We start from the raw sequence: 72,089 nt of genomic DNA, 5'->3' as shown, positions 1-72,089 counted from the left end.
TCAGGTTTTAATCTTGCAAAAATCTATTTGAGCACAGTTTGGAGAATGTGTTGAAATGGAGCAGATTTGAAGGACATGGGGAGACAATTACAGAAACATATGTGGAAAATGACCCTATCTTGAACTTGTCTAGAGACACTGGAAATGAAGAGAAGTGGATTGATTTGCAAGTTATTTAGCAGATAGAATCAACTTTTTGAGATTAGAAGCAAAAGGCAAGGGGTAGGGAGGATTAAAAGAAGAACCCAGTGTCTACCTTAGGTAAATAAAATGTCTGGCTAGTGGTAATTCTTCACTGACCTGGGATGCAGGAGGAGGAAGACAAAAATGAGGTGGAGGAAGAGGGAGAAGTTTTGCAGGATTTAATACATTCAGATTTGGCCATGTTGGATTCTGAGACAACCGATGAAGTGAAGGTTCTTCATAGGTGGCTGGGTCTGTGGTCTGGAGCTTAGAAGAGATATCAAAGATGGAAACAGATGTTTGTTAATTGTTGCAGCATAGATATGTTCCTAAAAGTGTGTATTTGTATACACACACACACACACACACACACACACACACACACTCTTGGAAAGACATCTTATTTGCAGAAGCAAACTCAAACAAAAATTCTAATTTGTATTTGTATCTAGCTCAAAAACAATAGTCCCAAAACAAGTCCTCAGTAACTCCTATTAAGACCTTTTGACTTTCACCGCTGTCTAGAAAATCTTGAGTTACCTATTCTCTTATTTTTCAAAGGCTACCCTTTCATGGCATCACCCACACTGTTCCATTCCCTCTGCTCTTACTGCATGCTGTGCTTTGAACTTGTTGCATTTACCCCCAACTTCACGGAAAGCAGCTCTTCCTTTTTGACTGCTTTTTCATGAATATCATGGACGTGTGCCAGGAACAGTTTTGAAGTCTACTCACATAAAGCTAACCTACTGGCAAAGGGGCTCTTTACTACAATAAATGTACAAAAGCAGTAAGCTTTCTATTCTGTTTCTTCATATATAAAGGTATGCTAAAAATGAAACCCCCAAAAACAAATACAACTAGTGCTTTCTTGTGGTTGTTTTGGGGAATGTTTTATGGAGAGGAATAACATAAGGATATTTTCTTTTGAGCCTCAGAAGGAGATTCAAATGGCAAAAGCAGTAATATCATCTTCATGATTCCAAGTATTACAGAGTTGTACTGAACAGAAATCTGTTTCAGGTTCTGGGCCACAGAACACTATTATTTCATGCTTGTGAATAACAAGCATGTCTCTATAGCCATAATCCAAGTTCTAGATCTGGATTTATTATGTAATTATGCAACAATAAACCAAAAATTGAAGTATATAAGTACATATATCTCCATCCATTTTTAATTTGTGGAGAAAACATTCTGGTTTTTTTTTTCCACCCGTTCCCTGCCCCCCACCCCGAAACATTATAAGAAAGGCAAGTGACAGTTGCTGGTATTGAGGACCTGCATCAGCCTCCTGCGTAGCTGGGACTACAGGTGCATGCCACCATGCCTGGCTACTTTTTGTTTTTTTTTAGTAGAGATGGGGGTTTTACCATGTTGGTCAGGCTGGTTTCAAACTCCTGACCCCAGGTGATTTGCCCACAATTATCAAATCTCTGTTTCCACCTTTGATACCTCTTCTAAGCTCCAGACCATGGATCCAGCCACCTATGAAGACCCCAGGCTGGTTTCAAACTCCTGACCCCAGGTGATTTTGGTCTCCCAAAGTGCTGGGATTGCAGGTGTAAGCCACTGTGCTCAGCCTAAATATGGAAATTTATTTGTAACTTTTACCATCCATTGGATCATTTACATCCTCTTTCAAGGGTGTGTCAGGACCTTGTGTGTGTGTGTGTGTGTGTGTGTGTGTGTGTGTGTGTGTGTATTGGATCTTAGATTAAAGAAACTTCAAATGCACCCAGCCACCTACTATTTAGGAATAAATTTTTGTGGCAGTCAGCTTGCCACTTGGGTTGAGGGATTTAAGAGTCTTCACTTGTGATTGTTTTTATCTGTGTCATGTGGGAAGAAGGAGTAACAATGAAGAATGTGGCATATGTCTTAAGCTATTGCCATCTGTCTAACCTATTTTATGTAAATTTTCCTTAATGACATGTTACAGATATGGCCTGCAACACTGGTGTGTTGTTAACATATGGAGATACGTTTTGGCATTACCACAACCTGGTCTTTACACACTTGGAGTCCACTTGTTGTTATAGACCATAACAGCCCAAACATCAAAGATGCTGAAGGACAAGCAGGGATGAAGTTCAAACTCTGGGTACAAAGTTCTAGGTGTATTTATAATTTTTGTCTATTTATGTTGTGGTCTTTCAGTAGCATTTAAGTATATGAGTTTATTTGAGTCAGTGTGTGGAGTTTTACTCATTAATTCATTCTCATTACTATATTCACTTTTGTTAAATACAGTTACTCTTGTGTAAGGTGTTTAGTTACTGTCAGTAAAACACGTGATCCATTGCCCTTCCAAAGAGAAATCTATAATGTCTTTTATTTTCTCTTATACTTAACCAACAAAATTCATTTGTTTTAAACCTTGATAATTTTTGATCTTGAACAATTCATAAACCACTCCAAACAAGTGGTTTGTAAGCAAAATAAGGGATTAACCTTTTCATGAAATAATCCCATTATCAAATAAGAAACTTCAGTTTTGATTTTTAGAAATTTTACCAACTCAAATAGTGTCTCAAAATCTCTCATACTGATGTTTCTTAGTGATAAAAGTTAACTGTTGATATAGACACAATTACCAGGAAATAGACACCCAAATATCTGTCTTTACTGCTTCATACACCTTGCTTCCATTCACTAAATAGTGCTACCAGTCAATTCATTAGGCCAATTTGAGTAAGTATAAAAGAATCACCAAGGAATAAAAATAATCACCAAGAAGGGAGCACTGTATTGGGGCTCTTCATTTCTCCTAAACATTTTGTTGACAGAAAGTAAGCATAGTGCAAGAGAGAATAATTAAATCAGTCCCTGCTTCTTTCTGTATCACATATAGTACTAAATGAAGTTGTGGATGTCACAGGTGTTCCTTTCTTGTGGTTGAGACCACTTGCATACTGAGAATCCTGAAAGGCATAGAACAAGATCCTGGAAATGTCAAGCTCTTCTTGATTTGGGGCACACATTAGATTCTCAGTTTTCTAACACTCATAAAGCAGAAGAAAAGACAAAAATCCCATAATGCACAATGACTTTGACATAAATAAGCCAGTTACTCAAGAACAGCACAGTGTATTAAAAAGGAAAATACAGTTCTTCCTATGGGACAAACAGTATAACTTCACATTAAATGACAGCTTTAGTAGTATCTTAGAGTAAATACAATAAGGACCTATATAAAGCATTTCTTATCAGGTCCTATGATGTGACATCATTCAAAACCAGTTTTGTAAAAGCATTTTGCTGTCTGGGAGGGGGGCGGAAGTTGGGAGGGTTGGTGTCCCTGACACTCAGATTCCTCAAGGATGTTTACTGATTTGTGGGTCTTAAAGTCTCCCACTATTATGTGAGAGTTCAAGTCTCTTTGTAAGTCATTAAGAACTTGTTTATGTATCTGGATGCTCCTGTATTGGGTGCATATATATTTAGGATCGTTAGCTCTTCTTGTTGCATTGATCCTTTTACCATTATGTAATGTCCTTTTTTGTCTCTTTTGATCTTTGTTGGTTTGAAGTCTATTTTATCAGAAATGAGAATTGCAATTCCTGCTCTTTTTTTTTTGCTCTCCATTTGCTTGGTAAATCTTCCTCCATTCCTTTATTTTGAGCCTATGTGTATCCTTGCATATGAGATGCATTTCCTGGATACAGCATACAGATGGGTTTTGGCTTTTTATCCAATTTTCCAGTCTATGTCTTTTGATTGGGGCATTTACATTTACATTTAGGGTTAATATTGTTATGTGTGAATTTGATCCTGCCATTTTGATGCTAGCTGGCTGTTTTGCCCGTTCGTTGATGCAGGTTCTTCATTGTGTCAATGCTCTTTACCATTTGTTATGTTTTTGGAGTAGCTGGTACTGGTTGTTTCTTTCTATGTTTAGTGCCTCTTTTAGGAGCTCTTGTAAAGCAGGCCTGGTGGTGATGAAATCTTTGAGTACTTGCTTGTTCATAAACAATTTTATTTTTCCTTTGCTTATGAAGTTTAGTTTGGCTGGATATGAAATTCTGAGTTGAAGGTTCTTTTCTTTAAGGATGTTGAATATTGGCCCCCACTCTCTTCTGGCTTGTAGGGTTTCTGCTGAGAGATCTGCTGTGAGTCTGATGGGCTTCCCTTTGTGGGTAACCCAACCTTTCTCTCTGGCTGCCCTTAGCATTTATCTTGGAGACTAGAAAATAAATTGCATGGTTCAACACTAGATATCTATGAATGTTTTACTAAAACAGAAAATCATAGTTTAGGTTTTAGATGTCCCTCAAGTTACATATATAATAAATTACGGCAAATCTCTAGCATTAAAAAAACTTCAGACTGTGACCACTTCTTTAAAAATGTGTTATTTTAAAACATCCACAATGATCTCTTGAGGAATATTATAGTTCTGTGGAAAAATAACTCTCAGTTTATGCCCAAGCAGAAATGATACAGCTTTCTTGTAAGACTTCAGCCATAGGAAGACAACCCTGATTATGTAAGTTTGTGGCTTTTCCTTGGCTAGTAACACCAAGGAGGTATACTCAATACATTTGTTAATTAAAGGGTATGATATAAAGCTATTCCAACCTAGTCCTTATCAGAAACTCAGTTAAGAGAAATAAGATTCATCAACCTGAGTGACCAGGGAACAAGGCTGGATGGAGAATGAGTGTGATGAATTGACAGAATCAGGCTTCAGAAGGTGGCTAATAAGAAACTTCATGAAGCTAAAAGAACATGTTCTAAACCAATGCAAATAAACTAAGAATCTTGAAAAAAGATTTGATGAAATACTAATGAGAATAAACAACTTAGAGAGAAATATAAGTGAATTGATGGAGCTGAAAAACACATGAGAACTTCATGAAGCATGCACAAGTTTCAACAACTGAATTGACCAAGCAGAAGAAAGGATATCAGAGGTCGAAGATCAACTCAATGAAATTAAATGAGAAGGCAAGACTAGAGAAAAAAGGGTAACAAGGAATGAACAAAGTCTCCAAGAAATATGGGACTATGTGAAAAGACCTAATTTACGTTTGATAGGTGTATCTGAATGTGACAGAGAGAATGAATCCAAGCTGGAAAATACTCTTCAGGATATTATCCAGGAAAACTTCCCCAACCTAGCAAGGCAGGCCAATATTCAAGTCTAGGAAATACAGAGAACACCACAAAGATACTCCTCAAGAAGAGCAACCCTAAGGCAAATAATCATCAGATTCACCAGGGTTGAAATTAAGGAGAAAATACTAAGGGCAGCCAGAGAGAAATGTGGGGTAGAGAGTAGCAGACACCTCAAGCTTCTGGCTGTTCATCTATTCAAGCCCAGGTACAAAATTTGAATGAAGAAGCTGTTAGAGGACTTCATCCTCAGCTGCTCTGTGGCTGAAACTCTATGAGGGACCCCAAGCTGAACATACATTCTGTAGAAACATGGGTGAAGGAAAAGTAAACTACTAAGTTTTGGAGTAGTTTATGATACAATAGTAAGTAGGTAACTGGAACACGTAGCTTGTAACTAAAAAGAGTCAGCCTATAGTCAGCTTATCAGTCTCATAGCAGGAACATTAAAGAGCATTTTAATATATGATTTTGATGAAGTAGAACATTTCTTGAGAGGGATCAGGAGACCCAGGATTGAGTCCTAGTTCTACAAGTGCAAAATATGTACACTTGGGCAATCAGTTAACCTCTTTCAGTTTTGGTTTCATCATCTGTAAAATGAATGACTGGGACAAAATGATTTCTAAAATATCGTGGAGATCTAAAATACTTGAGTTAATAACTTGGAATCAGTAACAGGTAGTCCCTGGTTGCCTGTACTTTTTAATTCCCTTAGGCTCTTAAGTGCCATCATAACCAAGCAGGGAGAAAATAAGAAAATTATGATCCCCATTGATGGTAACTTGACTGTTTCATATATTCCCTCTGAGAAATTTTTGGCTATGCCAGGAATATAGCAGTCATGTAGTGGGAAGGTTTTGCTGAATCATAATACCTTAGAAGTAGAAAATTAGATTCATGCAGGATGAGCAAGCCTGTGTTTCAAATTTATTTCCAGAAGGAAGCTGTGATTATAGTCTTTGCTATAAAGGAATCAGGTGATGACTTTCTTTCTTTCTTTTCTTTTCTTTCTTTCTTTTTCTTTTTCTTTTTTTTTTCTTCTTCTTCTTTTTTTTTTTTTTTTTTTTTTTGAGAAAGCGTCTCACTCTATCTCCCAGGCTGGAGTGCAGTGGCACAATCTTGGCTCACTGCAACCTTTGCCTCCTGGGTTCAAGCAATTCTCCTGCCTCGGCCTCCAAAGTAGCTGAGACTTCAGGCCCGTGCCACCACGCCTGGCTAATTTTTTATTTTTAGTAGAGATGGGGTTTTCACTATGATGGCCAGGCTGGTCTCAAACTCCTGACCTCAGGTGATCTGCCTGCCTTGGCTTCCCAAAGTTTTGGAGTAGTTTATGATACAATAGTAAATAGGCAACTGGAACACCCAGGTTGTAACTAAATTACAGGCATGAACCACTCACCCGGCCGCTACTTACTTGACTTTCTAAAGGAGAAAACACAAAAACTCATGATTAACTCAAGTTTTAATTTGCTGGAGGGAATTTGAAATCCCCTTTTGCTTTTAATGTTGCACCAAAATCCACCTACATTTCAACCTCTGAGGACTTTGGATTTATTATATGAAAAGATCTTTAGTGAAGACTAACTAAATGTATTATAATCACCTGCATTTTTACCCTGCATGTGGCAGGGTAAAAGTCTAGGACCCGTGTTTTCCCTTCAAATGATTTATAACACCTCCAGGAGAAAACATATGTTTAAAAAATAAAAGTATTAATAATGAAATAAAGTAATAGAAGAGATGTTGATAATATGTTATATAAATAACCACTTTCAGAGTTTTTGGACTGAGAGTTTTGTATATTCTACTAGGGGCCACGTTTAACTCTTTTTGACAGCAGCATATTTGATGGTCATTAGGAAATCTGGGTTTAGAGGCAGGAAACAAGTAAGATTGGGGAAAGGAAAATAATAGGAAGACAATTTGTGAGATGCATTCATAAGAGGGTTTTACCTTCTCAGAAGTGGTGGGAGCATGATCACACACACACACACACACACACACACTCACACACACACAATCTGAGCCTTCTTTCTCCTCCTACTTAAAATGTTTAATTGGTTATAGCTACTTGCAGTGTTCTGTCCCTAGCAATAGGATTTCTTTGGCAAAGATGGAGTAAGGTGGGGGAGGTTTTTCACCTTGACTCAAGTGATTTGAAATGCATTCAGTCTTCATATCATCATAGAACAATAAGCAAGACCATACTAAGGGTTCATATAATGGGGCAGGGTTTTCAGCTTTCTCAGCTTGAATCTAATTTAGAGTGAGCGTTCTTGAACTTGTATGGAGAGAGCTTAAAAAGCAGACCTACAGGAAGCCTCGTTTGCCTCAAGATCAAGGTCCTCAGTGATAACTACATTCGGGTATTCCTGGAATGCCTTTTTGTTTTGGGGTGAGTCACTATTTAAGCAAAATGCATGTGCTGCATACCATACCTGTGTGGTGCTACTGAATAGTATGTGTAGCTTGAGTATTTCATATTTAAGCACTGCCTAATGCGTGTCTGAGCTCCAGCCATACATTCATTTACTTATGCACTTTGCCTAGGCATATTTACTTTTACTCTTTTCCTATACTTTTACCTACAACATTCCAACTTTCCTACCTCATTCATTTCCATTTAATGTCTCCACTGATCTGCTTCAAGAAAGAGGTCAAGTACAATTTCCTTAAGCAAACTGCAATAGCCTTGACGAGGCACTTCATAGCACACTGCAAACCTCTCATGTCCTTTGCGATGCTGTTTTACACTAGTTTCTATACCCCCATTAACTATAAACTCCTTGAGGGCAAGGACCATGTTTTCTTTTTTAATTTGAATTTTAGATTTAGGGGTACATGTGTAGGTTTGTTATATGGGTTTGTTTATATATTTATATAAATTGTGTGACACAGGAGTTTTGTGTACAAGTTATTTTGCCACCCAGGTAATAAGCATAATACCTGATAGGCAGTTATTTTTTATTCCCACCCTCAAGAAGGCCCCAGTGTCTGTCATTCCCTTTTTTGTGTCCATAAGTATTCAATGTTTAGCTCCCACATATATGTGATAACATGTAATATTTGGTTTTCTGTTCCTGTGTTAGTTCACTTAAGATTTGGCCTCCAGCAACACCACACATCTACAACCATCTGATCTTTGACAAACCTGACAAAAACAAGCAATGGGGAAAGGATTCTCTGTTTAATAAATGGTGTTGGGAAAACTGGCTAGCCATGTGCAGAAAGCAGAAACTGGACCCCTTCCTGACACCTTACACTAAAATTAACTCCAGATGGATTAAAGACTTAAACATAAGACCTAACACCATAAAAACCCTAGAAGAAAATCTAGGCAAAACCATTCAGGACATAGGCATAGGCAGGGACTTTATGACCAAAACACCAAAAGCATTGGCAACAAAAGCCAAAATGACAAATGGGACCTAATCAAACTCCACAGCTTCTGCACGGCAAAAGAAACAGTCATTAGAGTGAATTGGCAACCAGCAGAATGGGAAAAAATTTTTGCAGTCTACCCATCTGACAAAGGGCTGATATCCAGGATCTACAAAGAACTAAAACAGATTTACAAGGAAAAAACAAGCCCATTCAAAAGTGGGCAAAGGCTATGAACAGACACTTTTCAAAAGAAGACATACATGAGGCCAACAACCATATGAAAAAATGCTCATCATCACTGGTCATTAGTGAAATGCAAAGCAAAACAACATTGAGATACCATCTCACACCAGTTAGAATGGTGATTATTAAAAAATCTGGAGACAACAGATGCTGGAAAGGATGTGGAGAAATTGGAACACTTTTACACTGTTGGTGGAAGTGTAAATTAGTTCAACCATTGTAGAAGACAGTGTGACGATTTCTCAAGGACCTAGAAACAGAAATTCCATTTGACCTAGAAATCCCTTTACTGGGTATATATCCAAAGATTATAAATTGTTCTACTATAAGGACACATGCACACGAATGTTCACTGCAGCACAGTTTACAATAGCAAAGACCTGGAACCAACCCAAATGCCCATCGATGATAGACTGGACAGGGAAAATGTGGCACATACGCAGCATGGAATATTGTGCAGCCATTAAAAATGATGAGTTCATGTCCTTTGTAGGGACATGGATGAACCTGGAAACCATCATTCTTAGCAAACTGACACAGGAACAGAAAATCAAACACTACATGTTCTCACTCATGGGCGGGTGTTGAACAATGAGAACACATGGACACAGGGAGGGGAGCATCACACACTGGGGTCTATGGGAGGGGGGAAATAGGGGAGGAACAGTGGGAGGTGGGGAGTTGGTGAGAGGTAGCATGGGGAGAAATGCCAGATACAGGTGATGGGGAGGAAGGCAGCAAAACACATTGCCATGTGTGTACCTATGCAGCAATCTTGTGTGTTCTTCACATGTACCCCAAAACCTAAAATGCAATTAAAAATTAAATTAAAAAAGAAAAGATTATGGCCTCCAACTCCATTCATATTGCTGCAAAAGATGATCTTGTTTTTTTTTTTTATGGCTGTGTAGTATTCCACGGTGTATATGTTCCACATTTTCTTTATCCAGTCTACCACTGTTGGTAATTTAGGTTGATTCCATGTCTTTGCTACTGTGCCTAGTGCTGCCATGAACATATGCATGCATGTGTCTTTATGGCAGAAAGATTGATGGTCCTTTGGGTAGATATCCAGTAATGAGATTGCTAGGTCAAATGGTAATTCTGCTTTGAGTTCTTTGAGAAATTGCCCAATTGCTTTTCACAACAGCTGAACTAATTTACATTGCTACCAGCAGCGTGTAAGCATTCTCCTTTCTCCAAAACTTGGCCAGCATGTTATTTTTCGGCTTTTTAGTAACAGCCATTCTGACAGGTGTGAGATGGTATCTCATTGTTGTTTTGATTTTCATTTCTCTAATGATTAGTGATGCTGAGCATTTTTTCATATGCTTGTTGGTCATGTATGTGTCTTCTTTTGAAAAGTGTCTATTCATGTCCTTTGCCCACTTTTAAATCAGATTGTTTTTTCTTGTTGATTTGTTTAAGTTCCTTAAAGAATCTGGATATTAGTCCTTTGAAGGACCATGTTTTCATACCTGTGTTCTCAGTGTCTAATTCAGTTTTTAAAATCAATTCATAAATGAGTGCTAGAACTAGAGAAAAGTGGAAGGTATTTTCAATTGGGTAATGTTTGAGATAATTCAATATGTCTTTGTTTTCCATTGCTGCTGTAACAAATTACCACACATTTAGTGGCTTAAAACAACACAAGATACTACTTTTCAGTTTTGAAGATTATAAATTCTATAATCAAGCGCCAGTAAGGCTGCATTTTAAAAAAAATAGAATCTCAAGAAAAGAATCCATTGACTTGCGTTTTCTAGCTCCTGGAGGCTGCCTGCATTCTTTGGCTTGTAGCCTCTTCTTCCTTCTTCAAAGCTAGCAGTGTAGCCTCTTGAAATCTCTCTGATTCTGACTTTCTTCTTCCATTGATAAGAACTCTTGTGATTATATTGAGGCCACCTAGATAATCCAAGATAAACTTTCCCTCTCAAGATTTTTAATAATATCAGCAAACTCCCTTTTGCTATATAGATAACATATCCACAAGTTGTGAGTATTAGTACCTGGACATCTTTGTGGGGCAATTATTCTGTCTGCAGTATCTATTTAGGATGTCTATTAGCAACTGTGGTTAAATGACTGGTATTCTGGCTAAGATTGGAAGGAGGAGGCTCACAATCTGACAAGATAAAGCTGCATTTTATACATCTACCTTTAAAAGTTTGTCTTCTTGGATTTAACTAGGAAATAAATATAGTGCTTCATAGATAACATTGGAAAATTTCATGACATAATGTTCTCTGCTCTCATATTGAAGAAGTTTTCTTCTAGTAACTAGATATGACTCTCTAGACAAATGATAATAATAACAGTAACAACATCAATATATGTTATCTCCCTCCTTGAAAGTAATAATCATTGCTGCAACAAATAACAACAGTTGCATGTTTATATCAAATGGGAAGATTTCTAAAACCATTAATACCTGGGACTCTTATCAAAGATTCTTACTTAATAGGTCTGGGTGGGTTCCCAATAGTACTATTCGAAAAGCTACCCAGGGGATTTTAATATTCCAGAGGTTTCCTTTGGCTTATACATATCAGAAATGATCCATTATAAGTTATTAATCTAGTAGTTTCTCTGGTGTCAAGCTGGAAAGACTAAGAACTGTGCAAACTGTGCAAGTTCAGCATGATTAAACCATATTAAATTCTTCCCGACAATTTTCTCATGTTTCAAAGAGAAACTGTAGTTAGAAATTTGAGATGATATGCGTTTACCTGTAAGTTAATCTCAATTTACTTTTGATATAGACAGCAGAGAGATATTTCAGGAGAAATGATTTAATGTTTTCAAGGTGTGGTAGAGCTTGAGAGCATATGAAGCAAGAAGAAATTGAGCACTAAGGAATTGATCTTGCTTTTCTCTGAAAGTGGATAAAAAGAAAAAAAAAAGAAAAAAATTAGTTGCTTCATAATAGTTTGATTCAAAAAGCAATGCAATGCAATCCACAAGGACTGGTGGATTTGGGGATGTATGTGAGCAAACCATGATGATAATAAGTAAGGAGAAGGGTTCAAACTTTTCCCAATAGAGGAAATGACAAGTCTTCCCAATGTACCACTGCTTTGGCAATATAGACACGATTATTTGTTCTTTAAAAATATACTGCAAGATGCATTACCTGTCAGAATGGTGGCCACTTTATACTTCTTAAATCACAATAAACAGCAATTGTACTGTCCAGAAAAATAGTATTTCCTAAGCTAGTAGGTTACAAGATACATTTTATCTGCACCTTACTCATCCAAATCACTATAGTCTACATATAATGCCTACAAATTTCATTATGTATCAGAATGACTATTTTATTTTGGTGATGGTGCTCTAAGTATTCACCCCTGGTTGAAGATAACAGAGGAAATTCAAGAAATGTTCTAGCTCTTCATACTGACATATCTGCTGAATGTGACTGCTTTATGAGCTTGGATTTCTTTTTTGTCAAAGTGTTGTCAGTTCAGGTAGTAATTCTTGGCAAAAAACAAAACAAAACAAAACAAACAAACAAACAAAAAAAACGGTGGAGAGCTCCCTAGAAACTCATAGTACTGTGACATTGTCATCTTTTGTAAGTCATAATTTTTGAATACACTTCAACATATTCCCCTGATGTCTTCCTGTAAGTGCCTGCTATACAGCTCATTGCTCCACAACAGAAGAAAAGTCATGGCAGTAATTTGAAGCTTAACAAATATAATGTTCTTGATTCACTAGGAATGGAATGTGTTCTGTGTGCTAGAGGATCCATCTTTTTGAAATTTAGAAATTTCGTTTAAACATTTATTAGGCCCTTGTCTATTTGGATAAATTATTTAGCTTAAGGACTCCACAAAGCATCATGGCCAATAAATTTTGACATTTAACATAAATAGTACTACTGTGTGTTTTCCCATAAACAAATAAACAGATAGCATATGTGCTGTTTTCTCTATTTAGCTCTGCATTGACCTTCAAGAGATTTTTTTCTCTCTTAAGAATCTCATATATTTTAAAAGATGCTCTTTCACTTCCTCTCTATCTAAAAACATTGGTAAGGTATTTTTTCTCCTATTGTTCCCCATACTGACTATAGAAGTGGACCCTAATTATTACCATATATGTAGTTATGTGGAAAATAGAAAGTGTCAGACATTAATGGTCCACCCAACAGATAAGCTCTTCTACATATATTCTCTCTCTGTTTCCAGTTCGCCAACTTCAGCCTATATAAAGTGGAAGAAATATTTTTTCCATTATACAGATTCAATAAGGGAATACAGAGGAAAATGAATTCATCTTGAAGCTGCTTTTGTTCTTATGTTTAATTGTAAGCTGTAGCAAAGTTGACAGCACACATTAAGGGAAAGGGACACCTTCCATTTCTCTAATGCATCACTAATGTTTGCCACTGTGGTCTCAGTGGCTTTATTGGGAAGAAAGGCAAAATGCTCTAATGGTGTCTCCTGGGCTTGAGAGTAAAGCTGGACAAAAAGATAATGCCCCGTGTTCCAAATACAGGATGTGTCTTTTTTAAAAATGCTTTTGAAAGGTATTTGTACTTCTTTATGAACGCATTGTGTTTGTTGTGTGTAGCTTTTCAGTGTACAGGCTTAAAGCTTTTCCACAAATAGCAAGTAAAACTAAAGGTAAGAGACTATCTCTTTCAACAAAGTCAGGTACAACAGGAAAATGGGACTTCCCTAGGTGGAAGGGAAAATAAAATGGCAGGGAGGGGGGTATTTGTGGAGCACTCCACCCCCAACACCATGGTTGGATTTACATGGCCTTCAATCTGCAAGATTGCTTATGGTTTTAAATTTTCTGCCTCAATTTGTTTTCTCAGGGATGCTAGTCACATATTCTGGTGTGGGGAAAATTAATTAATGAATATATTCTTAAACTTGGCTGCATTACTGCTGTGCATACTGAGACAAATCTAACGGTGATCTTAAACATTATCAAGTTCTGATGCTTGTGTGTTTGCAGAGCCATAATATTTTTGAATTGCAACAGGCCTTGGAGACAATCCAGTTATAGTCCACCATTTCCCCCTGAAAAAGAAAAAATATTGAGGCCCTCTAGTGAGAATGTGTTAGTCATGCTTGTAAATTCTGAGTGAAAGCATAAACCAATGTTGCTGGCCTTAAGTGACTCCCAGGGGCAATTTTGGCAGAACTTACCTTCTTTCTAGGCAGAAAATTCACATGTACACTAAAAGGTCCATGTTTTAAAGTGCAATGACTGGAATATGCATTTATTGATTTAATTAATAAAACAAAATGTGATCCTCTGATGGATAGTTTGAAATAGGTACCCTTGCAGGGATTTTCTTGTGAGTTAAGACGTTATACTTCCAAGCACTCTTCTGGAAGAAGTAAAATAGAAAATTGACAGATAATGTGAGGGAGCATTAATCTGGGCCTGCTGCTGTCTGAATTCACGTAGTTTAGGGTGATGCTTCCCTAAAACTGTCTAAAAAGTGGTATTAATTCACAACAGAGTTTTTTTTTTTTTGATCAGTTCAAGGCTAAATGAAAATTTAAATAGAAAAAGTAAAATGATTTCAAAATATTTTAAATGTTTTCAGTTTAAAAGATAGCCCTTTACTCTGAGATGAATTCCTTTCCAATTTTCTGAAAACAAAATGTCTATAGTCTTATGAGATAATTGTGCTACTACATGATAAGGTTTTTTTCTTCCGTCATCTTTACTTGAAAAAAATTGCCAACACCATATTTCACTGGTCCATAAAGTGAAATGTTTGTACTTCTTGACTTCACACCTTGGGTGGCTTTTACCATGTCAAGGATAGGGGTTGTTGGGGATGGGTAGGAGGTCTTGTAGCCTGGCTGCTGGGTTAATAATGAGGCACTTGCATAGATAAAGGTAGTAAACCATTATAAGCTGCCACCCTACCCACAAAACAGTGACCCTTGACTCTCCATAGAACACACAAAGCTCAGACTGTTTTTCTTCTGCCATATGTTCCACCATATCCTTTATCTTCCATACTTTTTGTTCTTTTCTGAGTAATGTAGGTCCCAGAGGCTGACCAATGAATGACTTTAAGCTTGCCTACTTGATCAAGACATCCTATGTCAAATAATAAAAATAACAAAAATAATCGAAATTTTTGTCAGTGGTGGAAGGAAAAATTAAAACTGCATTGGTTTTGCAAGGCAGGTGAGCACTATGAATATCCCAGACTCTACCAGTTTGGGAGTATACGTAAGGTCGCCTTAGCAGCTGAACTTCCAGTCCACTGATTGTGTGGCTTTTATGTGCCTGATGGGAGACATTTGGCATTTTCTCCAAGGTCCTTCTCCCCTGTGCTATCTCTTGCACACTTTAGAGGAGACTACCAGAAGGTACTCACATCAGTCCAAGCTGCAGATTGTGCATTCCCTGGCTCCACATTGCTGACCTCAGCTCCACCACAACCTTCTGTCCTATTACTGCACATTTCCAAATTGTCACTTCCCATTCCCTCTCTAAAACACTCCCACATCCCTTCCTGCAATTCTGGGGTTTTGGACCTTCCTCAGACTGTTGCTCTTCAAAACTGACCTCAGGGTTACTGCCCTTCCATATACTATCCAGGCTTAAGCATGGATACAAATTCTCTCCTGCATTTCCCATGTTACAACTGAAGCTAAACCTCTCATCTCAACCCCATGCCTCCTACATGGAACATCTCTCTATATATATTTACTGGGTTGTTGTCTTGTGGCAGAGGCCTGTACACCTCAATCCTCAGGAACATGTTTAAACACATACACACTTTGAAGTTCAGCCTAAAAACTTGAGATCCTTCTTCATCTTTAAGACTCACGCTCCCCAAATTCCTGATTTGAAATCCTAAGATCTGTATCTATTTAGGATAGCTGAAAATTTAAATGCCCAAGTCTTTCAAGGGAAATGCTACTTTAATATATGTGGGTGTAGCTTTGCCCACCAGCCAAACCAAAGCTGCCACATGAGCATACAATAGTCTCACAGGAGAGCATTCTGGGTTGCTCTGTGAAACCACAAACATGGCATAAAGAACATGGTCTAGTTAGAGCCTGACTTCCTGAGAGTGGCTTAAATTAGATCTTTTAGGTGCTTCCAAAATTTTAAATTTCCAGGAAACTTTTGAGGTTCTAAATTTACCTAGATATCTAGAATGAGTTTGCGATTTGGTGGCAAGGTTATGGAAGAGGAGGTCTGCTGGTTTGGAAATAGATTAAGGGGAAGAAGTGTGTGCCTTACTTCACTCTGATAGTGGGATTTAAGGAGAACAGAAGTGATGGTCACTGTTTGTCCCACAATATATGATGCTCATCAAATATGCCCAAACTAAGCCTATTGGTAAAAGCCCTCAGAAGGGGGATGAGAAGCACTAAAAAAGAAAGGATCATTTCAGAGGAATGAATCTTTTCATGGTAGCAAACGATCAGTGTTTTAAGTTAGGTTTTCTGGGAAATAAGCTCTCAGATGAAGATCTGTATGTAGGATATTCATTGGTGAATGACCTTGTGGTGACAGCATCTGTAATTGGGCGGAAGACTGTGATACAGTTACAATAATTATTAGTCCCTCTCATGGGAGTGCTGGAACCTAGATGACTCTTGAGAGGTGGCCTGAATTAAGGAAGAAGCACAGGCTTTTGTATACCTTCTCAACTAGTCATTACATGGGAACTGCCAGCAAGGAAGCATAACTTGGACAAAATAATTCCCTTTGGCCAAGAATGCCTGATAAGGGATTCAGCTGTCAGCCATCAGCAAACAGTCTCTGCCTCTAAAGAAATAGGTGACTCCGTTGTGACAGGGTATCAGGACGGTCAATTCAGGAGCCATAGCGCTCAGGAAGCCCTTGGGTGTAAACTAAAGGAAACCATAAAATGTGTAAATGCTCTGACTCTGCTGTTAAAAAGAGGTCACAAGAGTATAATTAAATGAAATAGGTTTTTACTGTGCATATATTACTGGAGAATATTTGTATCTTCTTTGATTGCAAATGTTGTCTGTTGGCAACATAATAAAGTTCACCTGAGAGCCTGTGAGGATGAAGTGAGAAAACATATATAAAAATCTTTGTAAATGCCACAAGAAAGAATCATTCTCTTCTTTCTTGAAGAGGATGCACAGAGCACAGGAACCAGGGCCAGGAGGTATTTGAAGAAGCTGGTCTAGAAACAAAGGTGTCAGGGGAAGAAAAAAATTATAGAGATTAGATGAGCTTGAGGAAAGGTAAACTTTTTGTGCTGTTTTGAATGGAAAGCACTGCTCCTCTGTAAGTCCCATTATCACTCTATATAAGAATTTAAAATGATGTTAATGGTGTTAATGGTTTTCTTTCTGGATTTAGATGAGGCTGAAAGGTCATTTTTTTTCCTCCTGCCATTATGATTTGTCTCCCCAGGGCCATGTGAATGGCCCAGCATTCCCTGTACTAAACTAGCCTTTCATCCTCGATCAAAATGCTGTCTACTTAGGCTCTTTCTAATACCCACTTGTTCCACCCCACAGGATACTCTGATTTATGCTTGCAAAAATCATTTTCTTCATATCAAAAAATTTAAGTAGAATAAAGAACAGTTCTAGTCACCTTGCCAACCGATTGATAATTTGATTACCTTCATTCAAGTGACAGACTCCAGCTGCATGTTGCAGTGATAATCTTTGCAAATACTATTTTGAGGCCCAGTTTGACATAGACATTGACAAGCTGGAACTCAAAAGTCCGTATTAAAATTAACGTGCTGTCACATAGGAAATTCAATTTGCTTTTATCTAAGCAAACACAAGGATATCTTCTGAGATTTTATGCTTTTTTAAACATCTGCAGACTAGAAGTTCAATTAGTCTGTTGCACGAAGTTATTCACTCACTTTTTCAAATTATAATTCCTGGGTACTTACATAATTGCTTCTATAAGAAATAAATAAGATTTTAGTGTCCTCAAGGACTCTATAGTGACTACAAGTTCAGGCTTTAGATTTAGATACTCTGAATTTCTAATTCCAACCTTACTACTCAGTACTAGTTGTGAAATTACATGAAACTTGCTTAACTTTTTTTAAATTCCAGTTGCCTCTAGTGGAAACAGAAGTAATATTGCTGATCAACTTATAGAGTTATTGAAAAGACTGAAAAACTATGTATTTGATAGTGCCTGCACATAGTAACCCCTCAATAAGTGGTACCTCTCTCTATATGTGTGTCTGTATGAAAATTTTATACATAATATACACATTGATATGTATGTGTATTATCTATATATACTATTTAATGTGTATGTACATGTGTATACAAACATACATGTATATATGTGTAATGTATACATACGATATGATATATTAAATGATAATACAATAAAATTAAATGGTAAGAATCATTTATAGATTAAAAGTGTGACAGATAATGGGGTGCAAGCATACGAATATTTAGACAAAGCTTCATGGACTATTTGGGGTTCTTACTAAGGTTTGCAGGCTGGTAATCAGGGAAACAAAATGAAGCCACTCTTCAGAGGCAGACGAAGATTTGTAGAATAACCCTGGGAACTGAAGCTGGATGCCTATGCAAAGTAAAATCAATAATTGGCATTATTCTTATTTTAAAAGTTGGCACAACATGATTGCTAACCACCTTTTCAAAACTAAACTTTTCTCGTTACATTAGTTAAGAGTTGCAGGCCAGGCGCGGTGGCTCAAGCCTGTAATCCCAGCACTTTGGGAGGCCGAGGCGGGTGGATCACGAGGTCAAGAGATCGAGACCATCCTGGTCAACATGGTGAAACCCCGTCTCTACCAAAAATACAAAAAATTAGCTGGGCATGGTGGCGCGTGCCTGTAATCCCAGCTACTCAGGAGGCTGAGGCAGGAGAATTGCCTGAACCCAGGAGGCGGAGGTTGTGGTGAGCCGAGATCGTGCCATTGCACTCCAGCCTGGGTAACAAGAGCGAAACTCTGTCTCAAAAAAAAAAAAAAAAAAAAAAAAAAAAAAGAGTTGCAGAAGACAAATTACTTTTATGCCATGGGAATGTTTTTCCACCCTAGACATTGAAGTCCACAGATATTAAAACAAATCCAAAAGCTATGCTTTTAGTTTTTTTTTTTTAAAGAATAAATACCATAATCATCCAAGATTTGTGAAAGTTGGTAATATACAAATGCATCTGTTTTCCATTTGATTGATGACATCAAAGGCCCTTTGGTAGGGTTTTCTGATTTTTGCCCTCAGCTTCTGAAATATTAAAAAGGATTTTGAAATGAGCTTTTATTTTTAAAATGTTTTTGGCCAAAGTGGGAGGGTATGTTAAAAGTATTTCTTCAGAGAAGTATTGGACTCTTGCTTGGATGTGGCTAATTCAAGCTTGTTTCTAGAGAGACATGATATTATTAATCTTGATTTTGACTTTATAATGTGGTAAGATTTTCTAGGATGTTTTCTTAACAGTTACATTTCAGTGGGTTGTGAGGATCCACCTCGTCCATAGTATTTTTAAAAATATTAGGAAATGTATGCTCACTCAACTTTAGGTACTAAGTATCGATTTAAATATTTATCGTCACTTTTAAAGTATATTTTCTTGTATAGGACTATCTACTGATAGGAGTTGGAGGACAGGAACCAAACACAGGGTCATTTTACAGAAATTGATGTCTCAATTAATTGTTCTGTTTCAAGACGAACAACACTTTTCTTCTCATTCACTTTTATTATGGAGTTGGTGACAGCTTCTCATTCATCCACTGATAATTCTGAAATCTGAATCTCCAGATATGACATATTACTTCTATCCTTAGCTGTGTTTCTCACCATCTTCTAGGCTTTTCTATCCATTATTCCAAAATCATGTCAAAGCTAATTTGTCAATGACTGAATCTGTATTTCCATCTTTTCAAAACAACTGTAACAAAAACAAAACAAAGAAGCAATCCTAACTCTCCATTTTGTTCCCTTTGCCAACAGAAATATCTCCGTCAAAGGCTGCACAATTTAAATTCCTCTTTGCTATTTTTCTTTCGTATATACTCCTTTGATGTACCTTTCAGATTGCACCTATCCTTTTAACAGTGTTAAGCCTCCCCTATTTTTAGTCCATTAGATGGTGAGGTGACTCATTTAAAAGCACACTGTTAGCCTGCTTTGCTTAGGCATTATCGGCCCTGTTATGTAATCTATAGGACACATCCCATTTTTCAAGGTCATCTATTCCTTGTTCCCGCCTACTTATCAACTCAACTTACTCCCAGCCCTAAGACAGCATGTTCACACACATGAATGCCCACCTACACAAGTCAAACCATCATGCTCTTTCTCTTGTGCATGCTACACTCAGCTTCCTTTCCCTTCACTGATTTACACCGTTGACAGTATGAAAATATCCTCCTTTGACCTTTTGCTGTATAAACATCATGACTCAGTTCGGGGCCTATTCAGTTTGTCTCCTTTGATGCAGCATCGTCCACGATTCAAATTCATCTTTTTTCTTCCTCTTTGAAAGTGTTTTGCAAGTAGGCAGACTCTCACAAACTATTACTTAGTTGTATTACTTAAACTATTATTATTACTGATGGCTTCATGTGCATGTTTGAATTCTGGAGCCTACTGTCTAACATGGCACTATGCACATAGTAAGTACTTATTTTTTGGAGTATTGATTGATTATGTCTCTCTTTAAGGGTTAAACATCATATTCAGGTTCTTGGTAACCATGATCTTACTCTAAAAATAATGTGTAAAAGAAAGTTTTTTTTTTTTTTAATGACTGTAAAACTAAATCAATCCTTTGAGAAGCAGAAGTGACTTTCAGGTTGGGTCTAAAAATCATCACTCTCTTCAGAAAGTTATACATAAGAAATTCTGAAGCGAATACCTTAAAGACTATATAATAAAAATCTACATTTATGCTTTCATTCTTATCCACATATATCAGTGTCAAAGAGACAAGTCTATAAATAGAAAAGGCCCTGAAGGCAGCAGCTGCAGATGCTGAACAACGAATGAACAATCAAAAACAGCAAGACAGAGACTGTGGGACCATATGCTGATTATTTGAAGAATATTTTTAGTTATAGTAGAGTAATTCATGTCACAAATACTTACTGAACATTTCTATGAAGGGAACTTGCTGTCTAGGAACTATGGGGTACAGAAAATAAAACAAGATACAATAATAGAGTCATATATCTGTAAGTAATAAATATATTAATATACTAACTATTTCTTAGGGAGCCACCATTTGGCATGCACTGTGCTAAGTGCTTCACATAGATTAATATAATCTCATTTAATAGTCATAGCCATCCTAAAAAGTAGATGTTTTTCTCCTGTTTAAGAAACTTAAATTTAATGATCTTACCCAGACCATGTAATAACAGGTGGAAATCTGATTCAAGTCCACTTGTGGCTGACTTCAAACCCCATCACACTCTGCCTTCTGACATAGCTCTGAAGGAGTTACTAAGTCTTTCTAAAAAATAAAGGCTTCTTTGGGAAGGAGGCCCTTGGCATGTGTTTAGAAGGGCCAGTTGTATGTTGGCAGATGGAGGCAGGAAGAGAGGAAGTGCTGAGCAGTTCTAGGCTTGCGCATCAGCTTGGGAGATAAAGCACAAAAGTAGAACTTAATAGAGTATATTGCCGGGTGTGATGGCTCACACCTGTAATCCCAGCACTTTGGGAGGCTGAGGCGGGTGGATCACGAGGTCAAGAGATCGAGACCATCCTGGTCAACATGGAGAAACCCCGTCTCTACTAAAAATACACACACACACACACACACACACACACACACACACACACACACAAATTAGCTGGGTGTGGTGGCACATGCCTGTAATCCCAGCTACTCAGGAGGCTGAGGCAGGAGAATTGCCTGAACCCAGGAGGCGGAGGTTGCAGTGAGCCGAGGTCGCGCCATTGCACTCCAGCCTGGGTAACAAGAGCGAAACTCCGTCTCAAAAAAAAAAAAAAAAAAAAATTAAATAAATAAATAAATAGAGTATATCAGTGTTACAACTGTAGATTGTTCAGTAATGTTGAGGTTCGGGGGTAGATGACAGGAGAAACCAAACTTAGGTTGATAGAAGCCACTCCACAAAACAACACTGGTCAGAGTTTATACTTTATCCTACAGAGAATGGTGACCCACTGAGAGTACTAAGCAGGAAAACATAGTCAGATGGCTGTGTTAGGAAGGCTGTTGCATTTGCAGTATGGAAGATGGATAGGAGGAGACCAATAATAAGGATATGGAAATAATTAGAATGAGAGATGGTGGAATTCTGAACAAAAGTTGTACAAGGGCATATGAAGAGGAGTCAATAGACCTGAGAAATATTTTTGGAGGTTGATTAATAGGGCTTAGTAATCAATATGCTGTGGTGAGAGAAAAGATAGAGATGAAGATGGGGTAAGGTGGTGCCATCCTTGGATCCAGGCAAAAGTGTTCCTTGCCCTAACCTCAAGTTTTACGTAGTCCTGCTCTGGCCCATTTCCACAGGGTGTGAAATCGGCAGAACAAAAGACCCAGCTAAGCTGAGTTCACACTTTCTCTTCCAAAGCATGCTCTGAGTACCTGGGACAGAGAATACCCTGTCCAAACTACTCTTACACTACTGCCAGGGCTAAGTGGGCCTCTTGCCAGACTCTTTCTCATGAGGATAAATCAGACCACTACCTATATATTCTTTGTTCTGAAAGATAGACAAAGGCCAGATATTTGGGAGTAGGTGAGCAGAAACTAAATATGTTAGATAAGGCCCCACAAGTATTAGGGATAAGCCTTCTCTAAGGTTACTTATTTAGGTAATTGGAGTGGGGGGCAGCAAACAAACAACATTGTGAATAGAGGAGAAGAAGCAGGTTCGAGGGAAAAGCAAATAACTTGGCTTGAGATATTTGTGAGATATCTAATGATGCCTTCTAGACAGTTGGAAACAGGATATAAACTTCAGGTGAGAGATGTAAGACATTGATATGGTTTGGCTGTGTCCCTACCTATATCTCACCTTGAATTGTAGGTCCCATAATCCCTAAGTGTTGTGGGAGGTAATTGAATCATGGGGGCGGTTTCTCCCATGCTATTCTCATAATAGTGAGTGAATTCTCATGAGATCTGATGTTTTATAAGCATCTGGCATTTCCCCTGCTGGCATTCTTTCTCTCTTCTGCCACCAGTGAAGAGGTGCCTTCCACCATGAATGTAAGTTTCCTGAGGCCTCCCTAGCCAACCAAAACTATGAGTCAATTAAACCTCTCTCTTTATAAATTACCCAGTCTTAGGTATTTCTTCATAGCAGCATGAGAATAGACTAATACAGACATAGAACAAGAAATCATCAACACACAACAGGAGGTCAAAGGTGTGAATGGAAAACTAAAGTAGATTGCCCACTTTATTTATCAAGGAGAGAAGATGATCAGTTATGAAATAGAATCTTGGAGAGCAGCTATATTTTCTGGGTGATCAAAAGATGAGGAAAATCAGGAAAGTGTAAAGAAACTGGAATAAAGGATCCTGGATAACCCTGCCATAGCATTGCTTACTTCTTAAGAGCATGAAATAGCAAGTTGTGAGCAAGTCCATGAGAAAATTTATATATATTATAACAAAAAAGGAAAAAGTATTCTTCATTTTTTTGAATTCTGAAATATGTAAAGAGAATTTTTACTCATAAATTTATATACATTATAACAAAAAGGAAAAATATTCATTTTTTTGAATTCTGAAATATGTAAAGAGAATTTTTACTCGTAAAATTCATTTTACATGTGTCTGCTAGAAAATAGAGGAAGCTCAAACTATGGTATTCATAAAATGCAAAGAGAAAAAGTTGTAATGATTTAGTTATCCCAAATATAAAAGAAATAAATAGTATTCCTAAAAGAGTGAAAATGACCAAGATTTTGGTGATGGAGAGTGACAGAAAATTAATTTTATTACACCAACTCCTTTATAAAATAAGGCAGGTAGCTGAGAGTCTCTGATTCTGTTTGAACTTTCGAGGTTGAGAAACCAATAGCTAAATGGTGAGAAAACTCATTATGGTAATAGCTGATCATTATTTATTGTTACTTTCAGTAGAAAATAAAGAGACTGTTTGTTCAGAGCAATTAATAACATCACAAACTATTTGAGTGATGGTTTTCTCTGAGTTCTGAATTGCTTTATAAATATAGCCTACTAATTAACTTAGGACTTACTAAGAAGAATGAAATGTCTCCTGAATTTTAGCCAAAATATTCCTTGAAGTCAATCCCAATATAATTCTGTTCTTTTTGAATTATTAGTGCCTAACATAGGGTTGACATATACAAGAGTTGCTCATGAAAAGAAAAAATAAAAATTTCAGATTAAGATGGGATCTAAAAATCCTTATTTGCTTTAGCACCCACCAGGGGAAACTAAATGGTTTTCACAGCTTGAATTAACTTTAGAGAGGCTTCTAGGCACTGACCTCTCTTAAAGCATTTTCTTAAAAAAAAAAAATATATATATATATATATATATATATATATAATTTTTAAAGTGTTTGTCTGCCTCCTTGAGATGTAAATTTAAAAAAAAAAATCCTCTTGCAAGCTTTACAACTCAAGACTGTCTTTCCCAAGGACCTAGGGTTGTTCTAATTGAAATGTAATTTTCAAGAAAGAGAAAGCTCTTTACTTTGTAGAAAGGTAGGAGCCTAACTTCAGTCACCATGTTGTAAGCTGTAAAACTACCCTGTCATGAAGTTAGGCGGAAATTCACTGTTTATTTGGGTAAAGCCAATTACCCAAATACAGATGCCATAGTCTTTCAACCCCAGCCTGCCAAAGCAAAGCAAAACTCTCTGCTCTTTACTGTAGATAAGATGAGTATCCAGATGTGTCTGGACTGCTTCCCCTATGGGTGGCAACAGTATTAGAATAAAATCAATATCTGTTTGCTTAGGTTGATTTTTCTTTAAGAGTGCGTGTGAGATCACTGGCAATCTTAGTGAGAGAGCGCTTTCAGTGGAACAGAAAGGATGCAGATAAATATACTGGATTGAATGTAATTATGAAGTAAGAAACTTAGGAGAGTAAGATAAGCTATCACTACTTCCTCTTTAGCCCTTCTTCTCTTAACCTTTTCTAAAATTTTTAAATCCTAGCACTTTAAAAAATCGTATCTGGATCTATCCAGCTAAGTAAAAAGTTCCTTCATTGTAGAGACTATTTCTTTGGACCTTTGCCCATCTCCAGTTCCCAAAAGAAATCTGTTACCCACATCAAGCTCTTAGCAATGTTTGTGCACTTAATTGCTTGTATAAAAATAATTATAATACAGGATAGAATAGTCATTGTCCTATAAGAGGCAAAAAGGTACTATGAAATCATAAACATTGCAATAAGAAGGATATTACCGAAATTTTAAAGTTTTTATTTTATCTTATTAATCCTCTGTAATACAATATTATTCAAATTTTTACTTGGAAAAAATACAAGGAATCTGAAAGTTAAATGTCCACAGGGTGGGTTTTCAGATGACATTAGTTTTTCAGTTAATGTATTCACCTCAATTATGAAGGTTTATTAATTATTATTGTTGCTGCTAAAGCTAGAATAAGAGAAAAACTAAATTGTTTACACAGAGGAAGAGAAATTAGATGTTTCAAAAAGTTTGTTTTAGAAATAACAGTAACGTCCTTTTAAAATTATTTTTACAACAAAAGTAACATAACATTTGGAAACAAAAGGCGATATTGGTGATACTGCAATCTGCCTTAGATATTTGACACCTCCATGTAATTTTTGTGGAGAGTATATAGGCAACGAATCTGCTGTAAACCTTTCTCGTGTTCACAGCTCTCAGATGGTCATTAAGTTTGGGGGCTCTCAGGTGGTCCTGGTTGACTCAGTTCCTCCCTTTCTGTTAGATTCACATCAAAAATACATCTTGGGCACTGTGTGATGTTCAAGAAGCTTATCCTGGCAGGGCTCCTACAAGATGGACAACAGGAGAAAGCTGGAGGCCCTGGCCAGATGCAGCTAGGGGAAGGATAACTGCCTGAGTGAGAGGGTTTTCATCACAAGATCATTCTCGGAGTTTGGAGGATTCTTCCTCTTTTGCGTACTTCTATTCAGTCTGAGTTAATTGCCAGGTTTTTGTTATTGTTGTTGTTGTTTTCTAAATTCACAAAGAAAGTGTAAACCATCTTGTGAGGGAAGGCTTTGTTTTAAGGTTCATGAAGTTGCATCTGTGCTAAGGTGGCCTTGTCTCTAGAGCAGCCAGGGTTTGTAGGTCTCATTGGCATAGAGACCTGGTAATCTCCTGGCCAGGGATGGAAATCCGCAGGCCAGGCTGCATCATCTTGCTAGGCAACACATAGTGTAGGACGTGTAAGATGTCTGAGTGAGCCTGTGGCTATTCTTAATTTTCTAGCCACTTCTTAGCCACTTGAGCCAATCTTAATCTTAAATAGAAACATAGAGATGCATCTTTTATAGTTATACCACAACATTTAAATATCATCTATTTGTTTCCCTAAAATGTTCGGTGTTTAAAGAATGGTGTTTTGGTTACCCAGAAACAATGTTTTAAATTTAGAACTTTTAATGTTGAGGTACTATTATATTCCTTTTGTTTTAAAGACATTGAATACTCATTCTAAGTATGCTGTTTCACCCTGGCAGCTTCCTTAATGAAGTAAATTTAAAGAAATAGGTCTCATTTAAAAAGTTTAACGTCTTCAATTTGTAAGCAAATTATACATGCTAATTTTTAAAATAAGAAACAGAAAACTCTAAGGAAGCAAGCATAGAAAGGATACCTAATGGGGAGGAGATTGAATAGGTGAAGCACGAGGATATTTTTAGTGTAGTAAAGCCATTCTGCCTGATAATTTAATTCTGATATGGATATCATATATGATACATGACACTGCATTTGTCAAAACCCATTGAGTTTTGTAGCACAAAGAATATGCCTTAATGCATGCAAATAAAAAGTCACATAAGATGCTAAGAAATCACAGGATGGAATGCCAACTGAGACAAATTATCCAACTGCATAACAACTATAGAAAAAATTCACTAAAGAGAATGGGGGCAAAGAGGCTCACCTAAGTAACTTTGTAAATGAGTAGCATCTGAAAGACTAATGCCAAAAAGCAATGTGAATAAGCATTTTACTATAGTTGACAAATTTGTTTCCTTTGGGGGTATCAGTTAACAATTATGAAACCACTGTATATATATATATGAATATTGGAACTGAGCAGTTAGACAAATGGATGTCAAATGATGGAAGCTAAGTTTTTTGCTGCTGGAATGGGAAGTCATAGCAAAAGTAGAAGGCTAGAATGATCTATAGAGTTGGAGACATCACTATGAACTCATGTTTGGCTTAAAATTGATTCAGATGGCTACATACAGAAATAGAGATGAATATATACACAGTTAATATATATACAGTTTCTTGCTCTCTCGGCTGAGAGGAACTAGAAGCACTCACATACCCATAGCAATAAACACATCTTGTATCCAGATATTGATTTCTAATGCAATTCTCTGATAAAAGGGACCAAGACTCCTTGGAGAACTGTATGATTCTAGGACTGGGGCAGGAATTATACAAGATGAGCCTAGAGCACCCTGCAGTGCCAGAATGTAATGGAGCACCCCTCTAAAAAAACACCCTCAAGCCCACAATGATGGGAGTAGGTCAAATGGACTCAGGAATCCACTGAAAGGGCTCCTAAAAACCAAAGCTGGAAGAATTTGAGCAATACAATAAAGTAGTATGCAGTTATAAAATATAAAATAAAGTCAGTCCATATTGTTAGAGATAAATGTGAATAAATGATAATTATGTTGGAGGGAAATGGAGAAATCTTTCATGCCAAAGAATTACAAATGTTGGGTTGGTGGAAAAGGAATTGTGGTTTTTGCTGTTCTTTTAATGACAAAAACTACAATGTTGTTTGCACCAACCTAATAATTTATGTACATATTCTGCTCTCAAGGAAGTGGAGCCTAACTCTTCATTCTTTAGTCTGTTTATGGTGTTTTTCTTTCAGATAGTACAATTTGGAAAGGAGGAAAAAACAGTAACCTTTACATTGAAAAAACTGACAAATGTTATCTCAGTGAAACGGTCAAAATTCATATTAACAGTGATGTCCTGATAAAAGTATGTACTTTTGATATGATGTGATGAGAATGACATTTTATCACTCTGGCCTTCTAAAAACCAATAATCCAAGTTTCATTATTAGGAAAACACCATAGAAATCTTAACTGAAGAACATTCTACAAAATAGGATGTGCAAGCTGTCATAGACAAGAGGAGTCCAAAGAGACATCTGACTGAATGTAATGTAGCATCCTAAATGGAATCTCTGAAAAAATGATATTATATCAATACTAAGAAAATATGAATAGAATATGATTTTAGTTAATAGTAGTGTATTGATATTGACTCATTGTTTATGATGTTATTATAATCACATTATACTAATGCATATTTCCTTGCACTAATGTAAGATGTTCTTAGTGGGGGAATTGGTTGTGAGGTATATTAGATTGCTCTGTAATATCTTCACAATTTCTCTGTGAATGTAAAGCTATTCTAAAATAAAACAGTTATTTAAAATATCCCCAATCTTGCTACTCAGAACATTTTTTCATTAAATATTTGGTGGACATTTTTATGGATAGCTGTCTAAATGTTTAGTTATAAAGCCAAGTGGATGGATAGATATATAGCTATAGAATAAGGATTTTAGGAAATTATTGTACTTAATATACTTTTTTGTGTTTAAACTCTAATATTAATTTTACCTGAATTTAACCAAAAAGAAAAACTGTGAAGCAAAACTTGAAGTAAAAGCTGAATTTCAAATAAACGTATTTTCCCATCAAAAGTGTTCATTCCTAAAAGAATCTTCTAAATTCAGAAAAAAGTGATTTTGAGAAAGAGCCTACATTACTTAACTCTGAGATATAACGTTAGACTGTACATGTTGATTCTTTGCTATGGAAGATAATGAAAGTGAAAGTGGAACCCTTACATTCCCATTTCCCTCTCTCTTCTTGGTCCTTTGATTATAACTTTTATCTTCTCAAGGTTTATAATATATCTATTATCTTTCATAGCTATAGTCCTCAAATTCTGAAAATTTTATTGTATGCTTAAACTGTATCAGTTCTCCTCACCTTGTTCTGCATGTTCTTCATTCTTAAATTCCTTATTTTTTCACTCCATTGGCTAAATTTTATAGTTCAGTAGTCTTTTAAAGGCTCAAGCATGCATAGTTCCTAATTTTGTTATGCTTGAAAAAATTTACTTTTGCTTTTATATATGAATGGCAACTTGGCTGGAAGTAAATTCCTTTGGTGTATTATTTTGCCTTTTAACTCACTAGATTTTGCTCCCTATCTTCTGGCATTATATTTGCTGTAGAGAAGTATGAGGTTAACTTCATTTTTCCCCCTATTGAATGTACTTTGCATTTTCTTCCTGGATGCTTTTTTCCTTATCCTTTAAATTTAAATGTTTAGTTTAAATTTAAGTGTTTGGCTTAATATAGATTCAGATGGCTACATACAGAAATATTTATAGAGATGAGTATGTACATGGTTAGTATATATACGTAGTTTCTTGCTCTCAGCTGAGAGGAACTAGAAGCACTGACTTACCAATAACAATAAACACATCTTGTATCCAGATACTGGTTTCTAACGCAATTCTCCGAAAAAAGGAACCAAGACTCCTTGGAGAACTGTATGATTCTAGGACTGGGGCAGGAATTATACAAGACGAGCCTAGAGCACCCTGCAGTGCCAGAATATAACGGAGCACCCCTCTAAAAAAGGGTATATGCCTTTCCTGGATATAAGCTACAAATTATTTCAGTGTTCTCATTCACATTTTGTTTAATGTACACATACATTCTTCCGTATTATCTTTTTAAAAATCATTATCATGCTGCTGTTTTTTGTCTCTTTTGTTTGTATGTCTCAGAAAGAATCTGACTCTATTTTTGATGTGTGACTGCTGACTACTTTCAAGACCCAATATCCATATTCCCTTTCTTCCTCTACATCTAGGGAAGCTGATAAGAAAGCCTAGTGTTCCTTCCTTTGTCACTGGCAGGAAATTCAAATCTCTGACCATCCTAGCTCATGCAAAGGTACCATCATTCCAGTCACCCTTCCAACTATAATAAAAACCCAAGCTAGGTAGCTTCCCATCCCTGCTGTCTCTCAAGCCATTTTAGGACCTGTTTGAAATTTTGATCTGCTCTCTTGACTAAAGGAAGTCTTATTCAAACCCTCAAGGTGCACATATGGTGTTATCAGTCTTGACACTCAAAACAAATTTTAGATGGAGAGTTCACGTCACCTCAGCAAGAGGGCTGAAAACAGTACAAGTTCTTTGGAAGTATTTTACCATTTCTCTGATTGAGTTTCCACTGACCTAACTTTAAAAAAAAATTCCTGGAGTATGTTAGTGTTTATTGCATTGTCACCTCTTCAGTATATTTTCTGTTGTCAGAGAGGATCATCTTAGAAAGATTGGAACCGTGGGATACACCATGGGCTTTACATGTTCTGTGCAACTGTTTCCAGGAATATTGTGAACTATTAAGATTTGAAGACTGAGTAAGAGTCTTGAAAAAACAGTTTCAAAATAATGTGATAATGAAAGAAGTTTTGCCTCACTTAGTTTTCAAAATCTATAATGGTCAAGAAACACACCTTGGTATTGGATATGCAGTAAAATATTCTACATCTCCTATAAAATATTTGGTTATGGTATCATCTTAAATTATCCCTGAACTTATTTTTCTGATGAACATTCTTTCACAAATATTCTTGTCCCTGTTTTTCTTTATTTTCTTAGTTGGGAAAAATATCTTGTGTTAAAAGACCTTTAAAATGGTTTGTATATCTCATGTTAATCTCTTAGGGTAAGCATTGTCAATAAGTAAATATTGGAATTTAATTGGAGCTTATAAAAGCCAGCAAACTAGGTAAGAACCCTCATGTGGATGCTTTTAATTTTTTTCATCTGAATGGAACATTCAGTGAATTAAGAAGGCTTTCATCTCCAGCAAAGCAATTTTTTGTCCTATGAATTTACTTTTATAGTTTCTAATAGGAGATTCTATTCTATAAAGCTTGTATTATTATTTTAAATTTGTTTTCTTAGCTCTGCCTGCTTAGTTCACATTGAGTTGTCAATAATTTCCATAGCCTACAAATAAATATTTAACTGACTTATCTTTAAATCAACTTCATTACAGTATAATTGACATAATAAAACACATATTTAAAAAGTAAAATTTGATAAGGTTCGACATATAAACATGCTCATGAAACCACCATTACAATCAAGATAATGAAAATATCTGTTATTATCCCCAGTTTTATCCTATTCCTTTTCCATTCCCTGCTTTTACACTTTCCTGTTCCCTGGCCCCTTTCCCAGGCAACCATTATCTTCTGTCTATCATTATACACTAGTTTGCATTTCCCTGAGTTTTATATAAATGTAATAATACAATATGTGCTGGTTTCTGTTTGGCTTCTTTCACTCTGCATAATAATTTTGAGATTCATCCATAATGTAACATGTATCAGTAGTTAATTCCTTCAGAAAAACTTTTTTGTTTTAGAATAATTTCAGATTTATAGTGAAGTTGCAAATATAGTAAATTAGACTCCTGTAATACTTTACTTCCCTGAATGTTAACATTATACATAACTGTGGCACATTAGTCAAAACTTAGAAGTTAAGCTTACAACACTAATGGCTGAATTCTAGACTTTATTTGAAATTCATCATTTTTTTAACTCACTTAGTTTTAATGTGCTGGAATCCAATCTAGGAAACTTTACTGCATGTAGTCTGTATGTTTTGTTAGTTGTTTCTCATCTCTGAAAATTCTCAGTTTTTTTTCTTGATTTTTTTTACCTAATTTACAATTTTGAAGAACATGTGCTTTAAAAATACTTTCTCTTGGTCTGTAGATTCCCTTTTCATTCTCACTGTTATCTCTTCTGTTTTATTCTTATGTCTATTTATGTGCCAATATCATACTGTATTAATTAGCTTTACCATGTTTTAATATCTGGTGAGGCTGGTCATCCCTGACCCTATTATGTAGTTCGAGTTTTCTGGGTACTCTTTACATTTTGATTTTTTTTTTTGTTAACATTAGAATGAACTAATATAGTTTAAAATTCTTACTGATATTTTTAATGGGATTCAATTATACTTTCAATTTACTTTGAGGAAACTGGTATCTTTGTGATCTTGGGTCTTTTTCAATATCATGATTCATTTCTCCTTTGTTCAAGTTCTCTGTTTAAATTCTTGTGTAGCATTTTAAAGTTTTATTCATAGTGATCTTATACTTACTGTTATATTTATTACTAGATTTATCTTTTCTTGGTGTTATTACAATGGCATACTTTTCCAATCTATTTTTAAAATTTTTTGTTTGCACATCTGATGAATATTGATTTCTGTGTGTTAATTTGTAACCTACCCACCCCATTTAACTCTTATCATTTTTAATTGTTTTATTTTATTCTTTTGAGATTTCCAAATATATAATTTTTATTCTTTTCAATTTCTATATATCTTATACTTTATCTTTTCTAATTGTGCTATTCTTTCCATGAAAATATTAAATAAGAGTAGAGACAATGGCTATGGGTTCTTCTTTCTGTTTTTAATAGATATGTTTCAGGTGTTTGATAATTTAGCCTGATAGTAGCTTTGAAGAAGAGGTAGACTTACTTTTACTATAATAAAATATTACTCATTTTAGTACCTGCTGGCAGTTGAAGTGCCTGGTTTTGGGGTGGGAGAGAGAGGGGTAATTTGGATCATTGCACAGCATTTTATCAGAACATACACATGTGAACTCTGTCATTCTATTTGTTTGGTGTATATCTTTTCCTTCGGTTTTCAGCATTTGTAAGTTGTTGTATCTCATCCAAAGTTATTTAGGTCACGAAACCTCCCTTCACCTTTTCTTTGAGCTTTTTATTCAACAGTCTCTCTTCTTCAAGAGACTGGGTTTATATACAAGAGGAATGACATGTGGTCATGGGTTTTGCTTCAGTCTCAGGTTCCCTGCTGCTCTATGCTATCACACTGGAATCTTCAGAGACATTTGCTGCCGCACTTATGGCAGTTCATGACCCTGCATCTTAGCATTCTCTTCATTGGGTAGCTAGGGGCTCTTACTTTGTAAAAATTCATAGTCTTTTTAATTTTAAGTCTAAATTGCATATGTTGATTTCCAGGAAGTTCCTCCTCCAGGTTCAGGCTTCATCTTTTAAGTTAGATAGGCTTATTAGCATGAGGTTTAAGAATGTGACAAATTACATGTTATAGAATGTATTGTATTTTTTCTGCATTTTTTTATTCTTTGATACTTTGTGTTTTCCCCGTGTGTGAAAGAAAGAGAGTTGGATTTGTCTATGTTTATACTCTTTGATTCAGGAATCATCTGGAGTAATTTTGAAATGAGCAAAATGTACATGTGGCCCTCAAAATAGTTACTTTATGCTACCTGCCTCCTTAGTGTAGTAGACAGTAGTCAGTCTCATAATCTGATGAAAGAATATGCTGATACTAATGGCAATGATATTTTGCAAGGACTTTAAAAATGTCTCTTTTGGAAACAAGCTTAGGCTTGGTTTTTGTGCTATATAAAATCTAAGTAATTGCTTAACAGTCACGTTGCCTTTTTCATTTTTGTTACAAAAACAATTCTGCTTAAATGCCCACCTCACATTTCAGCTGTGGCCCAATTCTGAGCTATATCTGAAAATTAAATTAATCAGCAAACACTGAAAATTTAACATTACTAGAGAATTTCAAATAAATGTCCCAAACAGGTTTGTTCTTTGCCTTTCTCTTAGGCAGTTCAAAAGGTACATTGCCTTTTATTTTTTTTCCAAAGGTAGAATTATTTCCCATACAAATTAACATTAAGCATATTTATCCATTCCATTTTTAGTGAAGTATGAAGATTTTATTAATTAGAAACTTGGCACTCATCTTTTTATAATCTTTTAATTTTCTTGATTTTCCAAACTCTGTTTCATTGCACAGCTCTACTGAGGGTAGTTTATAGATGATACAAAGAAAGAGCCCCAGGGGTAAATAAGTTTGAGAATTATGAATAAACATAGTTAAACAACTTTGTTTAATTCAATACTTTTGAGGGTTTTCTATGCAAATGTGCCTTGTGAATATCCAAGATAGAAATATACTACACAGGATTTCCCAAATCTGGTTGGCTAACAAAGTTTCCTTCTTTTTAAAAATCATTTATTGTCTATGTCAAAGTGTATAACACATAGGTAAGAATATTAACATATAATGCAGCAAAAATATATTTTATCTCTCCTCTCTATTTTTTTATTCCAGAATATTAAATTGAGTTCTAGTTAATCAGTGGAGCTCAGTGCAGAGGCAGAGATGCAAAAAGATGCTTAAGTGTACTGAAAATTCACATCAGCCTATTTATTTTTTAAAAAACCATTATAATGCAAACATATTCCTTTCTTTATTCTCCTTACCACCCCTCAATTGCTATTTATTGCTAAAAGAGTAAATTCCATGTCTTCCTCTTATGTTTCTGGACTCTTCTACCACAATATCTCACAAGCCATGAATGCTCCAGCAACACCAGACAGTTCACAGTTCACCTAACAGGACAAATGTGTTATGGTGTTCTGGAATGGCAATATAGAAGCTGCAAAGATGCACTCCCCAGTTGAAATTACTAACAACCATTTAATGGCCTCTGAAAATAGTCATAAAAGCAAACTGCAAACAAATTTTATTCATAATAGTTCAGAAAAAGCATGAGTCTATACATTTAAACCCTAGCTGCTTCCTTATTTCCCCCTTCAAGCTCAGTAAGGCACATACAAGGCAGACTTTGTACAGCCAAGAACAAAGGATTCTCTCATCTAAGCCCTCACTCAAAGGTGTTTCTTTCTCGGAAGAACAGAATGTAAGCATTTCTCATCCTGCCCCTTGGTACTTATTACTGAGGTTGTTTCAGACAAGTATGGTCATGAGGTGAGGGATCCCTTTTTCTGCACAAATACCACACATAGAAAGAAAGCTTGATGTTGGACATAGCACTGCTAATGCTACTGGGTCACCATCACTCTGGCTCATTAAATAGTGCTTCCATACTGAAAAAGGTAAGCTTAGAAGATATCAGACTACTGCCACCCTGCCACCAAATGCTCAGTTCCTAAAGGAGAGATGTCAGAGAAGAAGAAAGGATGGACAAAATATTCTAAGCAAAACCACTGAAAACTCCTGGAATTTATTTTTTTTTAAAAAAACACCAGCCTACACCTCCAGGAAGCTCTACAAACTCCAAGTAGGATTTTTGAAAATCCTAAAAATCTTCAATTCAGAAATAGGCACATCATAGTAAAAATACTAAAAGTCAAAAAATATAAACTCTTGAAAGCAGCAAAACTAAAACAACTCTTCTTATGGGGAATACTGATAAGATAAACAGATGACTTTCCAGGAGAAACAATGAAGGTCTGAAGGCAATATGTAACATATTCAATGGGTATTAAAAAAAACAAACAAACCCAAAACACCAAAATTGTTAACCAAGAATTCTATATCCAAAAAAAAAAAAAAACTATTTTTAACAAAATAAAGACATTCCCAAGCAAGCAAACTGTAGAGAATTTGTTGCTAGCAGACCTCCCTTATAAGAAATACCAAAGGAAGTACTTTAGGCTAAAAGCAAGTAACCCCAGATAATAATTTAACTCAACACATTAAAAAGAGCACTGATAAAGATAATAATATAATTATAAAAAATAGTATGAATGTATGTTTTTCTTCTTTCTTTAATGGTCAATAAAGAAATTGTGTGCATAAATATTATTGGGCTTTTAACACAAAAAATATTATATATATGCTTATGATAGGACAAAGGAGGTGGGTAGGAGAAAAATTATAATCAGTTAAGAAAATGCCTACAGCTAGTAAAGTAATAATTATAACTATATATTGTTGGATTTGTAACATACATTGATATAATAGACATAACAATAATATCACAAAAAGGAGAAAATGAAATAGATCCATATAGAAGAAATATTTCTAAATGTCATTGCAATTAAGGTAGCATAAATTCAAAGTTGATTCTCATAAGTTAAGGTGTATATTGTAAACCCCAGAACAACCACTAAAAATGCAAACAAAAACAAAAACAAAAAACATGTACCCCAAAACCTAAAATGCAATTAAAAAAAAGTATAGTGAAAAATCATTTAAGAAATTTAAATGATACATTAGAAAATATTTACTTAATGCAAAAACAGTGGCAAGGGAAGAAGAGAGACACAAAAAAGACATGAAGGACATGAAAAACAATAACAACTATAAATCCAGCTATATCAATAATAATTTTAAATGTGAATGGATTATATAATCTATCAAAAGGCAGAGTTTGTCGAAGTAGACAAACATGTTACACTTTTATACATTTACGTGTATAAAATTCTGCCCCATATGTCTTTTCCTTTTGGTATACATCCATTACAACATTAAAGCAATAATTTTTTTAAAAAAGTGGGTCTACCCCTAGCATTAGGAGGCCAAGTAAAAAATTAAAATGGAAGCCTCAATGTCCCATTAAAAGAGTTATCAGTGTGCTAGTTTGTAAACCTAGCAAAAAGTAATTGTCAGGTATTTTTATATTTTTGAAAGATAAATAATATCAAATATTTAGAATTCAAAACCAAGTTGAAAAACCATCAAATAAAATATGACTTATCTGTCAACTTTTATGACAATCTGTGTTTGAATTTAAAATTCTTTAATTTTTCAGAGTTTTATTTTAGAATGGCATATAAGGAGATCTGTCTTCTGACCCCTGTTTCCTGGCTCCATGGCCATTTACTCTTTTTACATCCCTGTCTTCATCCCACATCAGAGGTGCCCTTGCATGCATACATGTAAGTGGAGCCCATGAACAAGTCTCAGTTGCTTCTCCCCTGCAAATAGTAACCTCTTGACATTTATTTGGCCGTATAAATTGTGATAAATATCCTCTGGAAGAGGTGATCATGAAAGATAATTACTTATGCTCTGGAAGTGGATGAGAGAATATCTGAACGGAGTATTGCAGGTTTCTGTGTAATTGGAGCTTGGGATTTATGGCTTTCTATGGCCACTGGCTTAGTGCTAAAATCTTCTTAACTCTTAAGAAAGAATGTGGCCACAAGAGGCAAGAGAAGAAACACCTGAAAGCACAGGACCAAGGAAAGGGACACTTCTTATCCTGGTCTAAAGATGCTGATAATACGTTAGTGGAATAAGGCTTGGGTGTCTACAAGTTCCAGTCTTAGTGACATGAGAAGAATATATAGTTGACCCTGGAAGAATGTGAGAGTTGGGGTGCTGACACACTACACAGTCAAAAATCCCCTCAAATTTAGCTATTTATAGCCTACTTAAGACTGAAAACCTTACTGATAACACAGTTAATTAACACATATTTGTATATTATACATATTATTTAATGTATTCTTACAATATGGCAAGGTAAAGAAAAGAAAATGTTATTAAGAAAATCGTCAGGCAAAGGAAACGTATTTACTACTCATTAAGTAAAAGTGAATCATCAAGGTCTTCATCCTCATTATCCTCTTGTTGAGTAGGCTGAGGAGAAGAATAAGAGGAGGGATTGGTCTTACTGTCTCAGGCATGGCAGAAATGAAAGAAGTGGAGGTTGAAGGGGAGACAGAAGAGGCAGGAATTAGGTGTAACTTTATGGAAATACATTGTCATTTCTGTCAAACTTTTTGCTTACTCTTTCTCTAAAATGATTCTATATCGTACCAAGTCTTCAACTTTTTGCATTAGTTTCAGTGCTTGTATCATAGAAGGATCCATGTCATAAAAGAATTTAAAAGCAATCTTTATTAATCAGAACCTTCTGGCAGATTGTCCGACGTCAATTTGTTTTCTGCCATTGCTTCTTTTAAATCTTCTTCATCGTCTTCTGGCACTGATTTGGAAACACTCATCTCCATCAAGTCAGCTTCTATTAATTCCTCTGGTGTGGTGCCTATTAGCTCTTGAATTTCTCTAGGATCCATACCTTGAAAGCCTTCATCCAGCACTTTTTTTTTTTTGCCATATTCACAATTTCTTTCATGTGGCTGTGTTGTAAATCCCATGAAGTCGTGCAGAATGTGTGGACAGATTTCTCCAGCGGAAATGTATTGTTTCAGCCTTGAGAGATTTCACAGCTCTTTCTGTAACACTAATGGCATCTTCGGTGATGTAATCCTTCCAGACGTTAAAAATGTTCTCTCTGTTGGGATTCTCTTCTATGGTACTGACAGTCCTTTCCATAAAATATCATGTGTAATGATCCTTAAACATCTTTATGACCCCCTGAACTAGGGACTGAATGAGAGATGTTGTGTTTAGGGACAGGAAGACCACTTTGATGCCCTCAGTGTTAAACTCATGGGGTTCTTGGTGGCCAGGGATATTGTACAATATCAAAAGAACATTAAAAAGCACTTCCGTACTGGCATGGTACTTTTTAACTTCAGGGATAAGTCATCAGTGGAACCAATCCAAAACAAGGGTTCTCATTGTCCAGATTTCTTAATGTACAACCAAAAGACAGAAAGCTGATGTTTATTTTTTCTCTTCAAGTCTCGGGGGTTAGCAGCTTTGTAGAGTAATCCTGCTCATTAACACAACTGCATTTGCACAAAACAATAGCATTAGCCTATCTCTTCATGTCTTAAATCCTGATGTTCACTTTTCTTCCTTAGTAATAAATATCCTTTGTGGCTTCTTTTGTTCAGAATAAGACACTCTCATCTGCATTAAAAACCTGTTCAGGTATACACATGCCATGGTGGTTTGCTGCATCCATCACCCCATCATCTACATTAGGTATTTCTCCTAATACCTATGTAACAAACTTGCGCGTTCTACATGTGTATCCGAGAAGTTAAAGTATAATTAAAAAAATAGTTTAGGCAGATATATTTTCTTCTTAATGATTTTCTTTCTTTTTTTATTCTTATTGATTCAGGGGATACATGTGCAGGTTATGGCACCAGAGAATTTGTCAGCAACCTCTTGGGCAGCAAAAACTTCTGTTATTGTGACACTTGTTTTAAGCCAAACTTCTTTCTAAAATTATCAAACCACCCTTTGCAAGCATTAAGACCAAATAGCTTTAGGTCTATTTGCCCTTGTTAGCATAGCTGCAGTGATGATTTGATAAATTTTTTTTTTTGCAACAGTTGTTTAACTGTATTCATTTATCTTGAAAGCAAAGCAACTGCAGCTACAAACCTCAATCAACAGTACATATCAAGCAATTCAACTTTTTATTTTAATGTCATGAGTTTTCTCTGTTTCTTGGTAGTACTTTTGGCAACATTAGTGGCACTTTCTGTGGGTCCCATGGTGTTATTTAAGGTTTATGATATTGCACTAAACATGATGAAAAATGCACAAGAACCACAAGAGATCAATTTTTACTACAAGGGACAATTTACTGGAGAGACAAACTGCTCACTAGGAGATGATTAGCATTGCATGGTGTTTTAAGTGGGTACTCATAACACTGGTGCTCAGGGAAATGCCAACAGGAAGTGGCTACCAAATTATTACAGTAGTACAGTATGTACTACAGTTAATTTGATGCCATTATAATTTAATACTGTATCTTTATGCTTGCTTATATTTATCTCAACTGCAAATGGTGCATTATTTGGTCTACAAGTATTTGTGTTTATAGTGTTGATAAATTTTAAGTTTTTTATGACAGATTTTTGTAGATCTTATAGTAGTCAATGATAAATAGTCTCGACATACACTTAAGCATTCAAGACTCACCTAGTTTTTTCTTAAGTTTTATGATATTTCTAGGCTACAAGATTTATCTGCGAGTTTTCTCAGATTGTCTCATATCTCCAAATAATTTTCCAATATATTTACTGAAAAAATTTGTGTATTAGTGGACCCATGTAGTTCAAACTCATGTTGTTTATATTGAGGAAGGAGACCCTTAAACCTCTTCAGCTTCTAAGGCCATTTCCCCTTCAGCCATCTTTATTGCATCTCAAAAGGAGAAGTGAAAAGTCAGCCATAGGAAGGACTAGTTGGTGCCACCAGCCAGGTTAAGGATAAGACCCCTACTGCTAACCACAATCCTATCTATAGATCACGGATATGGTATGGAGGAATCTTTCCAGAAGGTATTGTTTTTACTTAAACATGATCAGACCCCCCTAAGTCACGTATTCCCATACCTACTTCATTGATCAAGACCCTTTCATGTGTAATTTCTAGAATTGTAAGCCTTTAAAAGGGCAAGGATTTTCTTTGTTGGGGAGCTCGGTTGTTAGGCATCTATGCCACTGCAGCTCCTAGCCAAATAAAACTCCTTCCCAGTTCAGTGTTTGAGAGGTTTGTTTGCAACTGCTCCTGCTTCAGTATAATACACCTGATGAAGCAATGTGTAATTCTCATCTTTCAATTTTCTTTGGTGATTTTAGAACATTGAAGAGGGTCCAATTGATAACACACAACACTTATTATCTCTTTCATTGTTCCAACTCTTAGTCAATTCTTTCAAATACCATAACTATGCTCAGAACTTTATCTTGTCACTCTTTACTTTTAACTTTAAAATAAAACTTCACCTTTTAAAAGATCTCACTCTTTCCTTATGCTTCTGCTAGTTTTCCTCTCTCCTTAACGACCTTCTCTCTTTCTTGATTCTCTGTCTACAAAATATTTCAATTACCACAAAAAAAATAAGAGATAGAAAGGAGAGGTGAAAATCTACTTGTTCTAGAAATTTCTTTGGGAAAAAGGGAGAAGAGATAGTAACAAGATTATTAACATTATGGATTTGGGAATTATCTTTGGCCTTTATTTCCTCTTACCTTCCGTATCTAATAAAGTACAGCATCTTGATAATTTGACCTTCTAAATGCTAAAACATATGATAATTTCAGCAATAACTATTATAGTAAAATCATGGTTGACCTTAGCAAGGATAGTTTCAGTGGAGTGGTGTAAGTGGACGACATGGTGAAGAGTGTAAAGCAATGCAGAAAAGGGTGAGGAAGTAGAGAATACTAGATGAATTCAACATTTATGAAACTTTGTTTGAACAATGGAGAAGAATAAATAAAAGTATAAATGAATGAGAGAATATATTGTGTTGCACTCTATTATAGTTATAAAATCTTTTACTTCCAGAAGCAGCAGCTTTAACAGTAACATTAAGCATACCGATTTTTTACTGAGAATGTAGGAGCTTTCCAATGATAAGTCCAAGTTGCAAACTTTCTCTTTAACCCTCCAGTTTAGCACCACTGGAATTATTCAAGAATAGACTAGCAAGGTGATAAAGGGCTTATAAGGAGTTTAAATGATCAGGTGTGTATATTTAGCAATGATAACCTTTATGATCTCTTTCAATTCTGAGATTCTATTATTTTATGGTTTAAGCAGTCATTCAAGCATAGAACCAATTTTGTTCCCTAAATTTATTGCCATGCTAATCACATTATCATGTTGCAAAGTGATAATAGTATTGCGTGATTTACAGACTATTTGGTTTTATTTTACGTGGCTGAGCATATTCTATAAAGTCAGATTTAAGAGTTCTAAATATGGATACCTGAAGCAGAAATTCAGACTATCCAGAAGGATCTAGTAGCTCCTTGTCCTTAAAATGCTTAACAGTAGATAAGACATAAAGCCCTAAAACATTTAAGTCAGTACTTTAAAAACGTTTTTAAAATAGCGTCTTTTTTCCTTGGTGAAGCACTGCGCCATATTCTAGTGGTGCAGAAGTAATTGCAGGTTTGGACTGTACATTTTAAATCATTATATCCAAGCTCAAACACATCTTTATTAATTTAAACAAGAGCCATTACAATCAGGACATTTTTGCCAATGAGAAATAAGTTTGTCTATTCTTGCAGTGTAAAAATTCTTGCTTTGGAATTCAACAAACCCTTGTAAAACATTTTCTGCATCCTACTGGTTGTGGAAGCACTTTCCCCGCAAAAAGTTGCCGAGATGCTTGAAGAAGTGATAGCTGGTTGGTGAAAGGTGAGGTGAATATGGCAGATGAGGCAAAACCTCACAACCCAATTCGTTCAACTTTTGAAGCATTGATCGTGCAAAGTGCGTTGGGTGTTGTCTTGGAGAAGAATTGGCTGGTTTCTGTTGACTAGTGCTGGCTGCAGACATTGGAGTTTTCAGCACATTTCATCAATTTGCTGAACATACTTCTCAGATGTCATGGTTTCACCAGGATTCAGAAAGCTGTAGTGAATCAACTGGCAGCAGGCCACCAAACAGTAATCATTACTTTTTTTTTTTTCTTGGTGAAAGTTTGGCTTTGAGAAGTGTTTTGGAGCTTCTCAGTCCAACCACTGTACTGGTTCATTACTGGCTGTCCTGTAAAAACCTACTTTTCATTACATGTCACAATCCGATTGAGAAATTGTTCATTATTGTTGCACAGAATAAAAGAAGACAACACTTCAAAATGGCAATTTTTTTTTTTTGGTCAGCTCATGCAGCACCCACTTATCAAGCTTTTTCACCTTTCCAATTTGTTTCAAATGCCAAGCAATCATAGCATGGTCCATGTTGAGTTCTTCAGCAACTTCTCATGTAGTTGTAAGAAGATCAGTTTCAGTGATTGCTTTCAATTGATTGTTGTCAACTTCTGATGGCCAGCTACTAAGCTTCTCATCTTCAAGGCTTTTTTCTCCTTGGCAAAACTTCTTGAACCACCACTGCATTGTATGTTTGTTAACAGTTCCTGGGGCAAATGTATTATTGATGTTTTGAGTTGACTCTGTTGCTTTATGACCCATTTTGAACTTAAGTAAGAAAATTACTTGACTTTGCTTTTTGTCTGACATCATTTCCATAGTCTAAAATAAATGTAAAATAAACAGCAAGTAACAAGTCATTAGCAAAAAACGTAAAGTGAGACATGTACATTAAAAGGATATGTAACATAACCACATTTATTTAAGAATGTATTCCAATATCAATCTCCAAATTTCAACAATACAAAAACCACAGTTACTTTTGCACCAGGCGAATACATTTAGCAGAAAAAAGAGAAACTCTTCTTGCTAAGGTAGAAGAAATGGTCTCAGAGCCCTGTCCGCCTCACTTCTTTATTTGAACTTCCCCCAAATCACACACCCATATTGCAGACAGAAAGCAAACATATTCATACACATATATCCCTTAGGGCCCCATAGAACAGCATTTGACAATGATCAATTAACACTAAGTCAACAATGCAAGACAATTAATGATTAACTTTCAAAATTAGTGGTATCATTCAGAGATGGAAGATATTAATATCCACTAGGAACATTTTGTAGTTTGTGTATCATTTATCCATTGTTGTGTGACAAATGCCCCAAAACTTAGAAGCTTAAAAGAACATTTATTATCTTACAGTTACAGTGGGTTAGGAAATTGAGCATAGGTTAATAGGGTTTTCCATTTTAGGGAGTCTTGCAAGTCTCCAAGGTATAGACAAGGGCTGCAGCCATCTCAAGTTCTACTGTACAGTACGTGCTTGTAAGTTCTTTGTTTTTGAAAGGATTCTTTCAATTCTGAGATTGCAGGATCATTCAAGTTCGTTGCAGGGTCTTGGATGAGATACTTCCATTCTTCCCTAACTATTGCTTGTCTCAATCACTCAACACTTGGGCCCCTCCATGAGGCAGCCCAGAGCATGGCAGCTGGCTTCGTCACAGTGAGAGCACAAAGGACTATAGTATGAAAAAGACGGAAATCACCATTTCACGAATGTAAAGAGATCTATACATTTATCATCAATATTATTTAAGCTCTTAAATATGAGAAGTGTTTTGTCAGTTATACTGATTCAAGTGATTTTTGTGTTAAAAAATTTTTTAGACTTTTTTTTGTATTTTTAGACTTTTTTTCTTAGTCTTTTTTCTCTCTCCAGAAACTTAATGATTATTAGTTTAAAAAATATTCTACACATCACATATTGAAGTTCTATGGAATATTGTGTAAATTCAAGTGTGTTTTGGGGAGGAGAAAGAGGAACCTTATGGGTGATGTGATGATGCCATTAGACAAAATGTCTTTATATGTTTAAGAGTATAATCACATTTCCCTCTTTGAAGTGTGTGCATTGCCTCTATTCCTGCCATAATATTGAGTCCCACAACCATACACTGATGAAGAGCCAGAGCCATTGTCAGAGGTACTTACTTGTCACGTTAGAACAAATTATCCTAAAAAGAACAAGACCATAAAGCAGGTTACTGTGAATTGTATGTTGACATGGCATTTAGATAATGTGAAGTTAGCAGCTGTGGGTAATAAGATAACTGATACTAAGTGATCTGCATGAATATCATGCAAACAAGGAACACTTTGAAAAGTGAACTTTCTCCTTCATAACTCTTACTGAATTCCAAACTCGGGATTTCTAAATGCAAGACAATGTAATTCTTTCAGAAGCGTTTCAGTAATCATGTCTCATTTTCTTAAGGAGAAACAGAGAGCATCAAATAGAAAGAAAGCTGTATTTTCCTGAAAGAAAAGAAAGCACTGGATTAATTAAGGGTTTGATGCTTTTTTCCTAATACTTTTCTGGAAACATCTGGAATCACAGAGCTGGAAGCTAGTGTTAGGCCTTAAAATATTTCTGCCTTCTGGAGAAGGAGTCTTTTTAAGAACAGAAAAGTCTGGGGACTGGGGTGAAATCTATTGCACAGGAATCCTCGGCTGCCTCACCTCTCCAAGAGCTCTTTGCATGTTGCTTGGGATCAGCCTATAAATTTTATCAACATTCTCTCTTTCCTACTTTTGTCTGAATCTACATCATATGTTCCCCAATTTGGATTCTTACGATTCCATCATTCACCATACTGGTGCATCCTACTGGCCACTAATGATTCTTCATACAACTGCTGTTTTATATATGAGGCTCAATGCTGCCCCTAGTGGGAGACCTTGCAATTGCCTCCTTCCCACCTCCACCCTATGACCTCCCACTCCACCACCCACATCCTGTTCCTCCTTGGCTCTTGGTCGGCTTTCTGCTGGACTCTCAAGAGACCATTGGAGCTCCTATCAGCACTGCACTGAAAATTGCTCAGCCTTCAAAAATATTGCCCTGCCAGTTTGCTCTTCCAAGGACTTAATGACTCCCTTAAAAGTATTCTGTTTTGACTCTCCTTTGGGAAACTGACTTCAAACAGTCATACAAATTTTGACAGTGATATATCTTCTCAGCTCCCTGAGATTTCCTTGCTTCAAAAAGCAAGGCCCTTTAATGTTACAGCTTTCTTATTCCTCCCTCTGTGTACAAGATTTAAGACCTTGCTTAGGAGAAGGCCTGTGTGGATTATTTCAACCCTGGTTATCATCACATTCTAAGACATGGTGCTTTCAATTGCTGGAATAAGGGACATGCCACTACCCTCATAAATCTTTGGATTTCTCATTTCTTGCACTACAATTATATTCTCAAAGAAAAGAGCCCAGATTTGTTGTTTCTGTAATCATGCTTTCTGCTGTCCTCAGAGTCCTGCAGTGATCACCCATTGTACAGTTAATTCCTGGAGGCCAAAGTCACTCAAGTACAAACTTGATATGGTTTGGCTGTGTTCTCACCCAAATATCATCTTGAATTCCCATGTGTTGTAGAAGAAACCCAGTGGGAGGTATTGAATCATGGAGGCAGGTCTTTCCCCTGCTGTTCTTGTGACAGTGAGTAAGTCTCACGAGATCTGATGGTTTTAAAAAAGGGGAGTTTCCCGGTATAACTTCTCTGTCTGCCACCACGTGAGATGTGCCTTTCACCTTCTGTCATGATTGTGATGCCTCCCCAGCCATGTGAAATAGTGAGTCCAATAAACCTCTTTCTTTTGTAAATTGCTCAGTCTCTGGTATGTCTTTATCAGTGGAGTGAAAATGGATTAATGCAATGCTCTAAGCCTTTCTGCCTCTCTGTCTTACCGAGTAAAACCTGTAGGGTTAAACACTCTATTGGGTGGCTCAGAAAGTTAAAAAGCAATAGAAAATAAAGTACTAAAGTAAAAAGGATTTTAAACAGAGATATCTCAACATGAACTATAGTTAATAGGAAAATGGTATGGTCAAGGTGAAGCTTGAGATATGCTTCAAAGGAAAAACAGTTGACTAAAAATAGGAACAGGCAGTTGGGATAAATAACCATATATATCTATGTGATTTGAGCACTCAGTTATAGGATAAAGACACTGACTGTTGTCTATTGCAGTAAAAAGAAAATATTTTTGTGTGTTCTTAGAAAATTAATGGCTTTACAATTATGTAGTCTATTTTTGAAATGTCAAAATACTTTACAGTAAGAGAAGAGAAACAAATTAGTTCATCACTCGAAAGAGTGGTTTAATGGGAAATTCCATCCTTTGTATAATGCTTATTATTGTGGTTTTTGAAAGTCCTATCCAAAATGTTGAAATAAATCTCTCTGTAAGTATCTTATCTATCCAGTAGGAGACTACACTAGGATATGAATACAATTAATTCATTACAAAGAACAAAAAAGTTTTAAAGGAAGATATTTGATATTTTTATCCATTCTTTTCATTTGTAAGTACATGTATTTATGACACTGTCAGGGGTTTCCAGAGAAATGGAAGCAATATAATGTGTAGACAGACAGGCCTGCAGACAGACAGACTGATAGCTAGATATGGATATAGATGTAGATATAGACAGATTTATTTTAAGGAATTGCCTCACGTAATTACAGAAAACAGCAAGTCCAAATTTTTCAGGATGGGGAGGCAGTCTGAGGGCTGTCAGGCTGGACACTCAAGCAAAGATGATATCGCAATTGAAATCCAAAGGGCCTCTGCTGCAGCATCCACTTCTTGCTGAGGGTAGGTCAGTTTGTTTTGTTTTGTTTTGTTTTGTTTTCTTTAATATGGACATTCAATTTATTGAATGAAGCCCACCCACATCATGGAGAGTAATCTGCTTTACTGAAAGATCACCAGTTGAAATGTCCATCTCATCCAAAATATCCTCACAAAAACATACAAAATAATGTTTGGCAACATAATCTGGGTACTATGCCCAGCCTAGCTGACACATAAAATTAACTATTAGAGACACTATGTGTATGTGTGTGTGCGTGTGTGTGCATATATATATATATATATCCTGTAATCCTAGTGATAGAAGATAAGTCACTCACTCATTTTTCCAGTCTACAGGCTTACGTAAAATGAGAAGACAAAATTTTTAAGTTTCGTCCTGTTCTAACCTTACCACGTCCTTTTCCCTAATATAGTGTTTTTCTCATTTTTCTATTCCTCTTTCCCACAAATATATTTTTTTTTTGTTTTTTTTTGAGATGGAGTAGCACTCTGTCACCCAGGCTGGAATGTAGTGGTGTGATCTGGGCTTACTGAAACCTCCACCTCCCAGGTTCAAAGAGTTGTCCTCCTGAGTAGCTAGAAGTACAGGCACAAGATGCCACGCATGGCTAATTTTTGCATTTTTAGTAGAGATGGGGTTTCACCATGTTGGCCAGGCTGGTCTCAAACACCTGACCTCAAGTGATCCACCCACCTTGGCCTCCCAAATTGCTGGATTATAGCATAAGCCACCATGCCTGGCCTCCCAAAAATATAATTTTATAGATATATAACTATTTAAGTAGAAGCAGGTGACAATGGATCTAATTATAAGAGGCAATGACACCAATTATTACTTGCTTTTATCTATGTGAAGATAATATTCTCATCCATTGTTGGAAGAATGTTTGAGCTAAATTGCCTTTTAATGCATGCTAATAGGCTTGAGTTCTCTTATTCTCTCAACTGGTTTACCTTGAAACTAAAAGTACACATGGTGAGAACACTTGCTATTATTTCAGTATAGACTGTGCCTTTAATAACTGGCATCTGGGAGATTTAAAGACCTTATTCACATTAGAGCTGTGTTCTCTAATCAACTGAGTGTGCTAGGCTAATGATCTAATGTTTGTCTGTATAACTATCTCACTAGGATTCATGAAAAAATACCTTAGTAGCTAAAATACCAATGTCAAAAGGCAAAATGGTGTTAAACAGATCCTATCAAAATTTCAGGCATGAATACTACATGCAAAGTTGCTGAGAGCTCTTGGCTTTTCTGAATTAAGGAACAGAAAAGTAAGGTATTAAGAAGTATAAGTATAAACTTATTTAAATTTCACAATTATTAGTACATAATCCTGTGTTTCTTATGTTTGCAAATAAGTTTCTACAATCATTAATCAGAAATGGTAGTAATCAGTACTTTTTAAAAAACAAAGGGAACTTTTTTCCTAGAGTGCAATAGTGCCACTGAAGGTTTAGCCAGTACTGCACAAATACTTGGCTCTTGGGATTTCCCTAAGACTCTGCCCTGTGCATATGTCTTAGACTCACTGTCTTCATAAATAGGCTAATTGTCCTAGCAGGAAAGCATCTGAAGCAACTGGAAAGATTTATTTAAAAAGATGATCAACATAAGTAGATTTGATGTTATAGAGAAGATTGATATAATTACACTCACATTTCTTTAAGAAAATTATTTATAATATGGGCATTGTCTAGTAGAAAATAATTTTAAAATAAATAGATACATTTTAATTTTATAAGTAAGGAAATCTAAACTTCAGACATTGTAAAATTAATTTAGCTAACTTTATCCAAAAGATAAAGTTGTGATGTTTGCATAAGATTCATGGAGACAGTCTTCCTAAAAAATAATCATGTGGAGGTCATTTATCACAGACTATTGGAACATTCCAAAAATATAACCAAAATTGACTTATTAAAACTCAGGAAGTTTAACTAAAATTAATTTCCAAATAATAAATAGGTGTGTTAAGAACATTGCATATGTTTTATGTCCTTAGAGAATAAATCTTCACAATGCAACAATCATCTTTGAAATGTACTCATTCCTTGTAAAAGAAAAATTGTACACTGCAAACATAATGAGCAGCAACACCAAATATACTCGAAGCAAGACTTACTGTGCTCACACCATCAAAATTTTCCTTCAGAATTCTCCTGTTTAACATAACATTGTTGCTTTTGAAATCTGAAATTTTAAAAATATGTCATATTGATAATGGATCCAAAATCCTAAAGTCATTTTACAGTCTACAAGCAAAGTAAATATTCTGTTAACTGCTATGTAACAGTTAACTAACTGCTATGTCAGTTAACTGTTAACTGCTATGTGTCAGTTATGTAACTGATCCAGTTAAATATCCATGTGTGTCTAAATTTTGATTTCTTTACTTGTAAAGTTATGCTGTAGGATCACCAAAAATTATCTTTGAATTTAATTCAGTAAGCATTTTTCAGGTTTTTTTTTTTCTTCCACTAACAAGTTGACAAAAAAACACATGCATTGAGTATAAGACTTCTGACCATTTTCCCTGGGATATGTCTGTTGTTTTGCAGTTTAGCTTTCACATAGGCCTCTGGCGATATCCTTATTTCTGTGATTGTATTTGTACCTCTCTCTTTTCTGGCTTCATTTTGCAAGGGAAAACAATAGGTTCTTTCTCCCTTAGGTTAGGTGCGTTTTCTCTCTTGGGACCCTCCTCTCCTATACGGATTCATTTGTTTAGAAATGACTCTTCTATCTAGCTCTTTCATCCTGATAAGCCACACTCTCTTAAGTGCCATATATTCTGTTTACCATATAATTTTGTGCTTATGGCACAAATCACTTATGCACTGTTATAGATAAGCAAAGGTTTATTGAAGATATGTGATGAGATGTCCAATAAAGACGTTTAAACTCACAAGAAATAATCAGACAGTATTTCTTAGATTCCAAAAATCTGCCATGAGATCCTTTATGGAATTTCCATGACAATTTTTCATTTATTCATAAATATATTACCTGATTCCTTCATTAGGAACTTACTTATTACCAACTTTGTAGATGGAATCATAGATAGAAGAGCCTAGGAACCTGTAAAATTTTAAGATAAATAATAATAATTTAATTTGCCAATTTAGAAGTACCCTCCTACATCTCAGTATTAACAACCTGATTTTTTTCTATACAGTACATAGAATGAATATAGTATACAGTTTGAAGCTGCCTTTTAAATGTAAGAAATTAATTTTTCTTACAGTTATTATAGAGAATTGACAAAAAGAGCTTATAATGAAGGTTAATGCATCATAATGAAGACTAATACATCATAGGCTGATTCTTGTGGATGTTACAGCTAAGGTCTGAGTATGTCCCCCAAAAGTTACATGTTAAAAGCTAATTGCCAGTGTAATGGTATTAAGAATTAGGGCCTTTGGAAGGTGATTAAGTCATGAGTGCAGACCCCTCAGGGAATTAGGGCTTCTTATAAAAAGGCCCATGGAAGTGTTCATTCTCCTCTCCACTTCTGCCATGCAAGATGCCAGCATTTGTCCTCTTTTGCCTTTCTGCTCCTTCTGCCTTGTGAGGATGTAGCTTTTATCCTCTCCAGAGGAAGTGGCATTCAAGGCACCGTCTTGGAAGCACAAAGCAACCCTTGCCAGACGCTGAACCTGTCGGCGCCTTGATCTTGTACTTAGCCTCCAGAGCTGTGAGAAATACATTTCTATTGTTTATAAATTACCCAGTCTGTGGTATTGTTGTAGTAGCACAAACAAAGACAGTAACAATATCTCATTGACAGGAGGAGTCTTTCCTTTCCCGTTTCACCTTGTGACATGCTTGCTCTCAGTCTCGGCTCCAGCAACCCCTTCTTACAGTTCCTCCGATGAGTCAAGCTTTTTTTTGCCTCAGGATGTTTGCACATGCTATTCTCTGAATGAAATGCCCTTCCTCCTTATTCTTCACCTAGGTAATTCTCACTCATCCTTTAGAAAGGACTTTAGTCAGCCTCCCATCTAAGTAGTCTCATTATTATTCACTTTCATTGCATCTGTTTTTTCCACTTTAGTTTTCTTCAAACTTGGTTATCATATATTCCCTTATATGTTTATCTTACTCTACACTGTAAATTCCATGAAGCCTGGGAAAATGTTTCATCATTATGACTGCAGTGCCTAACATAGTTTAAGTATTCAGTAAGTATTTATTGAATGAACGAAAAATTTAATAATTATGGGAATTTCAACTCTCTAAATAGATCCTGTAAGATGCTTAAAGTAGAGCATAGGATAATATCTTGACCTACTTTTCTGACAACCTCATTTCTTAAAGAGTAGGTGAAGTAATATGAGTATTTGTATTCCTTGATGTATATATGATAAATACTCTTTAGTGATAAAAACCTTAAAGGAATATAGAAATAGGGAAGATATTAGCGAATATTGCTATAAAATAAACTTTGTATTCACAGACTCATCTGTAAAATGGGAAAAAGACCTGCCCTGCATATATTATATAGTTTTTGTGGAGGTCAAATAAGCTAAGGTAGATAAGCAAACTTTGGAAACTGAAAAGCCTTATTCCTCTATAACATGGTAGTAGCAGTTAAGGCCAGATTTAAGGAATAAACACTTCAAATATTCAAATAAATAATAGATATCAAATAAAGAAAAAGGCTTTTAAAAATAAAAATCAAAGGTTATATATTTGAGTCATTTTATTTTAGCTTGAAAATGATGTGTTAATTGTAGAAAAGTTATACAACTATCACATAAATAAGTTTGAAATTGTTTTAATTTTATTACTTGGTCATAATTATTTTTAACATTTTGTAGATATTTTAACATTTAATTTTTGTTGAGAAAATCGGTGCCCTTTAATTTATTTTTACTTAATGATATCATTCTTAATGGATAAATAGTATTTCCTGTGTTGAGCTATTCATTCATTCTTGCAGCTGTTCACAGATCCAGTAATTGTCTATTGAGCACTTAGTCTATGTAAAGTACTGTACTTGGTCCTAGAAAGATGGCAGTCAAAATAGAAAATAACAAAAAAATTACTCCATTAAACATTTAGTTCTAGTACGGACAAACGCTAGAAAGAGAGGTACATGCTGCAAGTGCATTTAATGAGATGACCTACTTGGAGAATGGAAAGGTAGGAAAGGCATATTTTGGAATGAAGTTTGAATGAGGAGGAGGGGTTAACTAAGCATATAATCAGAAGACTGGCATATGCAAAGGCCTAAACGAAGGTGCAGGTAAATGGAGAGACTTTCAGAGTGGAAACATCTGAAAATTAGACCATAATTTTTACAAAACGAAATTCTGAACAAAATCTTGAAAATAATGACAGTTAGGGAAAACCGGAAAGTAGCATTAAAGAAATGAAAAAATGAGAAGATCTTTTAAACTGAGATCTTAAAAAATACCTAAAAATCATGAAAGAAGAAACACACAATTAAAAAGTCTTACTCAAAGATTAATTCAAATGGTATACAATTTGTGGCACCTTCTATCAACTCCTAAGCAAAATTCAATTAGAATATCAAATTGAGCTGATACAGTATAGTTATTCCTTACCTTTTGGAAATAGACCATGTTAGTTATTGCACAGACCCCAAGCATTATTGCATGAATCCCCAAACCTGCACCACACGCTCTCTTCATAGATGTGTTTCTCTTTTACATGTATGTAGATGAGTTATTAGGACTAATAAAATACAAATATATTTAAAGGCATTACTTCCTCCTAAGAACTAAGCCATCCACCTTTCCTCCTAGCTATGTCACTGATGCTTAGGCCGCCTGTCTTGTACTATGAAGATATTAGTTCTAGACTCACTGTCACTCTCTTTGATTCTATTTATCATAATTCTTAATGAAATTTAATATTGACATAGAGAATCCTTATAACATCTTGGCCTCTTGGTTACTTGACATACTTTCCTCTTCCTTCATCCTAACACTGCCATTGTTCCTTATCTTCACTGATCCTTACCTTCATTCCATTACTTTCAAATTCTCACGTTATTCTATGATATGGAGATATTCATGGACAGATCATTCTCTTTGGAAAGATTTTTAAGAATTAAGGAATGTATTATGTTTAAATTTGCATAGTGATTTGGGACTGACAAAATATCTTCTCCAGCATTATGCCTTAGATCATTCATTGGACATCTCTTGTCCAGTTTTTCTTGCAACTCTGATAATAAAGTTAAAGTTTGATATGGTTTAGCTCTGTGTCTCCACCCAAATCTCATCTCTAATTGTAATTCCCATGTGTCAGAGGAGGGGTCTGCTGGGAGGTGATTGGATCCTGAAGGTGATTTCGCCCATGCTGTTCTCATGATAGTGAGAGAGTTCTCATGAGATCTGATGGTTTTAAAAGTGACATTTTCCCCTGCACACTCTCTCTCCTGCCACCATGTAAGATGTGCCTTGCTCCCTTTTGCCTTCACCATGATTGTAACTTTCCTGAGGCCTCTCCAGCCATGTGGAACTTTGATTATAAATTACCCAGTCTCAGGTAGTTACTTTACAAAGTGTGAAAATAGACTAATGCAAAGTTTTGCTCATATTCTTGAATGAGAATAATATCAGATGTCCTATAATATTACTTGAATCTTGTTCATGTACTTCCTATATATTCTATGTGAGTCATATTCATTCATTCATTCAACACATGTTTATTGAAACTCTGCTTTATGCCGGGGGCTGGACTAAGTTTTTGCGATATAAAGATGAAAAGAGACATTCTTAACTTCCAGTCTAGGATGGGTGAGAGGCAGACAAATCAGGCAGCAATGGGGGTACAGAACTATTGCCATTATGTTGGAATTGTTATAAGAGAAAAAGCAGGAACAATAGGTAGTCTGTTCGAAAGAAATTCAAGGAGAAGCATGATGGAGAAAAGATATATAACTTGAAACCTTGAGGATGAGTAATAGATAGCAAATGGGCTTAGGAGAAGAGTGAGTAAAGTGTGTGTCTTAAAGGGGAGCTAGGCTGTGAGAATAAGGCACATTTGAAGAACCAGAGAGTTTAATTCGACTACAGCACAGCGTGGAATGGCAATAGATGCAATAGGTGAGGCAGAAGCATATTGAAGAACCTTATAAGCTATATCAAGAAGGGATCTTAAAAGCTATGGGCCTTTTGATTTATACTTAAGAAAAGAAAAATATGCATACATACCATAATACCCTTTTAACAAATTTTTAAATGTATAGTACATTATTATTAACTATTAGCACATTTGAAATTTGGCAAGATCATTATTAGACATATTAAGATGATTTAATCATTTTTCATATGTGTGTGTTCATCACTCTATTGATAACCAGGCCTGGTTCAGCCAATCTTGCAGACTCCAGATGGCTGTCTCTTCACATGGTGCTGTATACTGCATTTATCATAGTTGTTAAAAATACTTTGTAGATATTTCTTAGTGAATACACCTAGGAATTTCATATTTATTATTTAAATATTAATGTTGCAGCGAACATAATAAACTTCAAGGTAAAATGACTCTAGAGGAAGAGGCCAAGAAATAAAGATACAAACTAATTTTCCTAATTATATTGGCCTGGGAGGCTGATTTGCGTAATATGTAAAACTATCTATGCAGGGAAACATGATGGTTCTCAGAGGCCTTGGAAACTGCAAATCAAGCATGTTTTAGAATTTAGAAAATACAGAACCTAAGTAAAAGTCTATTAATTGATTTCAAAAATGGAAACGCAAACTCAGGAGGTTTACTTTGCTGTTCTGCTGAACAACTTGGGATTTATTGTCCAATGAGACTGTTGGTTTGGCAATTTGCCCTCAGGCAGGTCTGACATTGGAATAATGCAGAACTCTTGATTCAGGTCATAGAAAAGCAACACTTTGGGCACAGCACACATGACCAAGCGAGCACTGGAAACCTGGCGAGTTCCCCGTTTTCCACTGAGTGCTGCTCAGCCAGTTGAGTCACAGGCAGAATGAGTTTCGTAGGATGTTGTTTCTTCTTCTGAGACAGAGACTGTTCCATTACACTAACTGGCTTCCAATGCCCTATCTCTATCATAATGGAATAGTCTCCTGTTCTCACTGAGGATTGAAGTCTTTTGTGCTTTGGTATCTTTAACTCCTTTTACCCCAACATCCAAGAAGAGAACTTAGAGTTGCTCATTCTTCATGATGGCACATTTTCATTTCTCTGGGAATCACTCTACTCCCATAAAATACTCTCCTGAAGTCCCTTCAAGACTGAGTGAGAACATAACAGCTTTCTTTGAGTATCTGAAGAGGTGTGGTACAGCAGAAGCAGCAGGCTGGCCCATGTTGCCTTGCATGGCAACAAGAAGACTGAGTGTCTGAGCTGCACTACGGACCACTGGGTTCAACATCCAGCAGCCTCACAAAAGAGTGAATCTCTTATTTCTTCTAAGCGGAGTTCAGATGATCCTGTCAGGGAAGCATCAAAAGAGATTACTACATGGGAAATGTAGTTGGATTTGAATCTGATATTCTATGATTATTTTATTAAGGCATTAATGACATATACATTGCAACAATTTATAGACTTTATCAGAATACAGTAAATTCAGAGTAGAATTAAGTGTTACATATTAAGGAAAAACATGTAAACATGTTCAACGTTGTTTTAAAATAACTTTTGGCTTAAGGCATATTATTTAGGTACTATCTTTAGAACAATTAAAATTAATCACATATGCTCATCCATCTGCTTTATAATATCTGGGTAATAATACTCAGCATTTTAATAAATTTTAATTTAGTTAATACCCTCGCTTCCATTTTGGAGAGGAATGCAGCATAGTGTTATATAAATGATGACACTTTTTAAATGGTGCTTGGCAAACATGTATTTGTTGAAACCTCATTAAAATGAGCAGAAGCTTTGAAGTTTAAGGTTGTCTAAAAATTTTTGCACCATGCTGAACACAGTACACAATTCTAAATGTCAGGTGAGATGTCACAGTCAGGGAATTCAAAGTAGACAAAGAGGAGGGTTGTGGACAATAATTGAATGTTCTTTCTGCATTGAGGTTGTATAAAATAACAAAAAAAAAATAGAAGATAGTTTCTGTTTCCCTTTATATAAAAGAATAACCCTGTACACCTTTTAAGATTATACATTTTTTAAAAAATTGTATAAATTCAGTTGGATCTTTGTTGTGGAGGAATTTCACATTCTAGTTTACTTATTTGGTTAAAATATTTATTGAATGCCTACCACATATCAGGATATACAAAGTGGATATGGAACGGATAATTTTATATGAATTCCTGCAAAACCTTTCTGGACTCTTCTCTTGCCCTCAGCCAATACTCCTTCCAGCTCACCCTCCACACTCCTGCCAGAGTCATTCTTTTAGTACACAGATTGCCTCAGTATCATAGCTAAACTTTGTAACGGTTCCCACTGGCAACCAAAAGAAACCCAAACACCTGTTCTATCATCTGTTTTTATTTCCAGCCTTGTGTTATAACACTCCCTTTTGTGTTCTGTTTCATCCATCATAAATGACCTACTACAGATTTAAGAACAGTTATGTTTCCATGCCTTCATGTGTACCATTTCCTAGACCTTGAATGCACTTTTACTCATTCCTGCTTTTGCCATAGTGGATGGGATATATACTGATGACATTTCCTATTGACTTAATTTTTATTTCCCCTGAGAGTATCTCTTTGAAGAATAAAATTTCTCCTTAGTGTCCTGGTTTTGGTAACCCAGTTCCTCTGGTGAAAGCAGAGTGGTTAGAAGAAATGATCACTGGGTATGAGAGGAGGAATGATATAGAGGAAGTATTTATGAAGAGGACTGTTTGTGAGGCTGACAAAACATCAGTAGAAGCCAAGTAGGGATCTAGATTTCACTGGCAGTACTGACTGACTCCACCACCCAAGCGGTTAAAGTCACCCCTCCTTAGGTTGAGAACTTACACATATTTTTGCCTCTTTAAGTATTTTTCCGCACCTTTCTCCCAAGAATATTTGTCATTTAGTATTATAATTAGCTTCTTATATTTCTGACTAGCCTGGTGTTTCTTAAAGGTAACTAGCCTCTACAAGGTTCTTGATGTGATTCAGTGAATGAATATCAGAACTTGCTTCTACAGGAAGTGATGAAAGAAAATAATGATGACTTCCTCAATATCAGACCTTATGGCAGGCACTGGCTAGGAAAGGAAAAAAGACAATTAAGATTCCTTTTCTCATGGAGCTTAGTGTTTGTTGTTGAGTAGTGAGTGACAATTTTTATTTACTTATTTTTACTCTTTTTCCAGCTTTAAGGTATAATTGACAAACAAAAATTATATATATTTGTTGTATACAATGTGATGTTATATACATTGTATACATATAAGTTGATTACCACAATCCAGGTAATTAACATAACTGTCACCTCACTCAGGATTTTTGTGTGTGAAGTGAGTACATTTAAGAACTACTCTTGCAATTTTCAAGTATACCATACATTATTATTAGCTATAGCCACTATGCTGTACAATATATCTCCAGGATTTATTCATCCTGTCTAATTAAAACTTTGTATCTTTCGAGCACCATCTTCCCATTTCCCCCACTTCCTACCCACTCCCATCCCCTGGCAACCATCATACTCGCTTCTCTTGTGAATTTGAATCCTTTAGATTCCACATACAAGTGAGGCCATGCAGTATTTGCCCTTCTGTGCCTAGTTTATTTCACTTAACATAATGTTCTCCAGGATCATCTATGTTGTCACAGATGACAGGATTTCATTCTTTTTATAAGACTGAATAGTATTCCATTGTGTTCTTCATCCATTAATTAATTGATGGGCATGGATTATTCCACATCTTGGTATGGTGAATAATGCTGCAATAAACATGGGAGTCCAGATAGTCTTTGACCTACTGATTTCATTTCCTCTAGATAGGTACCTAGAAATGGAATTATTGGATCATATGGTAGTTCTCTTTTTAATTTTGGGGGGAACTTCCATACTGTTTTCATCATAGCTGTACTCATGTGTACTCTCACTACAAGTGTGCAAGAATTCTATTTTCTCCACATGTTTGCTAACATTGTCTTTTGTCTTTGTGGCAATAGCCATTCAACTGGTGAGAGATAATATTCTTGTTTGGTTTGGTGTTTAAAGACAGAGGCTTACTCTATCACCCAGGCTGGAATGCAGTGGTGCAATTTTGGCTCACTGCAACCTCAAGTTCCCGGGCTCAAGCAATTCTCATGCTTCAGCCTCCCAAGTAGCTGGGATTACAGGCCTGAACTGCCACACCTGGATAATTTTTGCAGATTAGTAGAGATGAGGTTTTGCCACATTGTCTAGGCTGGGCTTGAACTCCTGGTCTCATGTGATCCATCCTCCTTGGCCTCCCCAAATGCTGGGATAACAAGCATGAGCTACTGCTTCCAGCCTGTGAGGTGAAATTTGATTGTAGTTTTGGTCATTTTTTTTTTCTTTTTCTTTTTAGGCTGAGTCTCATTTTATTGCCCAGGCTAGAGTGCAGTGGTGCAATCTTAGCTCACTGCAGTCTCCTCCTTCCATGTTCAAGCAATTCTCATCCCTCAAACTCCCAAGTAACTGGGACTACAGGCATATGCCACCATACCTGGCTAATTTTTTGTATTTTTAGTAGAGACAGGATTTCACCATGTTGGCCAGGCTGGTCTTGAACTTCTGCCCTCAGGTGATGTGCCCTCCTTGGCCTCCCAAAATGCTGGGATTATAAGTGTGAACCACTGCACCCAGCCTGATTGTAGTTTTAATTTGCATTTCCATGATAATTAATGATGGTAGGCATTTTTTAATATTTTAATATTTATTAGCTATTTGGATGTATTCTTTTGAGAAATGTTGATTCAGGTCCTTTGACCATTTTCTATTGATTTAGTTCTTTTCTTGCTATTGAGTTGTTTAATTTATTTCTGTATTTTGAATATTAACTTCATAGCAGATATGTGGTTTGTAAACCTTTTCCCCCATTTCATAGGTTTTCTCTTCATTCTGTTCATTCTTTCCTTTGCAATGTAGAGGCTTTTAATTTAATACAGTCCTATTTGTCTATTTTTGGTTTTGTTACCTGTGCTTTTGGGGTCATATTAAGAAAAATTATTGCTCAGACCAATGTCAAGAAACTTTTCCTTATGTTTTCTTCCAGGAGTTTTAGGTCCTACATTTAAGTTATTAATCCATTTGAGTTTGTTTTTGTATATATTAATAACATGAGATAAGGGGCTAATTTCATCCTTCTACATCATAGATAGCCAGTTTTCCCAACACTATTTGTTGAAGAGACTGCCTTTTCCCCACATTGTGCTTTACTGGCACCTTTGTGGGACATCAGTTGACCATAAATGTGTAGATATATTTCTTGTCTGTCTATTCTGTTCTATTGGTCTCCGTGTCTGTTTTCATGGGCAGACAATTTTTTAAAAGACAGGATCACAGAGAAGTATTACTTGTAATTAGAATATAATATGATGACTGCTATTATGAGGTTCTTTACAATGCTGAACATATGATTAGCTTTGCCTTAGGGATAATTAGGTGGATAAGATGAGATAAAAGTGATATTTTATGTGAAAACATGTTTAAAAGCATAGAGATGTAAACGTATATGTGTATGTGTCTTCAGAAGTATGATTTATAATTCGCCGTGGCTACAATGAGACTAGAATGTGAGATATATTTATTTAATGCCGTTCCTGATCCAGGATTATGATTCTAGGTCCAAATATCTCCAAGTCCTCTAGCTTTTCCAAACCTAGTGCAATGCTGCAAGACTGCAAGGTCCATGAGAGCAGGGAATGTGTCACTGACTTGCGTATCCTAATGTGTCACAACATGCTTAGTCACCATAGTTCTAGAGTTATATTTCTGATTCTCTCTTAGCTGGTCTGTGAGAGCATTTCTATGGTTACAGTCACTGTTCTGTAATCAACTGTGTCCTGTGTGTATGAGAGCACGTTTTTTTGAGACAGAGTTTTCCTCTGTTGCCCAGGCTGGAGTGCAATGGCACCATCTTGGCTCACTGCAACCTCTGCCTTCAGGATTCAAGCTATTCTCCTGCTTCATCCTCCCAAGTAGTGAGGACTATGGGTGTGTGCCACCACACCGGGCTAAGTTTTTGTGTTTTTAGTAAAGGCAGGTTTCACCATGTTAGCCAGGATGGTCTCAATCTCCTGACCTCGATCTGCCCACCTTGGTCTCCCAAATTGCTGGGATTACAGGCGTGAGCCACTGCACCCAGCCTAAAGGCCAAGAGCACTCTTAACATGTGCTTACAATATGGAGAGTTTGAGAAAAAGTGGGATTTTTAAATATTTTTTCTTCATCTGGCATTGATTATTTCAGATATTCTGATTAGAATAAGTCAGGGACTATTCTCAAATATTAAGATTCTTTATCTTCAAGGAAAGTGAATGTTGGTTAGAACTATAGGGTTAAGGCTAGGGAAAGCATCTTTCTTATAAAATAGATACATTTCAAATAACAGGCTCTTTTTCCTGTGGGCAGAGAAAACCGCCTTGTTTAAGTAAAGCAACTTGATCTCTTCAAGAAATTGAAAGATGTTTCTCTTTAAAACTCTTTGATTTAGCAATGTAATACTTTAAACGTACTTCTGAATATGGATTACAATCAAGTCAGTTGGAATATCTATATTCAGTCTTAACGCTGGTTTAAACTTAGAGTCACAAATGTACTTTGTAGAATTCTGGCATGATGCACACTAGCATTATCATTTATTTTTTCTCTTGGATATTCACATTAGTTAAGGGTAAATATTTCTTTTAAAATGTAATAGAGGAGACAGCAGTCATACAAATAAGTTATATAAAAACAATAAAAATAAATCATGAAACTTACAATACTTAAGAGAAACTATTATCGTTTTGAGGCCAAACATCCCATTCTCATCTATTCTTTTATCAGCCCCGTTACCAGCATGTGCACTTATGTCCTCAAGACCTAGGTAACCTTTGTTTTTCTCATAAAATATAATAGACAAATAACTTATATTTCAGGTTGACATTATTTCCCTGTAGAAAACCACATTTTTACTCAGTCTCTAAATTTTGAATCTAAATTGCTATAATCACCATATTTCATATTTTAGAATCAAGACACTTATAGAATAAACCTAGGGAAGCTTTATGAAGCCTTTTAGATTTCAAGGCAAACAGCATTTCAAAGACAAACTACATTTCTGGGGTTAAAACAACTTTTTAATATAAATGGACATGATCCGGAAAAAGGAACAGTGTGTTGTCAACATCAAAATAATGTGGCATTGCCTTTCCAAGACAAGGCCCATTTAAAGTCATTTCTTAAAGCAGGTCCCATTTATAATGAGGTTAAAAGTAGTTAGTAAGTTGTTATGTGGGTTTTGCTGCATGGATTTGTGCATGATCAGAAATTCTAATCATAAGAGGCCAGGAGAACATTATAATTGCAGAAAAGGGAGGGCCACTATGTGTCAAAGTCTCAGAAGGGAAATAGAGATTTATCACATCAGTGGTGAGGCAGGTGATAGATGAATGGGGTGATTTAGTGTCACTGCAGTGAATTTAGTGAGAAAGTGAAAGACGGCCTTTAGGGGGTGTCTAAGAAAGAGTTGAGAATTTATGAACTAAAATATGTGTTAAAATGTGATTTATCTCAGGAATCTTACTTCAGTTATAGCCATAGCCTTATAGATGAGTCCAGACAATATTTTAATAAAAATATTAAAATATTTTATTAAAAATATGTCTTTCAGCCAGGCATGGTGGCTCAGCCTATAATCCTAGCACTTTGGTAGGCTGAGGCAGGTGGATCACGAGCTCAAGAGATTGACCATCCTGGCCAACATGGTGAAACCCCATCTCTACTAAAATTACAAAAACTATCTGTACCTGGTGGTGCATGCCTGTAGTCCTAGCTACTTGGGAGGCTGAGGCAGGAGAATTGCTTGAATCCAGGAGGCAGAGGTTGCAGTGAGTGGAGATTGTGCCACTGCATTCCAGCCTGGTGACAGAGCGAGATTCCATCTCAAAAACAGACAAACAAACAAACAAACAAACAAAAAAAGAAACTTTTCAAGCCACTTGAATGTGAATTACCACCATGAACTTCTGCACACCTGCAGGCATTCCAAATTTCAGGTTTATGCCTGTGTGTTCCATGAAGGTAAAGATCTCATTACACATTAAATTTTTCTTTCTGTTAACAGAAATATTTGTGAAATAACACACAAACAAATTTAGATTTGTTTTCTTTATTCCTGAACCTACATACCTCCATCTGTATCTAATTATGTGTTGTGAATATTCAGAGGTGAAGAGCAAAAGCCCCAAGGAGAAGACCAAGAAGCCTCTGTTTCCTGCCACCTTTTCTTGTATTTAAAAAACACAAGTTTGGGGCTGGGCGCGGTGGCTCATGCCTGTAATCCCAGCACTTTGGGAGGCCAAGGTGGCCAGACCACCTGAGGTCAGGAGTTCAAGACCAGCCTGGCCAACATGGTGAAACCCTGTCTCTACTAAAAATACAAAAATATTAGTCGGACGTGGTGGCACACACCTGTAATTCCAGCTACTCAGGAGGCTGAGGCAGGAAAATCACTTGAAACTGAGAGGTGGAGGTTGCAGTGAGCCAAGAATGCCCATTGTACTCCAGCCTGGATGGCTGAAATTCTGTCTCAAAAACAAACAAACAAACAAACAAAACAAAACAAAACAAAAAACAGATTTGGAAGGGGAACATTGGATTGGAAATAGACAAATTTGAAGGCCCTTCTTGTTCTAGCATTCCATAAAATAAGAAAGCGACTAAGACTCTATTTTATACCATTAGTGAAAAAAGGATTAAATATACAAAATAACAATAGCAACCAAACACCAAATCACACATGTAAAAACATTAGCATATAATATAAATAAAATAGTAAGTAGATTTACTGATTTTTGTTATATTTATGTCATCATACATGCACATTCTATATCTACATATTTGATGTAAAAATTACACTGTATCTCCACCTGCACTGCAAATATTTTATTAGGTCCCCATTAGGATGGTTATTGTCAAAAAAGAAGAAGAAAACAACTGTGGGTGAGGATGTGGTGAAATTGGAACCCTTGTGTATTGCTGGGGGTAATATAAAATGGTATAGCCACTGTGGAAAATGGATTGGCCATTCCTAAAAAAGTGGTATATAGAATTGCCACGTGATCTAGCAATTCTACGTCTCAGTGTATACTCGAATACAAGCAGAGATTCAAATAGTTATTTGTAGACCAAGATTCACAGCAGCATTATTCATAATAACTGAAATGGGAAGCAACCCAAGTGTCCACTGAGAGACGAATGATAAAACAAAATGTAGTGTATATTCGGTGGAGCAAAATGTGATGTGTATACAATATTTAACCTTTAAAAGTAAGTAAATCATGACAGATGCTACAAAATGGATGAACATTGTGAAGTAAAATAAACCAGTCACAAAGGGACACTTACTATAATGCTTCAGTTATATCAGGTACCTAGACTAATCAAATTCATAGAGACAGAATGCAGAATGTAGAATGCTTGAGAGAAGCAGAAGGAGTGGGAAACTAGTGTTTAATGAATACAGAGTTTTCACAGGGGAAGATAAAAAAATTATAAGGTGGTAATGATTAGACGGCAGTGCAAACATACTCATGCCACAGAACTGTGCATTTAAATGATTCAAATAGTATAATGTTATGTATACTTTACCACAATAAAATATTCTATTAACATAAAAATAATTAATACAGAAGTTCCAATTGCACTTTGGAAACTGAGTCACTTTAGTTGGCTTCCTTTCCTGACTACCTTTTCACTTTTTCATTATAATGGAAGCCATTGAAAGAAAGTAAGAGAAATAGATGCTGAATAAGCAAAAGTAGCAAATGCTGTCTATACCATAGCTCCAAAGCAGGATGCAGAGTTTTTAGCTGCAAAAGCTAAAAAAACAAGTCAGGAGGATAGAGTTCTGGCAGTCAGAAGCAGAGGGCTTGTGGATTTTATGGAAGGATTGAGAGGGCTTTTGTGAATAATGTGTTTTAGATTTAGATTCTCTTTCTCCAACCGTAAAATGGGAGTCTCATCAGATACTATTTATAGTTTTTGAATCAGTTTCAATCATCATACAACCCCTATTAATTCATTTCAGCATTTAGATTCTCCCTCAAGATTGCAAGATCCTTTTGAATATAATTGATCCTATTTTTATTCCTAAATTCCTTGTCATTTATAGTAATAATTTATTATGAATGAAAAAATGAAGGCAAACTCTGTAACACAGTGCTCATCTTATCAGAATGTGCAGTTTGGGGAAATATTGATTTGCTTATGCCAAACAGTTGATATATATCTTAATTGATGAGTTGAACTATCTGGTCAATTCAGGAAAAATATTCAGAGATTTTGTCAATCTACAAGTTCAGAATAAAATATCAATTTTGGTGAATTGAACCTGCCACAAAATAACAATGCATAGAGAAAGATAAGTCATGAAAACATAATAACAGTCAACATTTTATTTAGCATTTGCTAAATACCAGACCCTGTGTTAAAGCACTTTTTATGAATTATCTTATTTAAATTTCACAACAAATTTTGAGATAAGTATTTTTATTTTAAAGGTGAAGTAATCCAAAGATATATAGTTAAATGTTTTTCCCAAGACCGAAATAGCCAAAATGTTTTTCCCAAGACCATATTAATAGTTTAGACCCAGGGAAGTGAATCCATGACCTATTCTCTTTCTTTCTTTCTTTCTTTCTTTCTTTCTTTCTTTCTTTCTTTCTTTCTTTCTTTCTTTCTTTTTCTTTCGCTTTCTCTCTCTCTTTCTCTCTTTCTCTTTCTTTCTTTTTTTGAGACAGAGTCTTGCTCTGTTGCCAGGCTGGAGTGCAGTGGCACAATCTTGGCTCACTGCAACCTCTGCCTCCTGGGTTCAAGCGATTCTTCTCCCTCAGCTTCCCAACTAGCTGGGACCACAGGCGTGCGCCAGCACGGCATATTTCTTAACTGAGTGGCATGAGAAGCAGAAGACCAGGTAGTTCTGACTGCATAAGCATTGGGCCACTCCGCACATGTAACTTTTTAACTCAAATATTTCCGCTAACTCTACAGTGACTGTGAGAACCTTATTAGTGGTCACAGATTTCACAGCTTTTTGTTTCTGTTTTAAAATTGAACATTTTAGTGGTGTTCAGTAGTGAAAAAGCCATTTGAGGTTTATTAAGAGCATCTGTAAGCCTGAGGCTTTTTGTGGAATGCTATGGGAATAGATACATATTTAAAATAAAAGTGACAGGACTATTCTTGTAAAAGAGGAGCTAAAATCTTTCTGTAGGAAAAAGATGTGGTTTTTAAAACAGATAGTTAAAAGTAACTTTTTTCAATAAAACAAAATGATTTAACTTTTTAGAGTATGTAATTTAGTTATTCATGCCAAAAAATTAAGTATACATGAATTCTCATTTTAAGTCGTCACTTGAAAATATTTCTCCTTGCAAAGCACCCCTTACCGGTCAGCCTTGTATGTAGCTTTTCAATATGCTAGACACACACGAGGTGCCTAACACTGCCGACCAGGTGTAAACTCATTGGGAGTTACTGTCTAGCCTATTTAACTCTTTTGGTTTCAGTGTGCTACTAATGAGTTCTAGCTGATCACTTCATTCCTCCAAAGCCAAGGCTCTACACAACCACAGCATAGCTGCATAGATCCATTCTCCACATCTTTAACCCAGTTTAACTCTTGTCCATATGTGTTATGTTGATTACGGCAAGAAAATCTCCATTATGGAAACAAAATAAACTAAATAAAACAAATAAGGATTACCACCTTAACTCCCACCAGGCGACTCAAAATATAAAGCCTGATTCACCAATACTATTTTTACTTTATTTCTACATTATTTGATAAAGCCATCAGTTTATTGATTATGTTCTATTTCTGAAGTTGTTTCATGATGAATAACAGAAATGTATGAAAACACCACCATGAATATACATCTCAATAATTCATCATAAAGAAAGCACTCTCATTTAACCATCTCCAAGGTAAGCACGATAGTGCTTTCTAACATTATCATCTGTTTTTTCTAGTGTTTGCCTCTATGAATAAGTGTACAGTCTCATTTTTGTTGGTATATACTGGGAAATGGGAATTGCTGCATCACAGGGCAGATTTAGATTCAGTTTTAAAACAATAGCAAACCATATTGCAACATTGGTTACTTAATTTTACACTCCTACTTGCAGGGTAGGAGAGTTTCCATCACTCACATCCTTGCCAGCCTTCTTATAAGTAACCAGGCTGAGTTTTATTACTGTATCAATATGAAAATACTTTCTTTTAATTTGGGACATTTTATACATTTACATTCAATATAGTTACTGATATGTTATAAGTCTGTAATCTCACTCTTTCCTTCACATGTGATTCACCTAGCTTTTTCACTAGTTAATGAGTGTCAAATCTTATGTTTTGCTTCCTTGCCTTTGCCTTTCCATCTCCTATTCTAGGTTCATGAAAGGGGCTGGGGTAAAAGCATATACTTTTTTTTTCTAATTCAGTGACTCAGACTTTATTCTAGATCTTCTGCAAAATAAATAATAATAATAATAATAATAATAATAATAATAATAAAATGAAAAACAACCCTGCATACATAACAAGATCTCCAGTTTATTGTACACATTAAAATGTGAGGACACATAATTTTTATAAGCATTTGGTCCCTTTTGTGTGCTAGGCATTTCATAAACGTTATCTCATTTTCTCTTCAAAAAATTTTACATGAGAGAGAGAGAAGATAGAAAAAGAAAAAAAGAGAGGGAAAGAGAAAGAAGTCACGCCACACGGTCAAGATGTAGGAAGCTAAAGAAGGCATTATGACCCAGTTTATTTAATTCTAAAGTCTGTACAATTTTCAGAACATCCCACAGTCTTTTTTGTTAGTAGATTGCTTACATCCACTTTTTAAATATAAAAAAGATACAAAATAATCATAAAGCTAATATGTTTTATGATTTTGGTTAACAAATATTCAATAGAGAATCCTTTCCCCATTAATTGTTTTTCTCAGGTGTTTAAAAGAGCAGATGATTGTAAGTGGGTGGTCTTATTTCTAGGTTGTCTCTTCTATTCTGCTCCATTGGTCAATGTGTCTGTTTTTGTACCAGTACCATACTGTTTTGATTATTTTAGCCCTGTAGCATAGCTTGAAATCAGGTGGTATGATGCCTCCAGCTTTGTTCTTTTTGCTTAGAATCGCCTTTGCCATTTGTGCTCTGTCTTGGTTCTATAAGAATTTTTAAATAGTTCTGTGAAGAATATCATTAGTAGCTTAATAGGAATATCATTGAATCTATAAATTGCTTTGGGCAGTATGGACATTTTAATAATATTGATTCTTCCTATCCATCAACATGGAATGATTCTGCATTAGTTTGTGTTATTTCTGATTTCTTTCAGCAGTGGTTTGTAGTTCTCCTTGAAGAGGTCCTTCACTTCCCTTGTTAGCTGTATTCCTAGGTATTTTATTCTTTTTGTGCCAATGGTTAATGGGAGTACATTTGTGATTTGGCTCTCAGCTTGCCTGTTGTTGGTGTATAAGAAAATGCTAGTGACTTTTACACATTGATTTTGTATCCTGAGACTTTGTTGAAGTTGCTTATAAGCCTAAAAAACTATTGGAGTGAGATGATGGGGTTTTGTAGATACAGAATTATGTCATCTTCAAACAAACACAGTTTTACTTCCTCACTTCCTATTTGAACGTGCTTTATTTCTTTATCTTGCCTGATTACCTCGGCCAGAACTTCCAGTACTATTTTGAATAGGACTGGTGAGAGGGGATATCCTTGTCTTGTGATGGTTTTCAAGGGGAATGCTTCCAGTTTTTGCCCATTCAGTATTATATTGGCTGTGGGTTTGTCATATATGGCTTATTATATGACATAAGAACATATCTTTGAGATATGTTCTTTCAATACCTAGTTTATTGAGAGTTGTTAACATGAAGTGATGTTGAATTTCATCAAAGATCTTTTCTGCATCTATTGAGATAATTGTATGGTTTCTGTCTTTAGTTCTGTTTATATCATGAATCACATTTGTTGATTTGCATATTTTGAACCAACATGGCATTCTGGGGATGAAGGCTACTTGATTGCAGTGGATAAGCTTTTTGATGTGTTGCTGGATTTGGTTTACCCATATTTTGTTGAGGAATTTTGCATTCATATTCATCAAGGATATTAACCCAAGGTTTTCTTTTTTTGTTGTATCTCTGCCAAGTTTGACTATCAGGATGATGCTGGCCTCATAGAATGAGTTAGGGAGGAGTCCCTCCTACTCAGTATTTTGGAATAGTTTCACTAGGAATGATATCGGCTCTTCTTTGTACCTCTGGTGGAATTCAGCTGTGAATCTTTCTGATCCCAGGCTTCTTTTTGGTTGGTAGACTATTTTACTGCCTCAATTTCAAAACTCATCATTGGTCTATTCAGGCAATCAATTTCTTCCTGGTTCAGTCTTAGGAGGCTGTATGTGTCCAGAAATTTAGTCATTTCTTCTAGATTTTCTAGTTTATGTGAATAGAAGTATTTATAATATTCTCTGATGGTTGTTTGTATTTCTGTGGGGTCAATGGTAATATCTCCTTATTATTTCTGATTGTGTTTATTTGAAGCGTCTCTCTTTTCTTCTTTTATTAGTCTAGCCAGTGGTCTATCTATTATTTTTTTTCAAAAACCAGCTCTTGGATTCATTAATCTTTTGAAGGGCTATTTGTGTGTCTATCTTCCTTCAGTTCAATTCTGATTTTGGTTATTCCTTGTCTTCTGCTAGCTTTGGGGTTTTCTTGCTCTTTGTTCTCTAGACCTTTTATTGTAATATTAGGTTGTCAACTTGAGATCTTTCTAGCTTTTCGATGTGGGCATTTAGTGCAATAAATTCCCTCTTAACACTGTGTTAGCTGTGTTCCAGAGATTCTGGTACATTACCTCTTTGCATTAGTTTCAAAGAACTTTTTTTTTTTTTTCCCCCCAGAAAGGTGATTCATTTAGGTAGAGGAAAGAGAAGGAAAGGAGAAGAAGAGAAAGGCTTCCACAAAGAGTGTGGACGGGGATTCCAGAGGGGAAATCCCAGAGGGAGCTCCCACCATGTGGGAGGGGATTCAAAGAACTTCTTGATTCTGCATTAATTTCATTATTTGCCCAAAAGTCATTCAGGAACAGGTTGTTTAATTTCCATGTAGTTCTGACATGTTGAGTGAATTTCTTAATCTTGAGTTCTAATTTGATTGTGCTGTGGTTCAATAGGCTGTTTGTTATTATTTCAACTCTTTTGCATTTGCTGAGGAATGTTTTACTTCCAATTCTGTGATCAAATTTAGAGTAAATGCCACATGGCAATGAGAAGAATGTATATTCTGCTGTTTTAATGTGGAGATTTCTGTAGATAGCTATCAGATACACTTGATCTAGAGCTAAGTTCAGGTCCTGAATGTATTTGGTAATTTTTGTCGATGATCTGTCTAATATTGTCAGTGGGTTTTTTTTTTTGTTTGTTTGTTTGGTTTTTTTTTTTTTTTTGAGACAGAGTTTCGCTCTTGTTACCCAGGCTGGAGTGCAATGGCACAATCTCGGCTCACCGCAACCTCAGCTTCCTGGGTTCAGGCAATTCTCCTGCCTCAACCTCCTGAGTAGCTGGGATTACAGGCATGCACCACCATGCCCAGCAAATTTTTTGTATTTTTAGTAGAGACGGGGTTTCACCATGTTGACCAGGATGGTCTCGCTCTCTTGACCTCGTGATCCACCCGCCTCGGCCTCCCAAAGTGCTGGGATTACAGGATTGAGCCACCGCACCCAGCTGTCAGTGGGGTTTTAAAGTCTCTGATATGGTTTGACTGTTTCCCCATCCAAATCTCATCTTGAATTGTAATCTCCACATGTTAAGGGAGGGACTTGGTGAGAGGTAACTTGATCGTGAAAGCAGTTTCCCCCATGCCTTCTCATGGTAGTGTGGGAGTTCTTATGAGATCTGATGGTTTTAAAAGTGGCAATTTCCCTGTTGCACTCTCTCCTGCCATCGTATGAAACATAAAACGTGCCTTGCTTACCATTCACCTTCTGACATGATTGTCATTTTCCTGAGGCCTCCTCAGCCATGTGGAACTGTGAGTCTATTAAACCTCCGTTCTTTATAAATTACTCAGTCTCATGTAGTATCTTTATAGCAGTGTAATAATGAACTTATACAGACAATTGGTACCAATATAGTTGAGAACTGCTATAATGATAACCTGAAAATGTGGAAGCAACTTTGGAACTGGATAACATTCAGTGGTTGTAACAGTTTGGAGAGCTCAGAAGAGGGCAAGGAGATGAAGGAAAGTTTGGAACTTCCTAGAGCCTTGTTGAATGGTTTTGACCAAAATACTGATAGTGATATGGACAATGAAGTCCAGGCTGAGGTGGTCTCAGATGGAGATGAGGGACTCACTGGTAACTGGAACAAAGGTCACTGTTGCTATGCTTTAGCAAAGAAACTGGTGGCATTTTGCCCCTTTCCTAGAGATCTGTTGAACTGTCAACTTGAGAGAGATGGTTTAAAAATTGGAACTTATGTTTAAAAGCAAATACATCATAAAAGTTTGGAAAATTTGCAGCTTGACTATGTGATCAAAAAGAAAAACCCATTTTCTAGGGAAAAATTCAAGCTGGTTGCAGAAATTTGCACAAGCAATCAGGAGCCAAGTGTTAATAGCTTGGGCCATTGCTTCAGACAGTGTAGGCCCTAGCCTAGGTGGCTTCCACATGGTGTTGGATCTGCAGGTGTGCAGAATACAGTAATTGAGTTTTGAGAATCCTCTGCCTAGATTTCAGAGAATGTATGGAAATGCCCGGGTGTCCAGGCAGAAGTCTGCTTCAGGGGCAGAGCCCTCTTGAAGAACCTCTGCTAGGACAGTGTGGAAGAGAAATGTGGGGTTGGAATCCCCACACAGAGTCCCCACTGGGGCACTGCCTAGTGGAGCTGTGAGAAGAGGGCCACTATCCTCCAGACACAGAATGGTAGGCCCACTAACAGCTTTCACTGTGCACCTGGAAAAGCCACAGGCACTCAACTTTAGCACATCAAAGCAGATGGATAATCTGTGCTCTACAAAGCCACAGGGATGGAGCTTACCAAGGCTGTGGAAAGCCTACCCACTTGCATCAGTGTTCCCTGGATGTGAGGCATGGAGTCAAAGGAGATTTTGAAGCTTTAAGATTTAATGACTGCCCAGAAGGATTTCAGGCTTGCGTGGGGCCTGTGGCCCTTCGTTTTGGCCAATTTCTCCCATTTGGAATGGGAACGTTTACCCAATGCCTGTACTCTCATTGTATCTTGGAAAGAACTAACTTGCTTTTGATTTTACAGGCTCATAGGAAGAAGGGACTTGTCTCAGATGAGACTTTGAACTTGGACTTTTGAGTTAATGATGGAATGAGTTAAGACTTTAGGGAAATGTTGAGAAGGCATTATTGATTTTGAAATGTGAAAAGGACCTGAGATTTAGGAGGAGGCAGGGGCAGAATGATATGGTTTGGCTCTGTGTCCCCACCCAAATATCATCTCAAATTGTAATCACCACATGTTGAGAGAGGGACCTGGATTGGATGATGCGGCAGTTTTTCTCATGATGTTCTCATGATATTGAGGGTGTTCTCACAAGATGTGGTTGTGCAATAATGTATGGCATTTCCCCTGCCCTCTCTGTCTCTCCTGTCACTATGTAAAATGTGCCTTGCTTTCCCTTTTCCTTCTTCCATGATTGTAAGTTTCTTGAGGCCTCCCGAGTCAAGTGAAACTGTGAGTCAGTTAAACCTCCTTTCTTTATAAATTACCCAGTCTCAGGTAGTATCTTTATAGCAGTGTGAAAACCAGTTAATACAGGCTACCACTATTATTATGTGGAAGTCTAAGTCTCTGAAGGTCTCCAAGAACTCGCTTGATAAATCTGGGTGTTCCCATATTGGGTGCACGTATATATTTAGGGTAGTTAGATTTTCTCTTTGAATTGAATCCTTTACCATTATGTAGTGCCTCCTTTGTCCTTTGATCTTTGTTAAAGTCTGCTTTGCCAGAAACTAGGATTGCAACATTTGCT

General features: G+C 36.1%; 1 long non-coding RNA gene across 1 annotated transcript; it reads right to left on the bottom strand.

The window, feature by feature from the left end:
* Positions 1 to 43,406: 43,406 nt before the first annotated feature.
* LOC141580170 (uncharacterized) lies at positions 43,407 to 56,275 on the bottom strand. Its single transcript, XR_012512260.1, has 3 exons — positions 56,220 to 56,275; positions 54,654 to 55,343; positions 43,407 to 43,731 (listed from the first exon to the last, which is right to left on the bottom strand). It is a non-coding gene; the product is annotated as an uncharacterized LOC141580170 (long non-coding RNA).
* Positions 56,276 to 72,089: the final 15,814 nt, after the last annotated feature.

Source organism: Saimiri boliviensis, chromosome 10 (genome assembly GCF_048565385.1).
Source record: "Saimiri boliviensis isolate mSaiBol1 chromosome 10, mSaiBol1.pri, whole genome shotgun sequence".
NCBI lineage: Eukaryota > Metazoa > Chordata > Mammalia > Primates > Cebidae > Saimiri > Saimiri boliviensis.
This window is presented reverse-complemented; position numbering and strand designations above follow the sequence as displayed.